At 46.8% G+C, this 64,086-nt stretch overlaps 1 protein-coding gene across 1 annotated transcript; it reads right to left on the bottom strand.

The window, feature by feature from the left end:
• Positions 1 to 10,721: 10,721 nt before the first annotated feature.
• LOC119404818 (vitellogenin-6) lies at positions 10,722 to 41,750 on the bottom strand. Its single transcript, XM_037671489.2, has 25 exons — positions 41,615 to 41,750; positions 39,864 to 40,006; positions 38,216 to 38,350; positions 36,936 to 37,073; positions 35,155 to 35,322; positions 34,211 to 34,350; positions 32,562 to 32,748; positions 31,046 to 31,242; positions 29,569 to 29,737; positions 27,597 to 27,761; positions 25,925 to 26,125; positions 25,019 to 25,236; positions 23,933 to 24,039; positions 22,486 to 22,760; positions 21,777 to 21,897; positions 20,806 to 21,025; positions 19,980 to 20,283; positions 18,847 to 19,056; positions 17,036 to 17,299; positions 16,404 to 16,544; positions 15,087 to 15,326; positions 14,067 to 14,367; positions 13,383 to 13,540; positions 12,493 to 12,729; positions 10,722 to 11,133 (listed from the first exon to the last, which is right to left on the bottom strand). Exons 1-25 carry the CDS (start codon positions 41,655 to 41,657, stop codon positions 10,969 to 10,971), a joined length of 4,647 nt encoding a protein of 1,548 aa, XP_037527417.1. The 5' UTR covers positions 41,658 to 41,750; the 3' UTR covers positions 10,722 to 10,968.
• Between the last annotated feature and the right edge of the window lie 22,336 nt (positions 41,751 to 64,086).

Raw genomic sequence — 64,086 nt, 5'->3', positions numbered from 1 at the left:
GAGGAGTCTATACACAACGAGGGCTGTTGATATGCAAGCAGACATAGTAATTGACTTTAGTCAGGAATCATGGATATCATATACCCCGTTACGGCACGTGGACGGAGCAGGAGCAGATTGACATCGTCTTTCAAATCTTTTGTTTTGCATCACGGGGAACAAAACAGAAGAGAAAAACTTTGATCAGACAAATTATTCTCATTTTGGGGAGCCTTAGTCGAGGGCCCAACTGGCCTTAGCCGCCCGGTCAACCTGCTGGTCAGCCAGGTCAGACATGGACAGTCGCGCCTCTCACTGCTCCAACATGTGAATTCGTGTCATTTCTGTGTCTGTCAAGTGTGGGGGATGCCCCAGGTAATCTGACAAATTGTAGGACTCGCCCCGCACCAGTGGCAGCAACTTCGATAGCACGTCTCAAACGTGGCGTGTAATCTTTCTAGTTCTCAAGAAATTACGGATTGAAATTTTTTCTCCGATTGATGGCCTCCTCTCCTGTTATACGTTTGTGGGGAGGGTCGTATATACATGTCGGGTGAAGCGCTGATGGGCGTGAAGGTCCGATGCGATTGTAGAGCTTTAAAATTCTCATAGGGATGGTGAACGATGGCGAAGTTTAGCGTTGCGCTAAGGACTTGCCAGTGTCCTGGCCTAGGGTGCCTCGATGCCAGCACCGCCTCCCGTCGTGAGGCTGGTGACACCCTTTTACCACGCCGCCGTCATATTGTGTCGGACCGTTTGACATGGACACGCGTTCACTTCGCCTCCACGATTAAGGTGACATGAAAATTTTGTGGTACGGATGAGGGGCGTAGCCAAAAAAAGTCGTTTCAAGGGGGGGGGGGCAAGGGTTCAACTACCCTTTATATACTGTCTTTCGTACGTTTGTGTGTGTGTGTGTGTGTGTGTGTGTGTGTGTGTGTGTGTGTGTGCGCGCGCACGTTTCATGTATACACATGGAAAATTGACAAATTTCGGGAGGGGAAGGGTTCATTCCCCCCCCCCCCCTTCATTCTGGCTACTCCATTGACACACAAATGCGTAGAACCGCAAACACAACAATGTTTTATCAGAGTTCAGCGTATCCAGAGGTTTCTGCCACAGCGCGCCCCTACACTCTAAGGAGAAATAAAGAGTATGTGCTACTCTTTTCGGTGAGTCCTGACTTGCCGCGTATATGGCTCGCTTTAAAGAGTGACGTTGACTCTCTTTTGGGGTCCCACGACTCTTCTAAGAAAGTATAATGATCTACTAAGAGTGTTCACGTGTCTCTGTAGAAAGTGGCAAGTCAGAATTCACCGAAAAGAGTCAAAGCACTCTTTTTTTTTATCTTAGAGTGTGCGTGCTCCGACACAATCTGTTGGCGCTGCTGGACGTGTGACCACCCTGTGCGAAGGACCGCTGACATCGAGGTACTCTATTCTGGCCCGGCGGGGAGAGTCGCATTTCAGTGGTGCGCGATATCAGACGGAAGGTATACCTTCCGCGCTTGCGAGCCACAAAAGGAAGTAGTGTTACCGGATCTTCCATATAACTGCCGCGTAACCTCTGGGTATCATCATCATTCTCAGCCTGTTTGAGTCCACTGCAGGATGGAAGGCCTCCCCCAATTCCCTTCCGTTTGCCCTATCCTCTAAGAGCTGATTCCATTTTATCCCTCCGAACTTCCGAATTTCGTCACTCCATCTAACTCTATGCATTCCTCGACTGCGTTTCCCATCCCTTGGTAACCATTCCGTTGCTCTTACTGTCCACTGGCTGTCTTTCCTTTGCATTACGTGGCCAGCCCAGGTCCATTTCGCTTGATATCAACTTGGATATCTGCCACCCCCTATTTGTTCCCTGACCCCTTCTGCCGTCCTCCGATCTCTTCGATTTTACTCCTATCATTTTTCGTTCCATTGCACGCTGCGTGGTCCTCAACTTTTTCTCTAGTTGCTTGTTATCCTCCATGCTTCAGCCCCATGCGTTAGAACTGGCAGTATGCATTGATTGTATACTTAGAATAAGAGAGAGCTGAGCGAGTTGCTGAGAGCGAGTTGTTAAGAAGTCAAGACACCACAAACGCAGACAAAAAGTCGGCGTTTGTGTTTTCTTGACTTCTTTCTTGTCTCGGTGTCGGCACGCCCTGGCTTTTAGAATGAATTGTATACTTTTCGCTTTAATGGCAGAGGCAGATTTCCTGACATTATTTGGGAGTGCCTGGCGGATGCGCTCCAGCCACGCCTTGTTCTTCGGTGAATTTCCTTTTCGTGATTAGGCTCTCCCGTTAGTACTTGTCCTAGGTATACATGTTCTTCTGCACACTCCAATGTATGGTTTCCGATCGTGAACTCTCTCTCTTTCACCTGGCAATTCAGCATTATCTTTGTCCTCATCATATGTTCGACGCGCTCTATAGGACGCTGTAAGTGACGACCACGAACGCAGAACAGTTTTGTTGGGGTTATACGGGCGGAAAATGTAGACCTGATCGGCGGTTGAAGTCATGTTTTCCTGTGCATGTCGAAACCAACGTCCTCCCAAAACTAGTCAAAAAACAAAACACGCATTCGTACGTGTGCACGACAAAAAAAAAAAAAAAAAACATTGCTGCGAATATTACTGCCCATCTTGGGTTCAACACAGAAAGGTCGCCGTCAGTGCATTGCGTTCACAAAGTCCAGATGACAAGGTACTACAGTGTCCACTTCGGCGTTGATACATGAAACATGAGTATACGAGTGTGTGACCCTCCTATTCACCGCCATGATAATGCATGAGATTTCACCAGAACGCACAAAGATTGCTCCGCGTTAGTGTGTATAGCACTGCTCGCCTTGGCTGTATGAATAACGAACTTTATCATCGCCGTCCGAGTGCAGACTCCCGAGATAGCAGCGGACATAAGACGTCTGTAGTGTCTCCTTCAACGTATATCTCGAAATACGAGCTGTTTTCGATGTGTGTAACATCTCGCGTTTCCAGCATATGCGCGGCCTTAAAGAAAAAGAAAGCCTTGGGCCGTGCACTGTTCTTTTTTATTCGTGTCACCCCCCCCCCCTCCCTCTCACCCACAAAGTGTACTTTACTGCAAAAAAGTCGTAGGCGAAAGACAGACGGTTGCCCGTCGCCCTCTCTTGCGGACGGTTGTGTCCGTCCAGTGAATGGAACACCTTCTGGTCTGAGAGAAATGAACAAGTATGAAACATCTTTACTCACTTAACGTCGCGAAGACTGGTTAAGCAGTGGAGCTGGTGGCATCATTTTGCGATTTCATTGCTTGACTTTTCTCTGCAGTAGATAGTTTTGCCACCATCTGCACTGTTTGACCTGGTTTTGCGACGTTATCAGTGAAGCTACTTCAAATTTCAACTTCACAGCGTTTGGTGGACCAGAGTATAGTAATGGCGCTTGCCCAATTTTCGTGGCACACACCCGCTAGGATAGTTGTATGCAGCTTCTTCATTTTTAAGTGGACCGGAGGTGTATAGTGGGTATTACCGATTTTCTGTGACACACATAACCGCTAGGGGCTGCTTGGCAGATGATGACGATGGTGCTCCTTGGATGATTCGCACCTGCCCACTCAGGGGGATCGGCCGAGAGGCTTGGCACATACCCGCTGTGCTTGTTATAATCAGCTTCTTCATTTTTAGTGGACCAGAGGTCACTAGCGGGGCTTGTCCAATTTCTGTGGCACGTAACCGCTAGGATCTGCGTTACGCTCCGCAGTTATGCTCCGTTAACCTCGACCTTAAACGGCTCCGCTTTTAATACATCCTAGATACAACAACACCTCTTTCTGGGCGAGTTGGTGCATAGTTAAATGCAACGTAACAGCGCAAATAAGAAAAAAAAGAGTGTGTGTATCGACGATACCTCAGACACTTCTTTGTATTTCAGGGTTATTTATGTCACAATTTGTAGCAATATTTCTTCGTGCGCTTTTTACAGGACACCAGGGACGAAAGGGTTAAGTGGTTTTATTGGAAGCCGAAGAAGCTACCCGGTCACTAGGGCTAGCAGCCACCTAGCTGCAATTCACTACCGAAAAAAAACAACAACGTGAATTGCGCGCGCGCATGCATTTGGCGTGTTTGCGAAGCGCAATACAATAAACGTGTAGAAAGCGAATGATCGTTTTCGTCGAATGTGCATAATTTACTTTTTAAAGTACTTATCCTGCTTCGTATTGAGAAATAAATAATATAGTCATTTCTTTTTTCATCTTCGCTGCTAAAACTATATACGAAGGCAGAAACTTAATTTACACCTTCTTAAATGGGTATCTTTCAATGTCACGTGAGGTCATTTCGTTCACTTTGTCTTTGCGACATTCGCGTGAATAAAAAAAAAAAAAACACGTGAGCGCAGCGAGCTACGTTTGCTTCTCATTAGAAAAAAAACGACATCAATTAGGGTGATGCATAAGAGTGTGAAGGCGAGAGCCTTCTTGGACATGCCGTTGAACTTGCCCTGTTGAATTGGTGGAGGAGGAGATCTGCAATAGCACACCCGCGGCACACTGTGACGTGATCCGCGCCTAGATCCCATGGCCCTAAGCGCCAATCATTAGACAGCCGTATTTGGACGCGCACCCAAATGCAACTGTCTAAGTACGCAAGCATCTGAACGCCACATTCAGTATAGTGCGCGTAAGCAGAACTTCCGCCCAAGCGCACCATGCGAAACGCGACGCCCCTGCGTGCGCAACGTGTGTAGTACTACACCCGTATGTTGAAGCGATGGGGGGATTGCTCCCTAAATCTAGTGCTGGCCCAGGCCATTTCCAGCATGCTGGGGTGCAACTACAACTAGAGTTGAGAATCTCTTTCAGGCGGCGCGGGGGCGCTCTGACCCGACACCGACCTGGACCACCTCGACCAACGACCGCTTTAACGCAGGTCTCCCATGACTGAGAAAGAGCGTTAGCGAAGTGCTAACGGTGGTCGATCACCAGTCCTGGTGACATATACACATCCTTAGGGGATTATATACAAAATAAGTTCGTGCATAGCGTCTCTCAGTCGTTTCAAGACAAAACACAAGTTGCTGTGAACAAGAATAGAAGCATGAGCCGATGAGAAATCGCCGACAAAAAAAAAAAAAAAGCTCACAAGAATCCGTTATGCATTCGCCTAAGACCACTCGAAGGCGAAAGCCATCTTTTTTTTCTCAGTCAATGCACTTATCCTCCCCCATCTCCCTCCGAAAGCTATCTGCACCTAACGTGGTTGTACATTGACTCCAGGGTCGGAGGCATTGCAAGTTTTTTACACCTCATCTGCTTTCACACATCTTCCGTGGTAGGCCCACCTTTGACGATGCGACGATGTCATGTGATGACATCATCATTTGACGTCATAACATGACATCGACGTACTTGATGTATCGACATCATTTGACGTAATCGCGTGACGATGATTTCTTGCATCACTCGTGTCGACACCGGCGACAGATTTTCGTGTTTTTTGAGGCATTAAAAGTTACCCTACAAGCACTCCGTTTACATTTGCATGGTTATCTGGTGAATCTGAAAGGTGCGGCCCCGCTGTTTATTACTGGGCTGTTCCAGACGACTCATTGAAGGGACCCTTCAACACTTTTTCAGCGTGGTTGGTAACAGCTACGGATTGGTAGTCGAGACTCCTGAGAACACGCGTAGCAAACATTATAGCGCTGCACCGGTCCTGGAATTTACAAATTATTTTCTAAGTCAGCTAGAACTCGTTCCTTCTTCTCTCGGAAAGCGATGTCATCAACCCAGATGATCGCGTCATAACCACAATGTCCACGGCCACTGGCTGATTAGAGCATGGTGAGCTGCATAGCTACCACGGCCGCCGCGGAATGCCGCCACGTGTCTGCGCGCGTGCTCGTGATCTCACTGAATGTAAACAGCACGCTCGAGGAAAAAAAAAAGAAAAAGAAAGTGCTCAAAGTCGTCACGACGCTGACGAAGGGACGCATCTTCTTGCCTCCTTGTCACCGCCCTCGCTGCGTAGCTTTCAGCGCTCTCGCCAGTACGAAAGGAGAGAGAAAGCGCTTCAAGCGTGCCACAAATCTGTGTAGCTCCGCTCGTACTTGACGGAGTATGACGGAATGCTGCAGTCGATCCGTGAGGCAGTAAGCTGTTTTAATGAAGAAACTGGACGATTACTGGAAGAACCGTTTCAGGGCCCCTTCAAGAGTTATTATTTATATTGGGTACGTGTGATATCGGAGCATAAACTTGCTTAAAGGGACCGACAACCAATTTTTATGGTGCCTGTTTTCTTCAGCGCAACGGACAGCTTGTCGTTCAGTGTGTGGAATCACAGGATGGTAACGCGGAAAACGACGTGGAACATTTATCGTCGGAGTTGTTCGATCTGCGCCAACATTCAAGTCGTATAGACACAACACATGCTGCAAACAGTGGGAAGTGAGCGCGAGAGTAGTTCGTGTTTGCGCACGGCGGATTGCTGCGCATGCGTGCACTCCGCGCGCGTGCGGTGCGACTCGTTATGTTTCGCTGGTTGCCGCGAATGCAGCGACACTTCTGTGCGTGCAACTCCTTTTACCTCTTAAGCAGTACAGAATAGAGTAGGAATAGATGACACTCGAATTCTGAGCAATAATTAAGGTATGCATCTAAGCATCAGACTATAGGTAAAGCAAAGTGAACGACTCCATAATCGAACTTCAAGGCTCTTCCGCTAGGCTGCGCGACATATCGTTTTTTTTTTTTTGCGAATTTAAAGGTGATTTAAAAAACATTTGGCAGATTCCACACGTTGTGGGAATATGTTTCATGCGAAGCAGTCAGCGAGTACTTCTATGCTATATTTTATGGCTTTGAGCCAAGCGTTACGAGGTGCATCGATGTCTTTTTGTAAGTGTAGTAGCTGTGTGCACATCGTAGGCATACCAGGCACGTCGACAATGCTGGCGTTGAAATGGTAACTTATGGTGCGACGTAACGTCAGCCTTCACGTTAGAGTACATACGTCGGTATTATCGAAACTAATTGCACTTTATGGTGGAATCTTGTGAATATGATACGTAACTTTCGTTAATGTATTCCTGCGGGGTTTAGCAATGCTTCAATATAGCTTGCTGAATCACAGGAATACAAATGTAATGTTTATTAGACTGCTTTAAAGTGGAGCCAACACTGAAACCACCAACGTTAATCCGATATGACGCCTGTATCGTAGGAGTACATATGTATTGTTTATTGCTTTCTTGTAAAATTAGATAGCCAGCACCACAACTACAGTCGACGTTGCACCGATATTACGCCTGCATAGGCCGTTTTTTCAAACCATTTTATAGACATGGCGTGGCTCTGTGGTGGAATACCTCATTGCCACGGAGGATACTTGGGTTCGATTCCTGCTGGGATCCTAATTTTTATTCTTTCCATTGGTCGGGTCAACGCTGCCGATGTCGTTTTTTCTTAACACTCTCACATTTAAATTACCAATGTCTGTTCTCGCCGTTCCTGAGTAGATATAAACTGTCAATCACCTGTGGCGCGTACCCGTACACCGCAGCCCGTGGTAAACCGGTATGTGCCACACGTGTATTTAAGAAATTGTTTGACGACGCGCTCGACATGATTTTCACGTTATTCATGTCATGACCCGACCATCATATTTGCCAAATTCTCTTACCCTCTCATGCCAATTTTTCTCTACACCAAGTTACGGAGGCGGTCATCAGGCGGCTAGATACAACTGGATAGATATTTAGATAGAAATGCTAAAAAGGCGAACGGTTCGCCAAGAAATGCTTCGCATTTAATGTAAATCTTGCTCAGAATGCGAAAAGAATAGTTGAACATGGCACTACAATTCATGGTCTTTTCTTCTCCACACGTTTTACCCAGTTTTCGGTCCCTTAAGATAAGGGTCAGATAACTGTCAGGATAAGTATGGTATTGTACGAAAAACTTTATTCAGGTCCGTCATGTCGCGCTAGTTCCCTAGTCCGATGCGGGCCTCTTCCACGTTGTGACTGAAAGGCCTGGCCGCCTGATCGCGGGCGCGATGGCCTGCCCATGTCAGTTCTTCAAGTTCGGGACTACGAAGAGCCGCGTCACAACGCGCTTTGCTGTTGTCCTTTTCGCTGCGTAACACGGGGCACTCCCAGAGCATATCTTCTAAGTCCTCTGCCATCGCGGGCAAGAGTATGAAGCCGCCTCGCCACGGTGGTCTAGTGGTTATGGCGCTCGACTGCTGACCCGAAGGTCGCGGGATCGAATCCCGGCCGCGGCGGATGCGTATTCGATGGAGGCGAAAATGCTTGAGGCCCGTGTACTTAAATTTCGGTGCACGTTAAAGAACCCCAGGTGGTCGAAATTTCCGGAGCCTTCCACTACGGCGTCTCTCATATAATCATATCGAGGTTTTGGGACGTTAAACCCCAGATATTATTATTAGAGTATGAAGCGAAGACTAGGTAATGAAAATCGACTGTGTTCATTGAATGATTGTGGCTTCTGTCATGGCGGAACCAGGTGGAGCAGACCTCAAGCCCACGCTTTCTACGTTGCCTCTAAGATCCGCTTCAGTAGTGCGACGAAGCACAAAGTTAACCCAAAGAATACACCAGAGAACACGAACGCAGATCTGCGAGTGCCACTCCCAGGCACCTACGTCAAGGGTTATGGTCACCTCCAATTTTGTCTATGTTTTATATCGACGTTCAACGAGCGAGACATATATGGCGGGGACCCAAATACGGAGTCACAGGTGGTTTAACCCTTTCGGCCCTGGCGGTGTCAATCGACACCACCCCACAAAATTTCCTTTAGCACTTTCGAAACAAAACCAAAACTGTTCATTCTGGAGGGGGACACTCCTTCGGTGATCCCCACTGCGACAGACACCAAAATTGTGGCTTATTCGCGGAGCCGGGAACCACAAGCAAGAAGAAGCTTGACCGACGTCATGGGTGACGCCATTTTCGGGGCGAAGTACCGAAGCTGTTTCAATGACTATCAGACTACCAAATATAACGTTGGTTCATATTTTGTGTACTCTGGCAGGGAGCAGGGATAAAGAAGGCCTTTTTCTCATTTCACAACCACAGAGCCCTGACGACCTAATTTAACGCCATGTGTGTTAATCCATAAATACTTGCACCACTGGCAGAATTTTTCGTTTGTGGTCTTCTGAGGTCCTAACTATTGGGAAAACACGCACAAAAACGTTCTCGGACCAAAATAAAAAAATTCAGGGCTGAGAGGGTCAACTAGATAGACGGAAACATTCCTCTGTCACTTCCGTTCATTCTCATCAACGGATCTATAGTTGCGGTTGAGCTAAAGTTGACGAGAGCATCTATGGGGTGTGTTGGCGTAGCATACTGAGTCGGGTTTTTTTTTTTTTTTCAGCGCCAGTAAGCACTGCACTCGTGTGTGTCCGCTGTGCGTCTTCAGTTGCGCAGCTTTTACTTGCCCTAAAAGAAAGTCAGGAGGCTGGTAACAATACCCCCACATACATCCCTGCCCTCATCAGTCTCGTTACATAGACTAGACCAACAAGAAGTAATCATACGGTAACCGCTCCTATATACCATTAAAGGGGCCCTGCACCCAAATTTCACCCGCGTAGTTTTACGTTGCGACGCGTTCCTTATACCGTCCTGAGATGAATGCAAAAGGAATTTTGGAGAAAGACGTATCGGGAAGGTATTGAACATCCAAATTCAAAATAGAAGAACACGGCAAAAGTTGGCCTACTCTTTCGTATTTCACTCACCCAGTCATGGTGAGGGACATACTGTCTCAGATCAAAACGCGGCTTACATTTTGCCGAACCGGAACCCTGCAGCAGATTGGTGGCCTTCCTGCGGCAAGCGGCCGCCACACTTTCTGGCGGATTCGGTTTCGCACAATTTAACAGACGGCTCTCTGTTGACAAATGAGAGGTCAGAACGGGTCAGAAACGATGCGCTGCTCCGACTGGACGGACTTCGATCGCGAGCTCTCACGAAGAAGCGACGCGCTATGCGTCGTTACATGCGAAGACACGCCGCTAAACCCCGTATACTCAAACAAGCCTAGACTCAATTTCACCCTTAACTTGACCGAGCTGAGCACAGCGCCGCCGCTCGACTGAAAATGACTCCGCTAACCCAGCGGTTCTCAGGAAATGCTGTCCACTATCGCTCCCACGCTGGGAACATTTGTGCCGAAAGGTGGATATGCCATCGACATTATCGAGTCAAGGTGGAGCGCCTTGAGGGTGGATATCTCATTAGTAACCATCATTTATGTTTATTAAGAATAAACAAAGAAAGGTGAATTATTTTAAATGGGCTTGTTTTGTTAGGCACAACCAAATGAATCCAACACACAATTGAACCAAGGAGAGCTTAGGGGACATTAAAATATAGTGTAGAACTTATGGCATAATTGAAAGGGAAATAAAAAGGGCGAGAAAGCGCCTTCGTCTTGTGTTACGCCTCCGATGCTCTGACAATCGAGTTACGACGGCAGGCGCTTCTGTAAAGCATCAACCGCGTAAATGGAAGGTTGTGGAATTGGATCTCACCGACGGAAAGGGGGCTTTTTGGTCCACCTTGATTTCCTTTCAGTTATGTCATCGTTATTAAACTACAGTTGAAAAAACAAAATATGTCCCCTATTCTTTCCTTGGCTTAATTGTCCGCTGAATTCAGTTAGTTGTGTGCAATAAGAATGAGTCTTGGCAGTTCCTTGTACTGAATGAAGGTCCGCACAACATCCGATGTAAATCTTTCACGCTCATTTATTTTTTACATCTTAAAAAAATACAGTTGATTCATGGCAGTGGGCTTTCGGTAAAACGCGAGATACTGCGAGCTTCCCCGTTGACTGCTGCTGCTCTTGTTCATCTAGGCAAAGGTTGATGGCAGGAAGTTGTCCTTTTCTTCTTCTCCTCCTTAAGAGCAGCTTCACGGACGGGTTAGGCTCGGGCCTGATGGGCAGCGCACTAAGTGCGCGAGGAAAGGACCCTCTTAGTGGGCGGGCGCGTGGCAGTCTGGACTGGGCACCACGTAACTCTTGGCAAACTCAAGAGTGTTGTTGTAAAGGTGACCGTCGGGCCCGGACAGCTCGTGGTTCCTATCGAGGTTGTAGTCGCCGCACAGGCCGCACAGCTTGCCGCGGTAGAATGGAGCGGTCTGCAAAGAAGGCAAACGCAGAAGTGAGCGCACAAGTTATTAAGGCGACAGTCCTAGATGCCTCATCAAACACGAAAAGTGACTGTGGGCGTCGGTGTCAATACGCGTGATGCTACGAATAATGTGATGGCGTCACCCTATGGAGTCATCATGACGTCACAGATAGCCAAAGTTATTGACGTCATCACATGACATTCGCTTGGTGGACTTATTCCAAAGGCACGTGGCGTGCAGAAAGCTTGTAATGCCTCCCATCCCGGAGGTAGCGGAAAACCACGTTAGGTGCGTAAAGCTTTCGGCGCCGGGAGGATCAGTGCAATCGACTAATCAGAAAAACGAAAACAGATGAATTTCGCCTTCGAGTCATATTAGGCGAATACGTAAGGGACCTTGTGAGCTTTTGATGTTAATGTATCGAAGTCAAGTCGAAGGCTCGGGGTTTTCAAAGAAAGCTTAGAGTGTTCGCAAACTGAATCTTCTAGACAAACCGAGAAAAAGTAAAGCGCCATAAAAAATGTGCAATAAATGCTACAGAAGAAACAGGGGCTTAAGAGGGCCTCAACGAGAAGCAGTATTTCATCCGAGGGATACGAGGTGAGATGAGAGGGTTGTAGCCACGTAAGTATTGAATATTCCTGCAGCTCTGGTCCTGAAGTTCTGGTAGGCTAAGTACACTCCTACAATTCTAGTACTGAAGTTCTGGCATGCTACAGAAACCAAATATACAGCGAACGATATGAAGACAGTCATTGCTGGAACCCCAAGGAACATTTATTGTGGATAAGGAACAAAATAGTTGGACGTCGTACGGGTGGTGTTCCTGTGCCTTTTTCGGGACGCTGTCTGAAATAGCATCTGCTGCGCAATGGTGCATTTAGGCTACGAGCCATGAAGTTAGTTATCAGAGACGAGCCAGCGCGAAACAGCTTCGCTAAAAACAACTACGTCCTTGCCAATTGCAACTCTATACCCGGGCTGGATAACATGGCTGATGTCTGTATTTTGCGCGTCTCGAGGTCTTCGTGCAATTGCCAGCGGCGGTGACTAGGTCACATGAGAGACAGAAAGGCGTGTGAGTAAGCAGGCTTTTTCCTTATGTCTACAGCCATGGACCACTTTGTTCTGACTCGCTAGAGATTCAACGTATAATCATATTGGCTCCCGAGGTTTTCGCGGGCATGCCAGCACAGCTAGCAGAAATGGATTCTCTAGTCGAGATGTAGCTCAGCAGAATGCTGTTTACAGTTTGGCGGCTGATTTTGGTTGCTGTTCAAGGTTTCTCTGTGCGATAGCACATTCGTTTGGGCTTCGTCTTTATCGGCTTCTAGAAGCTAAGTGAGACTGGCAGGGAGTACTCGCCTGGACGAAGAGCAGGTTTCCGTTGAAGGTCAGGTAGAGGCCGTAGGACTTGGAGATCACCTCGAACCACTTTTCGCGCGTCCTGACTTCGAAGAGTTCGACGTCGTGGTCGGTGTGGCTGTAAGGATGCTCGGGCGCCACGTCCACCTTGTTGCCGTCGACGCGCACGATGAGACCGGAGTCCTCGGTGACGGGCAGGATCTCAAGCTTGGTCGTGTGGATGAACACCTTCAGAGCCTGTAAGTTTTCGGCAAGTTAAGAAGGTCATGTGAGATAGAGAGGACATAGAGATCTCACCACCAGCAATCTGTTCTGCAATTAACGATACCTAATCGTGTGGTTCTCGTTTTTTTTTTGTAAGGCTTGAAATGAAAGACAGCATTGCGTAACGTTAGATATATTTTTATCGTGGTACTTCTACACTTCCAAGCAGCGTAAAAAGCTGTGCAGTGGACATCAATCCATTCACTGTCAGGCAGGCACGTATCCAGAAACTTTTCCTGCGAAGCCCGGGTCGCCAAATACCCTGCAGGACAATTCAGTAAAGTTATAACCATCCAAGAGGGGATGTGATTCCCCTTTATGTATGTTCCTGTATGTATAAATGCACATAAAATGTTAAAAATTAGCCTGGGGGGCAAGAGGGCATTTTACTTCGCCCCCAACCCCCTCTAGCTACAACAATGGGAATCTACACCTGTCTCCTTTATGAGAGTTTTAGTCTGTGCCCATCATTTACTGTACCGTGCGATCTTGAATATATGCTTCTTTTATCACAAATGTGTGTGTCTGTTGGCCGAATGTTTCAGCGATTTCCAAACGTTTGTCTTTAGTCTTTACATTTGCCTCTAATTTTTTCCAGTTTATGCTAGAAAGTTATGCTGACTCACCTTGGTGAGCGAAGGGTTGTTGGTAGAACGGGCCAAGATCAGGAACCTCTTGTTCGGAGAGCAGTCGCGGCTGACCACCTTGTAGCAGTCGGTCTCGGGAAGCTTGACCAAGGTGCCGTCGAAGGTGCGCACGCTGAGCGATTGCAGGTCGCAGTACCCTGCGGAATCCCAAGAATGCCATTGAAACAATGGACACTTTCCCTAAGCAAGTTTAAGTAAAGATCCGTTCCTTTCTTTTTTTTTTCAGAGCGTCATCGTGTATAAGGACATCTCTTGTGGCTGTTCTTCCTAACTTGGATCATTTACGAAGCCACGTACGTCTAAGTACATTAGCCATGCACCTTTCAGCGGACGATATGCGATCGTGACGCGCTTTTCTCCTCCCGCGAACTCCCCGTCATTAGTGAGCGGGGGAAGCGTTTCATCAGGTGAGGGAACAGCGTTACAGGAAGAACATGGCTACCGAAAACGAGCGTTAGCCAATGAGAGTCGCCGGTGTCGCTTCAATGGATTTCGGTACTTAGCGAAGAAGAGGAAAAAATATAGGAATTTCAGTCTAGAGTGCCTGGACTATTCCAGCATGCTTGCTGTGAAAGAACTGAATTACGCGTTGGGCGTTTTTGAAATGACGCGAGTGTTCTGCGGGCATCGAACAGCGGTTCGCAAGAAGTGCCTGCCACTCACTGTGTTTGTACTGCTTGGCGTACTCTCCCATGTTGGAGTAGCCGAGCGACGAGAAAACCCTGGGTTCGAGCATGTGGCTAAACGTGGGCACGCCCCAGTGCTGGAAACGCTGGCCGTCCTCGGTGGTGATCACCATGTCGGTGTGCGGCTCTTCCTTGAGGTCCCACCAGGGAACTTGAGACACTACGTGCAGTTTGCCGTTCTCGCCGGTAAAGTGGGAGCGGATGACGCCGAAGAAGCCGCCGTGCTTTGGCCTCAGGGCCTGGTACTTGGTATGCAGGGGGAACAGCTTGTTGAGCAGCTGGTGAAAGAAAAGAAACCGAGGCAAACGTTTTTAGTACGCATCTTCAAGGTGTCGCGTAGTCAATCGCCCATCTAGGTATCCGAAAATATGAGCGTACGAAGCTGACGCACTACCATCATGAATCCCTCATTTCTGTCTGAATTGAAAGCCCATTGTGTATATGCGTGCGAGGCGTTCCTGCTCCTTGCTGTAATTACTGATCGTGATTTCCAAGCTTTTCTTTCTTCACGAACTTAGATTTTTTTATATGCCACACCATCAGGGGCCATAGTGTTTTCTTTCTGAACTGGGTCCGAGTGTTTAAAGAAACATTTCTTGTGTTGAGACTTCGTTTGAGCGCTAAAGAACCCTGGGTGCTAACTATTCATCTGGGGTAATCCACTACGATGCGCCCCGTAGCGCCCGTGTTGCATTTAGATGTTATAATTGGATTTTGCAATTCTTAAAGGCTTGTCTCGACGAAGAGCGCCTCTCCAAGACGGAACCTTTCTCTCGCTCCCCTTTCACACCCTTGTCCATTGTTCCCGCTCACAGGCGTCAAGCGGTAATTTTCTCATCTGGCTTATTTCGGCATCTTCCTCCATTTTCTCGTGGTTCTCTGTGATCCTGGCTAACCCGTGCCGCCAATATTAGAATTGCGAACAGCTACTTGCGGTTCCCTGAGAATTCAGCAAGCTTGTGCAAGTCGACGAACGACATTTGAGTCGCGCCCTTACCGGCTTGTAGTTCTTCCACTCGACGTCAGCAGTGAGCTTGGCCAGTCGGCTGGAGTGTCGCAGGAACTTCAGGCAGTAATAGTTGAAGGGGATGCCGTGTTCGCGGCCGGCTTGGCACTTCAGGGCCATCCTGTGGAGTCCGTTCCAGCGCAGGTTTCCGGTGATGGGCTTGCCGGCAGCGGCGTTCACCAGCTGCACCTCGTCGCTGTCCGTGTGTGTGTACTGGCCGTGCAGGTGGATCTGTTCGTTTGACGGCAACAAAGAGCGCGTTACATTTATATGGGGCTGACTGGACACAGTAACACTGTTAAAATGGGGTCGTCTGATCTTCTTTTGTTTCAAAGGAGGCTGCTGCGTCTAAAAACATCGCGAGGGCCTCAGCCCTCTCAGTTTGTTTGAATTGTTCTAATAGATCACTGAGCAATTGATATGGCCAATATCTTATCAGCACAAAATGTAAGGGGCACCGCAAGTGTTACATAGGAGTAGCTAACATTTGTTAACAACGCAGCAGACAAATATACATAGGTTAGAAGCAACTTGGTTCAATTCAGCTTCCTTACTTTCTCTTTGTAGTAAAGATGTTTAGTTTAGTTTTACCATCGAACTCTCGACTTCCTTGGATGTCTGATAGATTCGATTTAATTAACATTTGTGGGACGTTTTTCTGCTCGCTCACTTCTTCGCATCTCTCCACCTCGGGCATGTAAAAGAAAAGAGCTCTGGCGTACGCGGTTACATTGTTTGTCTCTTTCTCTCTGTCTCTCCCCCCTCCACTCTCACTCTTTTTATCTCTGTGTAGTCCCTCCCCCATGCAGGATAACTACGTGGAACTGTTTCCGGTTAACTTCCCTGCCTTTACTTGCATTGCTTCTGTCCATACACGGTGTTTATGACTCCCCCTTTTTTTCGTACCTCTCCCCAGACATTATTAAAAGTTCATCTATGTCACCAACTTCCGATGTTGCACTTTTGGCACGTCACGTGACTTCCTAGCATGCACTTACGATCGAAAATTCAATACGGGTACTAGCGACCTCTCGAGGCTCTCATTTCCGCTGTGTGCGACTTAATTCCGGTCTATAAGCTTCCTTTCCTGTATGTACTTCACTTCCAGTTAGAGCCTCAGAAGGAAGGCCTCGTGTCAAACAAGTTGAATTCCAAACCGAGCATACTGTCGCCATCACGTTTCGCTACAAAAGATGTGTGGCCCAGGAAGACATACACTTCAGATGTGGCTGGGACTGGCTATAACAGACTATGTAGTTGTGTTTCCCGTATGAGCGGGGTAAAGAAATGTCAGCAACGTCTGCTTACGCTAGATTGGCTCTCATCGCAGCTGCTTCCGTAGTGGATGTCGAGGTTGGCGTCGATATGTTTGCCCTGGTAGAAAGTAGCCAGTTCGTTGACACGGGACCAGTCAGGATGGGGGAACTTGGCCGAGGCTGCCAGGCAGATCTGCGTAAAGCGGCGAAACGAAACAAACAGATGTGTGCCAGTTTCATTGGTTTTCTTTTCTATCTGTCTCTGACCATTAGCCTCCCCTTCTGTAGTAGTGTCAGGCCGGAGAAAGCATGGTTGTTTTCTAGTATGAATAATATTGCAAGTGACAATAAAAATTGATCCAGCTTGATTTACAATTTTCCAAGCGCTATGAGTATGCTGGAATGTTCACGGTCTCTCAAACAATACATTGACGGAACATGATAGCCAGTTAATGGTAGGTGAAGTTGGCCTCGAGCGATCAAGATATTGCTGAAAGCAGTGGGACGACACTTCAACATGCCAGCTCACAATTTCAACGTACATAAAAGCCCAGAATTGAAGTCTGCGTGGTTCAAGAATATGACTGAAGGATCTGATTTGCATTAACACTTCCACTCTTCCCTGGAGAAAAAATGTTAACTCTTCCAGAATTTCAGGAGACAGACATACTGAAGAGGGCTCACCTTCAGACCTTCGTGGTCGTCGCTCCTGAAGGGTGTTCGCTCGTAGAAGAACTGGAACTTGTGGTTGAAGAGGTCGTGGTTGAAGGAATACCTAAGCTCGGCAGCCACCTTGCGCTCCTTGGCGTCGCCCTTGAAGTTGACGTCGATGTTGAGCACGTGGGTGGATGGCACCTCGGGGTCTTCGCCGATCTGGTCGTGAACCTTGAAGTGGCTGTGACGCTCGTCGTCGGGCTCCAAGAACTTGTACGCGATGTCGATGTCCATCTGCGCATCGAAACCGGGTGTTGTCTTTACGACTGCTGACAGCAGTTTGTAGACCTTTGCCAGCTCAGGTTGTCGTGTAATGAGGGTAAGCCACAGCCTGAGTTAAATTTTAGGGAAGCGATTGAGTTGTTCGCGTATCGTGCTTTACGCATTAGGTACTGTATAGAGGCCAATACACTTGCCCAGAAAGGGCTCGTTATGGCCAAGGCAGCTTTCGAAACGGTGGGTGACTAGCAGGGCAACAAGGGACAACCCATCTCGTTGACGTAGCCATCTATGGCCGTATCTAGCCTTATTCGTGCTGCTATGTTATCGCAAATGTCGCCAGCATACAGTCCAGAGAAGACGCCTTGCGCATTCTATAAAATCTTGTTGACTACCACATGCTTTCAGTCTTCGCTCACGGCCCGCTGAGACGCTTAGATTTTGGAACTTTCAAAATTCTAGACTCCGTTTTGCAAATGTATTGCTCGGAGATTTTGGGCAATGAAACATGACACTTTGGTAAATATTGAGGTATTTAACGATGTTCGTTATTTGATTTCTTGGTGATAGGTACTCAGTCCAACTGTTGCAGCGTTGGAGTTGGATCTGTGAAGCTAGCATCAATACCTCAAAAGTGCGCAAACAGTGCCGAATCAGCAGCGTCTATGCAAGGATAAATTGCGGAGAACTTGCGTTTGGCCTAGTTGGCGCTTACTGTTTGACATCTTGACCGCACAAAAAAGACGACGTACCTCCTTCTGTCCTCATCTTTTTTGTGCGGTCAAGATGTCAAACGATAACTTGCGGCTATATCAGTTATACAGAGGCTCAAGGCAAAATGTCGCCGTTGGCATGGTGTTCTATCTTAGACACCCCAGTTTTAACTGCAATTATCGGCATGGTCTCCTATGTATCTGTCCCTAATTGCTTGTATTAATTCCTCATCCGTACCCGGAAACTCGTGCGTGATTCTTTGTAATGTTCTGCTCGTCGCCGATTTTGAATTTTCCGAGTTGAGCATGTTCCTCAAGATGGTCCAAGTTTTCGCAGTGCTCAGAGTGTCCTGTAGCGAGCTGCAGAACTGGATCCATCCCTCTGTTGCAATTTTGCTAGCATATTGATTCGCCTCCTCTGCTAAAGCAGCGATTCTGCGGAGAATGTTTCTATTAAGCCGCTGGTTTTTCCACCTTTTCAGCAAACGGCGCCTGCTCTCCCACAGGTGAAGCAGGTGCCTGTCGACTGCAGGCGTCTCTGCTGTTCTTGTGATGCGTTTAGATGTTTGTTTGTGTGCTGATATTATGTATTCTGACCACTCCCCAATCGATTCTGGTACGGAGTCGGGTGGGGGATCGCGTCGTCGGAACCTTTCCCAGTCAGTGATCACCACATCACCTATGATCCTGCGTAGTTTTGGAGTCGAGAGGGAAATGCTGATTATGTAGTGGTCACTGCCTAGGTTCTCTTCGAGGTTTGTCCAGTTAGTGTCGGTTAGCTCTGCCTAATTTTCACTTCTGTCATAGATGCGCAGTGTTGCTGGAAAAATAGAGCTCATGAGAACTTACTTCCTTCGTTGGAGCATCGCCGGCAGGCTCGAAGTAAAGTTTGACGCTGCGTGGGTGCCAGTTGGGGTTGACTTGCATGTAGTAGAAGCGTTCGCGCCAGCTCATCTCGTGGTAGAACTCGTGCATTGCTTGGCTAAGTCCCCTCTTGATCAGGTGACCCTTGACGTTCATGCCCACGCCGAAGATCTCGCCGAAGTAGTGACGGTCAAACTGCACAGGGCAAAGTAATGAGGCCGACTACCGATTGAACTACTTCATCTTACAAGCGGCCGCACAATGTACTTCGCTGCGATAGCCTGAACCATATACAGTTGCTCGTGTATCCCTTTCATTCCTTCTAAGCTCTTGCTTACCTCAGCGGTATTTGTTTAAGCAGTTAAGGATTTTCCCATGATGCTGTCAACATTTATACAGAGTTTTGTGCCTTCGGAAGCCTTACCGTCGTGCGCCTAATTCATACAATTCACAAGTACGAGAAGCAGGAGTTGGGTGACTGCATATAGCGTTATTCAGCAAGGATTTCCGGCGAACGCTTTTATGAGGAAGCATTGAGGTTCCAAATCTAAAGGCTTGCCAGTATCGCGGTGCGCATTAATCCTTCTTACAAATGCAGCTACGCAGACTCACTACCGTAGGCGTCCGCACGGGGGAGGGTGGGCAGGGGGTGCGCCTCCCCCCCTTCCTAATCATCTAAGTGGGGTGCCAAGTCCGCCCCCGCACCTTCATTCAGTCGGGCGTTTCCCGCCATTGTTTAAAGTGCAGAGTTATGACAACACAGGTTTGGAACCATAATGGCGGACGAGAACTGTTGTCGCGTTCCAAGAACTGTTTACTTTCCCCCTTTACTCTCGTAAGTCCGGGGACCAAAACTTTCATTTTTGCATCCATTGCGAAGCTTGCTTTCTTTTATCTCTGCTCCGCTGTCACTCAACTCGGAGGAAGGGGGAGGACTCTTTAAGGGAGAACCCTGCGCGCGCTTATGCCCACTACTTCCTCGCCTCAATAAGAGAGAGAGAGAGAGTTACGAAGAGGAAAGGAAGGGAGATTAACCAAGCTTTGGCTCGGTTGGCTACCCTACACTTGGGTTGGGGGAAGGGGGAGTAATAGAAAGGATCCATTTGTTTCTTACTCACCTCAAGAAGTTCGTCATTGCGGTACAGAGGCTTCACCTTTGCCGTGAACTCGGAGATGGCGTTGCTGTGGCTTCGGGTGAGATCGTAGGGCGTGTTGAATGTGAAGGGGTGGAAGTGGTGGTTCATCGCGTTCCACGGCAGGTGCAGAGGACGGTTAAGGCTGAGCTTTCCTTCCAGTGGCGCAATGGTGGCCTTGAGGTCAAGCGGCCAAGAGATGACGGTCCTGGCATCGTATCCAGAGCCCAAGGACGACCTGGTGTAGGTCCACGCGAAGCCGACCATCTGCTGCAGACGAGTCTCGTACCTGTTTAAGCGAAGAAGAAAGTCGAAGCAGTCCAGTTTGTTCTTCAAGTTTATTTGGTCTTAGCTGATCTGTGGCTCTGAAGAACGGCAAGCTTTCGGCAATTGCTCCAAGGTTGTAAACGATAAAGCTTCGCCGTAGACTATGCTTAATCCATCATGACCGGCTTCCTTTTCAGATTGCTTCTTATTTTGTGTGTGCTACTTGACGGCGACTTTTTACAGTGGATGAGGGACCCGCGTCACAAAGCTGCACATGGGCTAATGTGGACAACGAAGTTCTTGTCTTTCGTGATCACTTGTTACTGCATGCCTGAGACTGTGCCCTTCAAGGCAAATTTTAGGCGAATAGGGCTACCGCTATAACTTGGTTCTCTGTGCAGGAGGTTAGAAAGGCAAGCCTACCTCTTTGAAAAGCCAAACGTGACATTCGATTACATTTCAACAGTAGGTCTAAAGACGTTAGCAAGAGTCAATAGAAATAGTAAAATTCCTATAACGATTTATGTAAGCGAAATGGGCTCACAGGTAGTGTCGCTTGATGCCCAAGCGGATCTCCGCGTTGTCGCCGTGGGTGAGCTCGATCTTCTCACGGTTCGCGTAAATGAACTCCGCCTGCTTAAAGTCAAAGAAAACTGGCACGCCGAGCTCAGTGGGGTGGAGGTAAGTCATGTCCTGGCTCACGTAGAATGACTTCTTGCGAAGTTGCTTGCCCAGAATCTTCTCGACCGTCTTCTCTGGTGCATCTGCAAGCGAATCAAATTGAGATAACCGCCGTCAGCCGGCTTGGAAGTGTTCGCCAACAGCACACTCACACCTCCACTCAAACATGAATCTCCTTCGCACAGAACGACGCGTCGTGACTGTTCATTCGTCAACGTTTTCATTGACTATACTCGGAGACTAGCGTTGTCGTAATAACTTTATGGCGTCTGCATACAGCCTTGTCTTTTATTGGCGTAGCGATTATATAGACACTCTCGACGCGTTTCTTTTGTGTGCGTTGGCTCATAGCTTTCTACGTGTTGTGCTTTCATCGCAAAGTTTGCGTTGAAACCGTAGTCCGCACGAAGGTCTCTTCGCTCGCTGCAGCAGCCGTGTTTGCTAAAGGAGCGAGTTGCTAGCCTTTCTTCGTGTGACATTCCAATCTGTCGATATTGCATTGCTTCGGGCAAAAGTGGGACTTTTCTTTCGTTATCTTTTAGGCTATCACACCTCTCTTTTCACTGTCAACACTCCGGCGTAGCCAACTGGAAGTTTCCGGATAACCTCCCTGTATCTCATTTGCCGAACACATGCGGTCTCGTACTTGTCAGCTGACAAGCGTGCGGCGTTCGAACGCTATGTTGTACTTTGTTTTTCACGTACCAGTCAAAAGAGGATTAAGCGAAAAGCTGCAGCGCATAGGGCTGTTCGCTCTTTACAGCTTAGTGTGAAGAATGCACAAGGAGTTAAACGCTGTCTCTAATGGAAACTCCTTGCATTATTGATACCCACCTTTTGTCTTGACGGCTTCAAAGATGCTCTCGTCAAAGTCCCAGCTGTCGACGGCCTTTCCGAAGACAGAAAGGCTGAGGCGTGCGTACACTGGATCGTACTCGCGCTCATGGATGTGAAGCTGCATTGCAAAGGAACACGTATATCGACACTTATGAGCGGGTGAAGAAAAGAACGTGGCAGTACTAAATAGTATTGAATCACACATGTTTTCGCCTGCACTACGCATATCATAGATATCCCGCGTGTATCCATGCGCGCTTCAGCGAGGGATGTTCAAACGAGCTCATCTTAAGATGGTTTCAACTGCGCTAGAAACACGGGACAGCAGAAGATAAGAAAATAGCACGTGCGCCTTTTCTCTTGTCTTCCCGTATTCTGTTCTTGTTTCTAGCGCCGTTAAAACCATCTTAAGGTGAACTATCACCAACTAGGCGAACTTGGTGCCCTCCTCGAAAGAAGCTCCGAATCTTCTGATCGACTGTTCAACAGAAAAATAACGTCCGTTTGCGTTAAATCTCTTAGGTCGATACGAAGTATCTGAAAACCATGCAAAACACTATCAGCGATTGCGAGTACTGACTTTTAAATTCGAGTACAAAACATAATACGAGCACATTTGGCTGGCTACTGGAAATTATCATTTTAGTTGCGCACCCCTAGCCTTTGGCTTGTGCTCTTCTATACGTAAGTGTTGTTGCCGACTTACGGCGTCCTCGATCTCCTTTCGCTCCTTGGCCGAAGCGTCACGCGGAAATCGGCGACGGCCCATGAAGTTCCACAGGTTCTTGGTCGATCCGGGCTGCGGTCCGACGAGGCGGTTGAAGAGCTTGTCCAGGCCCCAGCTTTCGAAGGAGAAGGCCACCGTGTCGGTGGAGTGTCCGGCCACGTAGTCCTTCATGGTGATGTACAGGTTGCGGGGCAAGTAGCTGTCGTGGGAGCGGATCATCTCGACCAGGGTCAGGCCGCCGTAATCGAACTTGGCTGCACGATAGGAAAGGAAAAACAAATTACTACACGTTACACACTCTCGAACATATGAAGACGAAAGCCTGCGGCGCACTTGGTAATGCTTTAAGTCATGTTAAAGCTTAAGGTAATGCTTGTTGTTAAGAGCCTGGTCTTGGGCCAGACTCTTCTGCAAAACATAAGGAGCTGCAGTGGGATGGGCTGGCATTAAAGGACCCTGACGTTCAAAGTCGATTGCAATGCTCTTCCCACTTACTAAAGCTGTCTGCACCTCACGTGTTGTTGTTGTTGCATTGCCTCCGAGGTGGCCGCCCTTTGATGGATCGGTGACGTCGATTGATGACACTATAGCGTGACGTCACGAAATGTGGCGATCTGTTCCGTCATGACGACCCTACGGGGTAACATCACAGCATGGCATCGTAATTGACGTAGATCAGATCGGTTCTTTGTACAACTTATTTCGCCTGCCGTGTTTTGCTCAAGGGGCCGCCCAACGAGTCATTTAAGGCTGTCGTCTCAAAAAAAAAATTAAAAAATTCGTTGCTACGGTATGAAGGAAAGCAGTCGTTACTGTAGCTAATGACAGTCACTGCGAGTAATATAACTTAGCTTTCGTGGCTGTATTGAGGACGCATGACTGAATATCCGCTGAGTTGATCTTAAGGTGACTGACGTCCGAAGTTTAAGCTAACCGAGAGTTCATTTCTTTCTATACCACCAGTCCTGAAGTCCAGATATCAAACGAAATTTTATATGTTGGTGTCTACCCGTATGTTATGTCTGAAAATATGATTTTAAAACGAGTTAGGAGAAAGCTAGGACCGTGCCATCACAATGAAGCTGTCTAATATAAGGTACTGTACATCAGGATTAACGTCCTGAAAGAGCAGAGAATACCAGTACCAAAGTTAAGAAGGCATGCTTGTAGAAAATTCTTCTGTTCTCTCTGGGTATCTGAACGGTCTCCTTATTTTGCCATGTGTACCACAGTTTAATACATGCTTGGTAACTTCGCCTGCATAGTAAGGAGCGGTGTGCTGAACAGCGTGATGGTAGACAATAGCTTCAATGTTCTCAGCGAAAAAGAAAACTCGGTTGCTGTCTCGCCTATTCATTGCGTCATGTACGTTTGTGTTTGCCAGTACGAGGCTCCTTGGTCTATGATGTCGAAAGGTAGTTCTTACGGTTGTATCCCGAAGAGATCTGGAGGTGAGACGAGGCCTTGTCGATGGGCTTCCTGAATCTCTGGTTGGTTTCCCACAGGGGCAGCACATACTGGAGTTTCTGAGCACTGCGTGAAAAAAAAAAATGAGCACACAAGTCGCCACACCGTTTCCCATATTTCTTTCCCGCACAAGTAAGAAGATTTATCTTAGCGATTCCCGTTGTTCTAACCGACAACGACTTTATCTTTTTGTCTAAATCTACTAACCGAGACGCTTCATCATACCCTGTGTGTAAAGCTCAGCTTGATGCCGCACTTACTGCGGAAATTGGTGCCACGAGAACACGGCGACCAATTATGATAAGGTGATCAAGTGAAACCACAGCACGGAACCAACGTTTACACAAGGTGACTGGTCTTGGCCAGAAAAAAAAAAGCTGTTTTGCGGTTTCGACAACTCCTTTCTGTAAAACAACGGCTTCGAGAGTGAGGTCTGCGTTCTTACTTAAAATGATTACTTCTTTAGTAATATTAGTTATAAATGCACGTTTACAAGCTTTACAAATGATGATTCTAAAGGTGGATGTTCGAGAGACAAAGCGCGGAGCTACGGACAAAACAGTCAAGCTGACAACGAATACAGCGTTCAGCTCGCTAGCCTGCAGTGATTTGTGGAGGGAGGTGTGATGATAAAGCCACCACCACCATACGCAAAAAGCATACCTTTCACCTGCTTTGGGGGCAGCCGAGGGATGAGGCAGTGCTGTCCGAGTGAAACGGACCCCCAGCCCAGGCAAGTTCGTTTTAGAATTTCAGAAATTAAATTTGGAAGTTTCGGCATGGTGCATTCCTCATGTATGCACCGCGCACTCATGGCGCATTCTATGTACACGAGCAGATCGTATGGAGAGGGCAAGAGAAGCTGCATATTACTCGTAACCTGAACTCCGGGGCAAGTTCAGGCAAAGGGGTGCACCGTTGCATCAACTCCCCCTCACCCCCGCTTAGCATTGTGAGGGATGCCTTCGCCATAAGCCGTAAAGTTCCCGCACAGTGGTGTTCAAGTGAATGGGGCCACTCTTCAAACGCCGCTACAAATACTCACAGCTGCTTGTGGCAGGGGTACTTGGAGTTAGCCAGGGAACGGAAAGCGCTGATGACGAAGGACACGACCTGATCGCTGGGGTCGGTGAGGACTTCGAGACCAATGTGGCGCAGGACGAACAGGTCCGGGTCGGTCACCACCACGACGAGGAAAGAGGCGATACGGATCTCGCTGGGCTCGCTCGTGTTGTGGAACACGGGCAGGGCGATGGAACGAGCCTGTGGGCGAAAGACGGGAAAATGTATATATGCATTTGTAATCTCGCATGCCTGAATTATTTTGCCTATATTTACGCTAACATTCTATACACTAAGTTCGGAAGAAATCTTACCTATGCCATTGCCACTATTTTATGCGTAACAGTTGTCAGGGAGAACCTCAAATGATTAACGGAAAGACCTAGAACATATGCCGTAAGATTGCTGGTCTCTATTATCAGTTTGATAAATAAATGGGAGCTTCGTTTACCGGATTCAGAACGAACGTTTTCAATAGCCAAAATACTAGGCCCATGGTCGTCAAAGGTTCATTATAAAGCAATGAAAGTCTTTAGTGCTTCTTTGAAGATACCGCTACCTGTGATGACTACTGACTTAATTGCATCCCGTGTAGGCATTGTGCTCGTATGTGCCAAAGCTTAGTGGGATGTGTTAGAACGAGACCTCTTGAATTCATCGAATGCAATACTACATTTTTTTCTGTATTTTTATTTCTCTTTGCCTTACAACTGAAGCGAAAGGGGCTAGCCGTTGCCAAGAAATCAGGGCAAATCCTTCATTTGACTGTAGCTATAGTGACCTACGCATTGCATTACCCACAAAACGCGCTTACTTCAAGGTTTGCTGTGAAAAATACGCAACGTGTGCTCATTTCTACCGAATCTTTCATGCTGGCAGGTCAACGTACCAGTTCAGGGTGCTGCTTGGCGGCCTGCTTCAGAGCCCACAGGGCGGCCATCCTCTTGTGTTCGTTGGCATGCCACTTGGGGTAGATGAAGCGCTCCAGGTAGTGCATGGCCTTGCGGGTGCCAAGGTTGCCGGCCGAACGAATGTACACGGTGCTCACGTACTCGGGCTCGTGCTCGACGAAACTCGGCGTCACCGAGTACTGCGGAATGACAAGGTACAACAGGTGAGACGAATCTTTCCGCATTTTAGCTCACCGTTCTCGGCAGCCTTCAGGTGACGAGGCAAATGCCAGCGCCGTTATCCGGGCACTTCTAACGAGACATTCTGGCACTCGATCGAGAACATACGGGCATATCAGGCGAGAACATCCTCGCACTCATACGAGAGAAAAATGAGGTCAGGCACGTAGCCAGGATTTTTTTTTTTTTTTTTGGGGGGGGGGGGGGTACAAGGCCTAATTGTTCAAAAGAAAGTCTTTCCATGGCAAAAATAAAAAAAACTTGCCCGGGAATATAGAAGGCTAGACGAATTTCTGGGGGGGGGGGGCTGCCTCCCCCCCCCCCTTCTTGCTTACATGCCTGAATGAGGTCATATACATCCGGGCATCTAGCCAAAAGTTCAAGACAGCGCGGTCTCTGGCACGGAGCCTTTACACAGCACCTCATAACTTACGCTAGTTAGGATCCAAACAAGTTTCAAAAATACTTTCTGAGCCTTGCCCGCCTCGGATATGAGATGTTTGGGAGTGGAATGGTTTATCGTCACCTGAAGGAACTTGAGGAAGTGTATCACCTGTGGCCACGTAATAATGTGAGCACCCTCAATACCTGTTCACGTATTCAGTTCACTTAGGCTACCATCTATTGAAGTAAAGGCAAGGCTTGGAGTGTAATGAAGAATGACGTGTGTGGTAAATCGAAATTATGTGCACGAAAAAAGAAGGGTGTGGGAAAACGTTGCGAGAAAGATATGAGTTGTACGAGAAAACTGGTCAGCCGAATCGGACGATTGCCCCTGAAGAAAGCAATTTCCGCTGTGATCTGCCAGGACGGAAAGGGTAACTTTCACATTCCTAGAACTGCTGCTTGGGCGAGTTGGTTCATGATTAGGATAGATTTACCAGCGCAAAAAGACAAAACACTTTGAGAAGGAACACACACACACACCGCTGTGTGTGTGTTCCTTCTTAAAGTGTTTCGTCTTTTTGCGCTGGTAAATCTATCTTTCACATACCTCTTTATCTTTTTTTTTATTTTATTCACCTTCAGATCTCTATACGTTGATTTTTTTCTGTTCTTTCATTTTCCTGCTCATTTCCTTGTACATTGCTGTTAAGGTGCCCTCACTCTGAGGCGAGAGTTATGGTAGTGTGATCTTGTATTTTCACACTCTCAAGTCTCTTTCTTGCAGGAGGAAATGAGCTAAATTTTTGCTTAACATTCTGGCTTGCTTTACGCGGCAAGAAAGAACGATCTTTTTTCGCTGTCATCGCAGCGTAAGAGTTAACTGCTGAAGCAGAGCTTTGGTTTGGCCGAGGGTGTTCATGGTTGTGTCTATTATGTGTCTCTGTCCGTGTGTTTCTGAGCGCTGAACCGTGAAAGTTCACTGCTGAATGACGACACCAGAGGTGATGTTCATCGCACTTGCGTCGTGAGTTGTTTCGTACTCACGTTGAACATGTGCGAGATGATTTCGGGTCCGCAGGTGCCATGGTCCTCCTCGTGGTCGTCGTGAGCGTGCTTGCATCCCTTGCCGCCTGCGATGGCGCTTGCGGCCAGCTTGCATGAGGTCCAGATCTCGCGGTGGCTCTTCACAGCCTCGGACTTGCAAGAGTCCTGCGCGAAATGGTTTGAATTTTTTTTTATTTGAACGGCATACATAAACAACGAGGATGGTAGGATACAAGCTGCATAATGGCAGCTTGACTAGTCTCAAGTCCCCGTGAAACACAAGCAGCAACATGGCAAGAATGCTCAACACACGCACTTGTAGCAACATAAAAAAATATACATACAGGAAAAAAACCGGGAATCTAGCAGTTTCAAGAGGCAGAGAAAATATTTTTGAAGAAGCACATAAGAATGGTTACATTCACGATAACACTCGGAGTAAGGTGTTTTTAGGGACAAACGTACGTTTTCATCACATAGTTTCTTTAGCGTTGAAGAAACAAAATAAGAAGGCGTTTGAAGACCATAGCTTTCGCATGGTTGCGGAACTGCCCAAAGTTTAGTGTATGGGTTTAGGCGAGAAGATTGGTTGGTTTTCAAGCTCGCAATGTTCCTGAGTGGTGCCCTTAATCGTTTAGCGTTTCAGTAAACACATAAGCTGATGGTCGCAATCCTTATACGACGTCTCGATCAGCTTTGCGTCACTGATAGCACGGCTCGAGAATCCTTGTCATCATACTACTCTAAAAGTGGTCGTCGAAGTCGACAGTTCACCGATACCTGTTTGTCTTCACCTTTTCTAAGCCTGCGCGTATGCCAGAGTTCCCCGAACTTGTGGTCCAATGTTTTAAGGCACCATGAACAGGCTGCGACGCTTTAACTATCGCTGAGACATTGGGACGAAGACGATAGAGAAGACGGGGATGCCTCCTTGTGTAAATATTATTGGCCGAGTATTGTGCGCGCCTGCATGAAATGTCTTCTTTAAGTTATAATGTCAATCAGTGCAAAATGCAGTGCTAGCGAGAATATATCTTAGTATAGGTGGTACCAAGCTGATGGAGGGAGATTAGAGTAGCCCAGATCATCACGAGAAGTTTTAAAGCTATTTCTCGTTCTGTCACGCGGAGTTAGTTTTAATTAGGGGTTCGTTCTCTCATGACAAAAAATGAGATAGTACCCGCTGCTAGGCACGAGCTTATAAATGATTGCCTAGAGTAATTCTATTACTGAAACGTTTCAGTTTGTAGTCCCCTAGATATCAAGGCGTCCCCCCTCGTTTGAGGCTCCTTTAGTAAAACTCGTGTCTACGTAGAAATATTTAACTCCGCATCTGACTCTGACCTGCAGTTTAAACAAATCTGCAGCGAGCATAGCCGCTCGACCTTTGTTATTCAAGCGAAATCTTTATGTGTCTCTCTGATTCGTCCGTGAGCGCTCGAAACGCTCTGCACGAAAGCTTACTTACACAATAGAACTACCTGCGCACCCATTAGAACAATGACGCCCGACATACGTATCGTTAGACACTACAGTTTACATTCGCAGTTGTACCGATAAGAACTACCTGCGCATCTACGCGCCACAGTGATCGGCAATACTGTGGTAGTGTAGACTCGTCCGTGAAAGTGTGTGTTCATGCAGTCAACGGCTACATATGGTCTAAATAAAGGCTATGCAACTTAACGAAATGTCTCCTCATTAAGCTTCAATGTTCAAAAAATATCCTGAACACGCAATCAAATAACATATGCATCGCGTCGGGTCACTCAGCATTTCTTGGTTTTGTTGCGTGGTCGTTCGCTTTAAACTTTGATTCAGTTTGCATGAGAGAAAACTTCGCGTTCAACCATCTTTCTTTAAGAAACAGGCTTTCATATTTTTTTCAATAGCAATCGGGCAAGCCGGAAGACGATCGCGTACTGCGCAGTTACCGTCGCGTGTAAGTGTTTTACGGGAATACGAAACTTACGGCAATTTCTTGGATGAGGGCAGGGCTGACTTCCTTCAAGTTGAGATGCAGCTTGGTGTAGAAGCTGTCAGCAGCGTCGACGCTCAGTTCGTTGTTCTTAATCAGGTTGAGACCGAAGGTGACGTGAGGGTTCAAGCCAGCGGCCGCCAGGAGGTCAAGGAAGATGCTTCTGCAAATGGCACACCAAGACAACGCTTATCAGGATGCGTTCATTTCACTCGTCGGCAGTTGAGCTAAATAGGTCGTTTCGGTGTGTTTGTTTTATTAAAATCTTTACAGCCTCACAACTTATTTTTACAAGTAATTATTACCAATTGGACAGTCTGACGTTATTTATTTTAAGAAAAAAAAATCACAGCATATCCACGGAGTGAATGATGATGAGTGGGCGAAGCTGCGGAGGTTCATCGGTAAACCGTGAATCTTCCGTGAATTCTGCTCAGTACATCATCACCGACGTGAGATCGGGCGCGTTTATACTAAAGGTTCGATGAGTTATGACGACTTGCAGCTCACTTTAATTTTACATGTACGCTGTGAATTTTCATTGTTTAGAAAACCATTGCTTTAGAAAAATCTGGCGTCTTTCGTTAAGCAGCTGGCGTCTTTTCGTTTTGCTTTAGAAACATCTGGCGTTCTTTCGCTTTGCTTTTACAAAACATCTGGCGTCTTTCGTTGGTTTATTTCATCAATCAACGGCGTTTTGAACAAAATTTTTATTGTTTAATCACGCACAGGAGAAATCTCACCAGGCACTACCTTAGAGGTAAACAATGGCTGCTAATGGGAATGAGAGACAGAAGAAGTCGGCTTTTAGCTAACGCTTACACTTCTACTTCTACTAACGTTTCCTACCGGAACATGCCAATGGCTGCTAATGGGGAATGAGAGACAGAAGAATTCGGCTTTTAGTTAACGCGCACGCTGCGAATTTTTTATTGTTCAACTACGCACAGGAAATATCTCCCACCGGCACCACCTTGGAGGTCAAAGCGTAAGACTTGTTACGTACTACGACTACTACTACTACTACGACGACGACGACTACGAGGGACGAACGGGTGCCGCCTTAAGGAGCTTCGCCCATAAAAACGGTCCTTTCACTCTTCTGTTATGCATGTCAGAGTCATACGTGTAGCACTCTCTTTAGAGAGTCACATTGACTCTCCTTTGGAAAATCGTGCGTCTCACGACTCTCCTAAAGAGAGTCAAAGTGCCCCTCTAAAGAGTCATGTGACTCTCACGTGTGTAAAAGAAGAGTGAAAAGGACACCCTTCTTTTTCTTAGTGTGTGCCCCTGAATCGCAGTAAAGGTTTTGTTCTTCAATTAAGCCCCATCGAATTTTTTTTCCGCTTGGCCCCTCATGGAAAGCCAGTGAGCGCGAGCTCAGTGGCTTAACATTGTAGCATCCGAGCCACACTAGTGGTACATCGTCGATTCTATCAACGGATTCCCAATTCTCTCTGTTCTGTCTCACCGGATGCTTTCCTTGATATCTTCTGGTGCTGTGAGCACGTGGTTCTGGTAGACGTCGTTGATGTCGTCGTAGCTGAAGGTAAGCAAGTTGTGGAACAGCATCATGAAGAGCAAGCTTCCGCTCTCCTTGTTGTCGATTTCCTTGATGTCCTCGTCGGTGTACTCGATGTGTGCCAGCTTCTGGAGGCCTTGCACGAACTGCGGGAATGATAAGACGCTGTTGTCATGGGCGTCAATGGGGTTGACGCAGAAAAGAGCCATCGCTTGATCGCTATCAACGTTAGTGCGATTTCATTAAAAGCGCTCTAGCGGCACACCGTATTATCCCTGCTCAACGTCACGGATTTGTCAAGTACTGCAGCCGGGCTGCTCCTCTCTGGACGTGCTTCAACATCTAGTGGCGCGCGCACGAAGTTTACGCCAAGCGCCTCTTATGCCTTACCTCCTGAGATTAGATGCGCGGTGGTCCGTGCTAACGCTTAGGTATTTGCTCTCGCGCCTCGTGGGCCCTGTTGCAGAGCGCGGTGTCGCTGCGAAGCTGAAAGACGCGTGATGTGGTCTCGAAATTTCGAGACATGTTTTTCTCACTCAACACCGGCGTGAAGAGGCCCGATGAGATATACCCGAAGTGGCTGAAGTTTGCTAAGAACGCTATTCGTGTGAATAAATGATAAACTATTGTTAAACTATCAATCGCTCAGGCTGGAGCCAATGCTTTAACAATGACACTCGTGCTCGCGACGCCGATTTAAAACAGATTCATGGCCACTTGAACCACAGGAAAAATTACTAGCTTAGCAGTTACATCCGCAACTCCAGTTAGGCCAACTCTTGTAATGAGATGCTTTACTGATATTCTGCAAAACTTCCTCACTCCTTTAAAGGGCTCACATTCAGGTATGCTTTTTTACGTCCTTCACAATTACATTCTGTACCTTGATCATGTGCCTGCTGGACTCTGTAGGGAGCCAGGAGCCTTGTCCAGCTGCAGTTCCCCGCGGCTTTTTTTTTTTCCGTCATCCCACACTCTATGAACTGTGACTTATACATGTGAGAGTCACATGTGTAGCTCTCTTTTTCGAGAGGCATGTTGACTCTCTTTAGGAGAGTCACATTGACTCTCTTTAAGAGACTCGTGGAACGCACGGCCTCCTTAAAGAGAAAACCGTGCGTCCTTCGTTGACATTGACTGTCTTTAGGGGAGTCATGGGACGCACGAGCTTCCAAAAAAGAGTCAAAGTGACTCTCTAAGCAGAGTGCTGCACATGCGACTCTCACATGTATAAAAGAAGAGTCAAAGGACATATATTTTTCGTTAGATTGCATATTTCTCGTGGAGAAATAAAAATTCATTTAATTGATTGATTGATTGATTCATTGATTGATTGATTAATTGATTAATTGCATTTCTTCTTTTGAGAAAGTAGCCGATCGGTGCGGTGTGACATAGCATTTCGCCTTCATTGCCGCTTTAACGGAACGTATGTCTTTAGTTATCATGCTTATAGTTTTCTTACGTCTTCCTTGTTGGGAGTGAGGCCAAAGTGGGCCACCAGGCGGTTTGGGTGCTTGAGCTCCTCCGGGTTCTTCAAGTCGTGGGTCTCGGGGAATTCCTGGGCGAGTGAGTGCTCCTTCTCGCCAGCCTCGAGCAGGGTGGTGTCGGTGGTCGGGGCATCGTGCTCCTCTACGAGGTCCAGGGTGCGGCTGCAGGAACGCAGTGCGCGAGTTTACTATAGATCACCACCGATAACTGTGTTAACGTGACTCTCGAAATGCGAGCTTATAGAGACCCGGCAATACTTGTCCAAGTGACCATCGAATGACTTAATTAAATGAGTTTAATGCCTCTCGACTCGACCGCCGCAAAAATTTTTAGAATCCGCCAAGTACAACCGAAGTTACAGATTTGTCGCACGCTGTAACTGTTTTCTCTCTTCTCTCGACGGGCGCACTGGAAGCTAAGCAGGAAGGGATGGCATAGGGGGAAAAGTTACGTCACGCGCTCGTCGTGACCTTGAGCACTTTTGCTTTTTTTTCTCTTCGAACACGGGGCTTACTTTCAGTGTGATCCCGAGCGCTCAAGCGGGCACGTGACGGCCTCCCGCGGCGGCCTCGCTAATTATGCAGCTCACGATGCTCAGATCACCCAATCGCCGTGAATTTGGGTATATGGCGCGGTTATTTGGGTGTATGGCATCATTTGTAGAAACAGGTGTAGAAACGATTTCTAGGTAACATTGAAAAAGAATTGTAAATTCCGGGCCGCGCGCTGCCGCATTCGTGTTTGGCTCGCGTGTTCTCGGGAGCCTGAAAATTGATTGCAAATTCCAGACCGTGTGCTGCGCTATAACATATGGCTCGCGGGTTCTTAGGAGCTTCGACTACGGATCGGCAGCATTATGTTACCATGCTGAGGCGGCTGCAGAGGTTGAAAGCTCGATCCGCCGCGGTGGTCTAGTGGTTATGGTGCTCGACTGCTGACCCCCAGGTCACGGCATCGAAACCCGGCCGCGGCGGCCGCATTTCGATGGAGGCGAAAATGTTTGAGGCCCGTGTGCTTAGATTTAGGCGCACGTTAAAGAGCCCCAGGTAGAAGAAATTCCTGGAGCCCTGCACTACGGCGTCTCATAGTCATATCGTTGTTTTGGGACGTAAAACACCAACAAATATTATTAGAGATATGGGCTTCAAAGTTGTGTCCGGTTGTAATATCGCTATGATAGCGTGTTTAGGTTTAGACACTGCGTCACCGACTTTGTAGAATACATGGCAGTACCAATATGAGTTCTATTGCGGTATTGTTTCGGCGCTGTTCTTTCGTTTTGATTACTCGTATTATTTCCTATTTGTGCTGTTTTCTTTATTCGGAAGCTCCAGCTCATCAAAAGATACCTGAGCAGATAGAAAACATTATTGCTTTGCAAATCGCGCATCCGCAGAAAGGCATCGTTACTAAACTCCAAATGATAAAGAATGTCCAATTAAATATTTTCGAGGTTTTGTGAAAGTGTGTCGCTTTTGGCGGTATACGCGCTGCGGTTTCCCTTGACCTACCACGACCGGAGCCTAAAACTCCGATATGGTGCATCCTAATGCTATGGGTTCCTGTTTTCATGCCCTCTAGTGCCGAGAAGAAAAAAAAAATGGAATTCCGCGCAATACTCACTTAAGAATGACGTGGAACGTCTTTCCTTCGCCGTGAGGCTTGAACAGCTGGTCCGACTCGGCCCACGCGTGGTCGATGACGTAATGCTGGGCGGTTCCCTTCAGCTCGTAGTACACCTCGGAGGTGGCGGTGTGCGGGTTCTGCAGAGAATATGCGAAGGGTTGTTGTATCGATCTCTTGCGTTTGAGCCATATCGATCACGCGTCCATTTCACAAATGCTTCACAGAGGCTTTAAGGCCGCAGTCGGGGCGAAAGTATTACGATACGTCAAGCGACTGCGGCATCAAGAGATAGTCCGGTAGGTAGTCTTATTCGGCAGTAATGTTCGTTAGGGCATTGCGCGGTTTTAGGAGCGCTGAAATAGTTGTTACTAGTGATACTAATAGTAGTGTACAAGATAGCCGAAATGGTAATGTAATAGAAAAATTACAGAAACAGTAATGTTTCTGGTGTTTTTTTTTTTCTTTTACTGTGGTCGAGAAGTTAAACTGGAACCTTTGCTTTTTTAGTCTGGTTAGGTACAGAACCAAAAATCTAAGCGGTTCGCACACGTATCAATGTGAATTTATCCCGATCGGGATAAAGCAGAAGCTAGTTTGTGTTATGACCAGTTAGGTTTATATCCTATTTAGGCAAGATCTTCCCAATAGAAAAGCCTCGTCTACCATATGACACACACATCGAATAACCTAGTATGACCGTATGACAGTACACATGAATCCCATCATTTCGCATACGAGTTTAGTGGATATGTGTGGCATACGTGCGGTATGGGAATTTTCGATTAAGTAAATTTGAGATGTCTCGGTGACTTCAAAATAGCCTGAAATGTTTATCAGAAAAAGAAATAGGGAATCGTAAACTATGCCTGCAGAAAATAATCAGAGAGACAGTGATGCCTTTCGCTTTAGCTGGCACTGCGAATAAGCGGGAAAACACTCACCGTAGCCACTTCCTTGCATTTCAAGCAGCGCTTGCCCTTTTCGTGTCCGTAGAAGCTGTAATGGTGGTGGTCGCACTTTTCCAGGTTCTTGACCTTGGTCACCTCAATTTCACCGTGCTCCTCTTCGTGCACAATGTAGAGCGTGTCGCATGGCCCGTGGAGACCATCCTGTTACAGGCAAAAAGCATGGGGCTTTTCAAGGGGGTCCTGAACCGCTCAAAGTAATCACCGAAAGACCTCAGTATCGGTATTTATTGAAAAATTTCTCGAATTTGTCGCACGCTTTAAACGTTCTTGTTTTTCTATTTTCTCGTCCCAACGGGCGCGCTGGAAGCTATAGAGAAAGAGCAATGACACGTTGGAAAAAAATTACGTCAGTGCGCATCATGACCTTGAGCGTGCTCGATGAAACGCGATCGCTCTCTGGCGTTGTGATTTCCGTGCGCGCTAGTGTGGCTATTCTGTAACGCTAGCAGAGCGTGGCGCCTGCACATGGCGTCACCTCATGGTGAGAAGAAGCATGAATATCCAAGCGCTGCTCTTGATTTATATCGTCTGTTGGCCAATAGCGTGCTATCTGTTGTGTGACGCCAAAGAGCGGGCGCCGGCAGCTCCGAGGAGGGTCAGCACACAGTATGAAAGAGGGTGTCTGAAAAAAAAAAAGCAACTTCGCGCTCTGCTTTTAGACTGTCCTTGTCTCGGACGACTTCAAGATTTGGCTGAACTGTTCATAGCAGTATCTGCTTTCCTTCAGGATGTGTTCTTTTTTTTTCCCTCACCAAATCCGTAGGGTTGTTCAAGACCCCTTTAACTTCAACTTGCGCGTGCGTTAGGTATACATACATACTGTGGTAATGACTTAATTCTCCGCCTTTGTATTATGAGAAGTTGTGCCTCTGCTGTAATGCGTGCGCTGGTCGCGTTATTATTTGCGCTAATGATGTACGCCATCTTAATTTCTGTGAATTGTGTACAACTGTTGCATACAATGTGTACAACTACCGGCATAACTGAGCGAAGTTAAGACGGGTAATGATTTTCAGGGTGTAGTATGTAACTGTGCTTTCTCTAATATAGTATCAGTTCCTTTGTAATTATTGCTCACCCATATGTTTCAGATTTTTATCGTCCTTAATTTGGTTACTGCTATGTACGTATAATTTCTCGCCTACACGCTGTCAATATTTTTGATGCATGAATTCGGAACCTTACATAATGTCATGTTGCAACTTCGCTAACAATGCCGGGAACTTTTTAAAACGTTTTTTTTTTTCTTACGCTAACAGTAAAATCATTTTGCACCAAGGAGCATAGGTTCCGATTCCTCACAAAGGAAAAATATTTCACTCTTGCCTGAGTAGAGAGTGTATAAAATTATCAGTCACATAACGAATAATGTAAAGTGCGTTCTACAGATGAGGTAGGTAGGCCGACATCTCCAGCCCTTCCAGCCTTCACGTTGACCGCGCGCTGTGCTCTTCGCCTTGAGCACGTCTTCATGACTTTTTTTTTATCAATGAAAAAAACAACAAAAAATACATATGCCTTTTAAAGGGGAGTGGTAAGTTATAATACATTTACAAAATATCCATGCTTCAAGTGATTAAAAGAGAGAAAATATAAACTTTTAACTAAAGGTCTAAAATGCGCTGACAGATTCGGGGACGGGGAAAGATGCCTTGTCAGCAGGCTGAACAGGTCAAAAGGCCGTGAATGCTCCTACGGTCGGCCTTATCTACGAGGCCGATCGAATTCATTCTCTTTTTCACGTTTCGACTCACCTCCTTGACGTGGTACTCCTTGTCGTCGTGGTGCTCGTGGCGACCCTTGACCAGGTCCAGTTGGAAAAGGGACAGGATGCCCTTCTTCAAGTTCCTCACGAACAGCGGCTCGTTCTTGCCAATGGCGAACTCCTCGAGCTGGAATGGAGTTAAAAGAAGAACGTTTCTCAACGGTAAACGCCAGCTGCAGCTAATGCAGGTCTCGGAAAAACTTTAAGGACGCTTGAGCTTCGTCTTCAAGAGCAGAACGCGGTTGCGTAATCTCGCCCCATTCGCATCGCCTTCCCAGTCGCTAGCCTGAATTCGCTTGCCGGTGGGCGCTTCAACCGTGCCGCAAAAAGGAACGTATGTACGCGTAACATCGGCAGTTTCAAACTATCCTAGAATGCCTACTGCAGTGACTGTTGCCAAGTGCCCACTACGCCATAATTTTCCTTATGCGAATTGGCAAAATACCCACTACGCGTCCGTAAGCCTACACATGCACCCGCCAGCTGCACTCTTTGTTGCTACTGCTGGTGATTAATGAAGCCTGAACGCTTTGTAATGAGTGGGGCTCTACTGATTAATTAAACCTGACCGCTTTGTAATGAGTAGGCCTCTGATGATTAATAAGCCTGAGCGATGTGTAATGAGTGGGCCTTTAAACGACCAACTCGTTGCGCAATGCACATGTTTTGACGCCTGGCGCGATTGTACGCTTCTGCCACGCAAGATTACATGCGTTAAGGAGTCTTTCCCACTACATGACATTCCTATGGGATTTTTTTACGAAACAGTTTCGAGCACTGGCATGGGTCTGTGGTAGAACACCGGCTTGCCACGCATGAGGCTTGGATTGCATTCCCACACGAACCGAACATTTTTGTTTATTTGCATATATCTCGATTTTTCGCTCACAGCCAACGACGCCGACGCCGGAATTTCTGCGAAACGAGCTCTTCAATGCTACCACGTTAAATTAGAAAGGTTGCCAACTGTAAGCGCCAACTGTAGCTCGTGCAGGTCGCGTAATCTAACTCAACTGAACTGCGGCAACCGTCCCACCGCGCGCGCTAGGCCGCCGGCACAGATCACCATAGGTCGGCACTCATGATTCGACTCACTCAGACCGAGCCGTGAGTCGGATTCTGAGTCAGGCTGAGTAATATTTTGGTGAGTCTGAGTGCGAGTGAGCCCTAACGGCAAAATATATTTCATGAGTGAGTCTGACTGAGCTCCACATTTCTTGCCGACCTATGCAGATCGCTCCCACTGAAAGAAGCTAGCCATCGACGTACCTTTCCTTCGTCGAACTTTCCGGCGAAGGGGTGCTCCAGGACACCGGCGAAGTTCTCGTTCGCCGCGAAGTTGAACTCGTGGTGAGCAACGTCGATGTGCTCGGAGTTGAACGAGTCGGCTTCGAAGTTCACGATCTGGAAAAGAAGAGTGGGTGTGAATTTGAAGTGTTGTTGTCCTGATCGACTCTAAGAAATACTCATGAGCGTGCGATCCGAGTGGCCCTGCAGCGCTTTTCGATGTTTCTATCGAGCTTATTGACTCGCGAAATCTGTTTCCGCACAAATTTTTCGAATACATCAGGTGCGAAGGAAGTTATAGGGATAAGTCGCACGCTCTAAGCGCGTCTTCCTTTCCTCCCAGCGAGAGCGCTGAAAGCTACACATGGGCAGAGAGGGGGGATGGGGGGAGGGACAAGGTGGCAAGACGCTACGTCCGTACTCCAGCGCGCCTCACAACCTTGACCATTTTCTTGTTATTTTTGAACGAGCTGCTCACTTTCAGTGTGACAGCGAGCGTGCCACGCGGGCACTTCGCGCCACACCGCTGCGGCCGCCGGAAAAACGCAACTAACGATGACAAAATCAGCCCATATCCGTGTCCATGCGCGTTGGGTATGTGACGCAGTCGAATTTGGGTATATGGCATCATTTGTAGAGAGAAGAGCGAGCGATTCCTACTGTACCTTGAAATTTAGTTATAAATTCCATACCGCGGGCTGTGCTATAGTAATTGGCTTACAAGTTCGTAGGGGCCTGGACTACAATTCTGCAGCATTTTCTGACCACGTTCGAAAGGGGTCGCAGGGCCCCTTTAAAGGCCTCCTAATTATACGACTCCGCATCCGTGCCGTTTAATAAACAATTTCACGAGCTGGATTAGACTGAGAGGCACCAGACTCAAACGGTACAGTGGCGGTTTAAGTCAAGGCAACTTGCATTGAATTGAGGTGCTCTTAAACTTCGAGCGATTCTTCGTTTCATCGCTCTTACGTTGAACGCATGCAACCATATCGCCGGTAAATTACTATCGCTTGCCATATTGTGACTGCTGTCATCTATACATATCAGATAAATAGGTCGGAGCTGCACTGATCAGGCAACAGAGAAAAAGTGTAATCAAGGCAATAGTCTGATCAGCGTTCGGTTTCCCGTACTTTGGAGAGCACTAGTACGTTTTGCTGCCTTTCCACGTCTCTGATCGAATGAAAGCTTCTAATAATGAGGTAGCGGTATAGTACCACCGCAACCTATACGACTCTATGCGATTCTCTGTTCAATAGCTTTTTATCAAGAAAACGTGTCCCTTTCTTCTTTTCTTGTTTGCATGCTTTCTTGTTTCACATGGAACGCTGGTGTGTTGGCGGCTTTTCCCACCACCTCTGGATTTCAAATTTGTTTCCCCCATGCTTGCGCGTTATACTTCGCCATCACCTTTACAAATCGATGACACTATTACATTTTTAATGTGTTCATCTCCTTGCATATTAACGCATTGCTGCATATGTCGCGTTGATTAGGTACAGGTTATTTTTTTCTGTCGAAAGCCTGCCCTTAGGCACAGTAATTCACAGTATCAAAAACACGCATGCAAGACTAGGTACAGTTGATGAACTGGGTACCTAGTCCTGTACCTAGTGATGAACTGTACCTTGAAGTGGGTTCCATCAGGCTTGGGCTGCAAGACAAGCCGGCTTTGGAAGGCGATTCCCGATGATTGAAGGGGCTGCTCAGGATTGGCGACGTGAAGCGTTCCTTTGTACTTATATACATACTCCTTGCCGACCTCGAAGCCTGGCGAAGAACGTAACAATACGTCACAGGTTTGTTTGTTTTTCAACTTAAACAAACGAAAGGCGATTACACCAAACAAAATAACAAAGCAGTGCGTTTTTTTTTTCACTCCTAGGGCACTCGTTTGCACACCTCAGGATCCTGAGCGGCCTTAATGGTTTGAGTTATTTGCGCCCATGACGCGAATGAAATACAGAAGGCACGTGCGATCAAGAATGGCTGGATGTACGGGGGACTCAGACTTCGTGTTTTCTTTGTTTTTTTTATCGGCAGGATGGTTTAAGTTAGAGTACAGGATAATAAAACAAAAAAAAAAGACCTAGAGAAAGGCATTTTTAAATAGTGCTTTAGAAGACTTGGGAGGTGTATGCGTCCATAAATGATTCTCTAATATGAAAACGTTCTGCCGCTGTTTGTCGCCATTAGTTCAGCATGTCATTGTTACCAATGAGTTCCCGCCTAACCCTACCGCAGCTTAGATTCTGTACATGGCAGGGCACGTACGGTACTCACGTATTGAAACGCGGCATGGTTTATTTTCTTCATTATTGTAACGACTGCTAAGAGTAATTGCTTGTGCTAACCGCGCGTCGCGTCGCTGCAAATCTAGGCGCTAAAGGTAATGTCAGCTCTGACAATAGTGTTCTAGCGTGACACGAACTGTAGACGCTAGAAACAAAAGTGTGTGCGTTACTTAGCCCTAAATCTGTGCGTTCGAATCGTGAGTGCTGTATATGTCTTTGTGGCAGCTAACAATTACACGTGGTGCGTTAGTTTTCAGTATGTTCACACATGAACAAACTGAAAGAAAAAAAGTATAGCGGAACGCCGTTACCTACTCGCTATGTGATTTGCGCGATTGTGCGTCGTAGCTCTATGAGGATTTGCGGCGCTGACAGTATCTATCGAATGAAACGTTCAGTTGCTCACCAGATGTGCTTCACCGCGCATAACTGCCACGTTTGCTGATGTGTATAACATGCACACAGATCAGCGCCGCCTTGGTAACAAATCGCTTGGGCTGTATACGTATAAAGGTGGACATTGAGTGTGGTATAGAGTGTATCGTCTTGTGCGTTAGGGAATCATAAAACCTCAAAAAGCTTTTTCGTATTCCTTTACCAGGTCACACTAATTGAGCCTGTCAGCAGCTGAGATCAAAGCGCTGTGGTGAGAGCGTGCCATGCAAGATATATTTATCTTCTCTCGCCATTCAGCCTCATCGCCGTCCTTCTATTAAATGCGAAGCTTTATTGCCGAACCAGATGCAGTGACCACATCTATCCAACGCTCCAACTCCGTCATCTATGCAAGTGTCCTTGAGTATCGGCGAGCGCCCATACCTCTGTGCTCTCAAAGGGGCCAGTAATGGGATGCACACGCGTTCACATCGTAATAACATCCGTTTCCTTTCGTAGCAAAGTCTATAGGAAACACTCAAGAGGTCTCTACATGCTCTGCGGTCATCTTCTGCAAAGCGCTGGAAGTTGCACCGCACTTGAGACACACAGCTGCTTCCCTACTGTTTGCTCTTTGCACACTTTAACCACAGATAAGTGCCGAGCATGCGCACTTGAGAGTTACGTGCAAGAAGAAAGTTCCACTTACCGGAGGCGGCCACGACGAGCAACGATAACCAAAGAACCCTCATGGTGTCCCTTCAAGAACTCGCTTCCATTCCAAGCGGAGCTCTAGCTCGTGGACGGCCAGGGTCCGCCTTTAAGTACCACGCTTCGTCCGGGTACAGTGGCGCTACGGTGCAGTTGAGGGAGAGGAGGAAATTTCGGCGGGTGCAGGCAACGCGCGCATTGCGTTGCGTTTCACTGCGATTCAGACGATGATAGTGGGGCGAGGAGGGGTGGAGGGTTTACACGGGTCACGTGACGTTGGGGACAGGAGGAGAGTGGTTGGTTGGACCATTTTGAGGGGAGCGCCGTTTCCTAGAAATGTCTTATAAAGGGGTAGTCGAGCGGAACTTTTTTTTTCTTGCCCCCACGAGCACCGTCTGCTATGCATCGGACGTTACTCGCGGTTCGGGTTTCACGATTGTGAAGTCGACGCAGGTCTTCTAGAGTGTCCACAGCAGCCGGCGAGCGGCGATATCGGTAGCGAAAGGGTTACGAGGAAGCTGCCCTTGAAGACAGGCATGACGTCTGTGCAGTTAAGCACGGTCCCGCGCTTGTCCGTTTCTGCTGTCGCCTGTTTTGGCGCGGTCCGGAGATAGCGGCTCCCGGCGTCGCTATAATGTTGCCTGTTCGGGACGCATCTCCCGGGGACCTGGCAACAGTGGAGGCGTCTTTTCCAAAACAACGGTTTCGCAAATCGTACGCTCGCCTAGATCGGGCACGCTTCTGCTGACCTCGCTGTCTTCGCGTCTCCCCGTTTTTCATATCACTGGAAAGCTTCCTTTATCCCTTGGCGATCACCTGCTGCTCCGTATATTTTAGCTGTTGCAGTCGTAATTGAATCGTATTTGTCACGCAAGGTGCGATAACGCCGCGGTAGCCACTCTACGCTTTTATTCGGTTACCACGTGGAGTATTGTAAAATTTAATGACATTGCCATGCGTGCTTGCGTAGGTCAGATCCCTGACAAAATTAGGGATGTCGTTTTTTTTTTTTTTGTTACTTTGAGTAATGGAAGCAAGGAAGGTTGACTATGATTCTCCTGAATCGGAGCAGAGGTTTCTCCTAAACGACACCAGTTTCCGAGTCCACAAATGGAGGTGATAACAAGTTCTCAAAATTTTTGTCACATATTTTGAATGCCTCGGTAGATACATAGGCTACTTGGGAATTTCTGGGTTGATTTTGGCGAATAAGTTTATTATTCGACAGTTCGCGCCACATCTAATAGGCCCGTTATTTTCCTTTGACAAACTGAACAACCTAACCATTGGCTTGAATCAATTGGGGGGGAGGGAGGGGGCAGGGTGCCGTAGGTGGGGGGAGAGGCGTTTGCCTCTTCTAGCCATCTAAAGGGGATGCTAATTCTCCTCCATGCCTTTTCTCAGTGGAGCTGTTCCGCCATTGTTTAACGTGCAAGGTTATGGCCATGCAGCTTTTTGACGATAATATCGGCCGAGAACCACTGACGTTGCATTTTTTGCTTCCCACCTTTAGCAAAGAAAGCCTGGGGACCAAAGGCAAGTCGTCCTGAGAATCATCTCATCGCTTCATTTGCATCTGTGCATCCATTGTGATACGATCGTTTTCTTTTCGACTCGAACAATAAAAGAAGGGGGTGGCTACGTTGAACATGCCCCCCCCCCCCCCCCCCGCCCGCGCATGCCTGCGACTTTACCCTTTGTGCGAGGTGCTGACCTATGCACTGGTGTCTTTATTTTTAATAAAGACCTCGTCATGGTAACATTACATAAGTGAAAGCAGTTACATTTACAGCTTCCTCAATGGACCTCACGTTCATTTGCGAGCGCCATTACATAAATTTAAGTATAAGCCTGCGAATAAGTTACGGAAACGATGCCTAGATGAAACCTTTTCTTTCTTGGTTCTTCTTTTTGTTTTTGTTTTTTTGAGAAAGAGAATACGACTGCGCGCCAGCTTTTTTATCTCGGAGCTTTTGTGGATGAAATATTTCGTCGGATATTCGGAGGACGTCTTTCTCAGGCAGTGGTGATGGAAGCGATCCAGAAATTTCGGGGTACAAACATCTTGAGTTTCTAATAAAAGCCTATACGACTCAGCTATGTCGTAACGTTGTAGAGGCCTACATGGTAAATAAGCTTGGTGAGGTGGCGGTTGGTACGCCTTCCATAGCACCGCCGAGACACGAATTTTAATGTCTTGCCCGATTCCGAGACAAATATGACGACATGCTTGAATTGCGATAGTTCATATGATCATAAAAATGATCTTTTCCTTCCCCCAGAATATGTATCACCACGGTTCCACCATCATATCAAAGTTAAAGTTCCCATATGCCGCACTAACTCTTGCCATGCTTCTGTTTCGCCGCAAACAAGCAGTGACTGGAAGCACCTTCCTGCCTCCATTGCTGTAATCGAAGAATCTGCCGCCTTCAAAATTGCAGTTATTGATGTATTGTTGTCAGACCACTCCTCTCTGTAATGCCCTCGGGCCCTGAGATTATGAAAATAAATAAATAAATAAATAAATAAATAAATAAATAAATAAATAAATAAATAAATAAATAAATAAATAAATAAATATGAAGTATCGGTTGCTCTGCCTTACTTATCTTATTTACATAAGTTATATCAGCGCATCTAGGACAATAAATTCAGTTGTAATTTAGCGAACTCTCACTTTTTGTCTTTCGCGATATCCTTATCTTGTGTGGCCTGTGAACACGATTTAAATTTACTTTGGTCAGTTCTGCTAGCGCTCAAATTTACGATAAATGCGGCTTCGACAACAGTGAGATTTATATGAATAAACATTTTAGTTATCACTCAGATAGAGCGCGTCGTTTTGCTTAAGTTAGGCTCACTATTGGTACATTGACCTGCAGTTGGTACGTTCGGAATCGGCATATTCAGCTACAAAATTAGATTTAAAAATGCCCCATGGGGCATGGCACGCATAACCTTTCTCTTTTGTGTTACATCCTAAAATTTATCCGAATGTTTTACATATGTACTCCAACTATCGCTGTTTTTGTGATGCAATGTAAAAAAAAAGCAGAAAAAATTCGGCAGATCCCACGTACCGTGGGAGTCGATGTTATGCGAAGCATGTGGCGGGTAGGTGACTGTGGCGTAACTTGTTTTACTGAGCGGCACCTTGCAAAATGACGCTAAAGATTTGTATATATTTTACGCGCACACATATATACGTTGAAGAGCCGCATATGTGTTATATAACCAGTTGTTTACGGTTGGGTAACGCAGCCAATGGCAACGTGGGTATTACCAAAACCAGAAGCGGTAACCTGATATGTAGTGCGTATACGTGTCCCGAAAACGCACGCACGTTTCACGAACCCGTGTGCATGTGTGCAAGTTCTTGACAGTCCTTGAACAAGGGCATCATCACCATGATCAGTGAGCACCAACAGCTGGTCATGAGTTGTTATAGGATCCGGTCGTGATCGTGGTGAGGAGGGGTCCATGTGTAGTGAAGTATGTGGTACAGTAGAGCTGTTGGAATTCGTGGATGCCTCGGTCATTTCGTCGACAAATTATCTGTCGACAGAGCCAGCGACACGTCCGAACCTGAAGCCACCCTTCGTGTTGGTGAGTTATAGGCCGTCGAGGCTGGTAGGCCTGGATAGTGCTACGTAGACCAACTTCAGTGGATGGTGTTTGTCGTATTCGTAGACTACCTGGGCGTATGTGGCCTACGTAGCCTAGTCTACAAAGCGGCTGTCAATTTATCTGGCATATCCTCGGTCAGCATGAGGCCATCGCCCAGCCTCGTAAGAAATGAAGAGGACTGCGTCGTTCTGGGGGACGAAGTGCACTTTACGGTGCTGTGATGTGGATATCATATGTAACATTCGGTAATGTATTCCTCCGGGGTCGAGCAATGCTCCACTATAGCTTCCTGAATCATAGGAATACAAATGTAATGTTTATTAGACTGCTATAAAAGAGGAGCCAACACTGGAACTACAGACGTTCATCTGATATGACGCCTGTATCGTAGGAGTACACATCGTAGGAGTATCATGTAGTGTTTATAGCTGTCTTGTAAAATTAGATAGCCAGCACCACAACCACAATTGACGTTGCACCGATAGTACGCCTGCGTAGGCTGTTTTTCCAAGCCAGTTTATAGACCTGGCGTGGCTCAGCGGTAGAATACCTGATTGCCACGCAGAATGCTTGGGTTCGATTCCTGCTGGGATCCTAATTTTTATTATTTCCATTCGCTGAGTCAACGCTGCCGATGTTGGTTTTCCTTAACGCTCTAGCATTTAAGTTACCAACGTTTGTTCTCGCCGTTCCTGGGTAGATATAAACTGTCAATCACCTGTGGCGCATACCCGTACACCGCGGCCCGTGGTAAACGGGTATGTGCCACACGTGTCTAGTGGAAAGGGTTTGACGACGTACGCGACAGGATTTTAACGTTATTCATATCATGACCCGGGAATCATATTCGTCAAATCTTCTTACCCTCTCATGCAAATTTTGGTCTACACAAACTTAAGGAGGCGATCATGAGAGCAACCAGACGTAGGCGGCTAGATAGATAGATAGATAGATAGATAGATAGATAGATAGATAGATAGATAGATACGTAGATAGAAACGCTCAAAGTGCGAGAGGTTCGCTAAGAAATGCTTCGCATTTAAAATACTTTCGACGCCACAGCGACGGGCTACGCTGTATTTGACAAGCAGAATCGATAGGCCCAACTTTTTGTTTATGAAAGCTGCATGAAGCGAGCGGACAGCTAAGCCAAGTAAATTGCAGATGAAATTTACGTCATCTCATTTGAATCTTAGGAATTAAAAATATATATCGGACCAATCGGAACCTCCCCGAACGGGACCTGTCCAAGGTATTCTTGACGTTGCATGACTGTTGATGGGGTGTTTTGGTTGTCGTTGCTGTATGATTCGATCGATATACTCGTAATTGCATTTTTTTAGATTAAATGTATATGAGGAGAGGTTGGTGCCGACTGGTGGCGCCGTCTTCTGCCATTCTTTTGCGTAATAGTTGCCGTCGCAAACTAGTGGACAAGCACACAACTATACAAATAGGCATATGAACACTCGCTCACTCACGTAGTCCGCGTTCTTCAGTATACAAAGCGTCAACTCAACGGAAATGTTCGCAAAATGCAAATTATCACGCAAACGAAATGTCAGCACATAGTATAAAACTTGGCCGAGATGTCACAGCCCATTGTTAGGCGCCTGCAAATTGCCTCTTAAGTGCCGCACTTTAACTGCAACAGTTACGTTTGCACAAACAAATACTGTACACAGACGGAAATGCAGGTAACATGCAGCCATGAATGCCGGTTTATATACCAAGGAACATTCGCTGGTCTGCCATGCTAACGCAGGTCTGCCATGACTAAGAACTACCGTGGGTGAAGTGCTAACGGTGGTCGATCACGAGTCCTGGTGACATCTATACAGCCCTAAAGTATTATATACCGAACGATTTCGTTAATAACGTCGCCTTCTCAGTCGTTTCTAGACAGAATAGCGATTCGTTCTGTCTTCCCCTTCTTTTGGTCCCCTTCTTTCCCCTTCTTTTGTTCAATGTCTTTAATGTAGTGCATGAGAATAGGTTATGTATCTTGCATTGATCGTAGCGTACGCCTTTAATTTATTCTTGTATAGGAGCGCACTGTAATAATTTTTCGGGTTTTGTACATGTACAAAAAATAAAAAAACAATCATTTTGATTGACAGTTTTATTACCCAACAAAATGTACTGCAATTTGTCTACTTCGCGAAGCCGTTTGAGATGTCTTACGATTCACCCCCTTCCAAATGTCTGTACATCACGCGTGTTTGCCACTGGAGATAGACTTATCTTATGTATCAACAGAAAAATTTGCAGGTGATATAAGTCGGTAATTTTAGTAATATTCTGGTAATTATTGGTGTTTTTTAATTGACAATATCAAGTATGTGTGATGCGTTATCTTTGACTACACTTGCTGTATTCATGCCACACGTTCGCCTACACACCAACTGAAGCCCAATTAAACTTGATCGGATCGCCTGTTGTACCGGTGAAGCATACGAAAAACGTCTATGGATCAGTTTTGAATTCTGACACAACAGAGCACTGAAAAAATTTTCTGGTTTGGAATTTTAGTGATCGTCATTACTAAAATTCGTTATCCATAAGAAATTTAAACGGTCGTACGGTAATTGCGACAAGCATAATTAGTTGCGGTTTTCTGTGGTGCGCCGATATGCTTAAATTCGTGTTCAGATGCTAATGAAATAGCTTCCTTTTGAAACTAGCTTTGAAAGCACCGATTTTTTTTTTGTAGTCTCAGTGCTTTCGTATTGAACTATCGAAAGCATTGACGTTAATTAGTTTAATAAAGGCGAAAAAGTACGGACGGAAGCATTTGTTAGGGCTATTTCCGAAACTGGTAATTTTGAAAATCAGTAGAACTATAATTTTGCAATTCTCTAACTATATAAAAAACACATATTGCACTTCGTTTAAATGCATTTATTAAGAATCCACAGAGAAGTCTGTTTGTGAATTTAAACACGAAATTAGCTGTTTACAGTGTTTACGAGGGTGTTTCAAAACACCTTTTCACATATCAGATGCATATTTAAGAGCAGAGTGCAATCCATCCATTCCGTCCTCTTCATGTGTGTTATATGTGCATTTTACGGAATTGTACTATATCGTTATTCCTTCCTGAATAACAGAGCTGCATACACGATAACTTCGTTTTTATATAGTTTGGGATGTTCAGAACGTGTTTATTGAAGTTGCGGCCTAAATGAAATATTTTCTTTTTGAAGGTATCTGTTTTTAACTTTTTTTTACGTGTCACACTCGGTGTATTCGTTGCTTAGCAAAATATTTTTTTTTCTTTCTCATGTATTTTGCCGGGAGCCCCCGAGCTTAAGGCTCCTCTCAGTTTTGCGAAATTTCTTCGTGCTTTCTTTTCTCTTCATGTACTGACAACAAGGAAATAAGAAAAAATGAGTAATAAATACGCGGGAGCTAAGAATCTTTTTTTTAAATCGATAAATCTGATACCATATTTTCGATGTGTTTTCATATTTAGTGTTTTCTTTCCATTATCCTCCTTTTAGTGCCATAACATGCAATAGGTTGCAACACATTACAACGCTCGCGGGAAGAGCTAGCAGATCAATTTCACTGTCCGCACTGTGGCTTTCACTGCGTACTGGCGTTGCCAAGTTTGCGCAGATTCAATTTTTGACTTGAGCAGCTAGAGAAATACGGTTACATATCGCATATTTCTTTGCACGTTTCGTCTTCGCTGCTCTTTGATACGCTTTTTAATTGCTATGTCTTTTCTGAACTATGAATCGATGCACATTGGGCGTAAACGATGGTTCATTTATATGCACGCATCGTTGCATTGTATTGCCACGTGCGTTCCTTATTGTCACTTTTGTTGTATTCCGCACAAGGTACGTAATGCAAAATCAACAAGCCCATGTGCAAACCCTGTTATGGTCCAGTTCCATTTCTTCGATTTATCTTGAGATACCACTAGATTTTCTTTAAGCATCACGACGCTGCCCCGCCACGGTGGCCTAGTGGTTATGGCGCTCGACTGTTGACCCGAAGGTCGCGGGATCGAATCCCGGCCGCGGCGGCTGCATTTTCGGTGGAGGCGAAAATGTTTGAGGCCCGTGTACTTAGATTTAGGGGCACGTTAAAGAACCCCAGGTGGTCGAAATTTTCGGAGCCTTCCACTACGGCGTCTCTCATAATCACATCGTGGTTTTGGGACGTTAAACCCCAGATATTATTATTTAGGCATTACGAAGCTGACTTCTCCAATACTCACGTTTGTACGTATCATATCAGGAGAGTTCACAAGTAGGACACATGAGACGCCCAGGAACTATTCTTATTCTGTGTATTGCGCGTGCATAAGTGTCTCAAATGTATTCCTCATCATAAGTATTCCTTCTTTCACATCTACGTTCGAATATGGTACAGAGTCTGGGGCACGTCTAAGTATGTGAATTAATACTAGCCGCCCATTTAGGAGCAAGCACATCGTCAATGCGAAGGGCGCCAAACAATATCATAGACAGTCAGCAGGGGATCGTCCGTTAAGTTCGACACGTGAACTGGGGCCGTTTCGTGTGCCCTTGAAGTCGCGGTGTCACCTCTGGAGCAGGCCACTAGAACCCTCGCGACCTCCTCTCCCTCGACGTCGTTTTTGCCTCGTTTCCCGCCCATTCCGGAGGTCCACTTGCGCGTTGCGTCTTCGAGATTACGCTGGCCGAGACACTCTCGCGCTATGTTCAGCTGACGCGCCTGGAGCCAAGGACACTCGTGGGAGCGCGAAAGCGGTCACCCAGACCGCCGACACGCCACATTCTGTAAGCTTACACTGGCCCCGTGGTGCGGAGATAGCCGATATCCCCGATTGTGGAGGTTTCTGCGAGTGTGGACATGCCTGTGGTGTGTTCTCTCCTTTTCCGACCCCAGCTGCCGTGGCTGTTTTGCTGGTGCTTCTGCTGATATAGACCCGAGAGTTTTTAAAAAAGACGAGTCAGGGAGATAAAAGCAAAAGAAGGACAAACAAAAGTGCGGCTCGCTCATCGTGTCCGGCCGTCTACTTTCACTTGCTGGGTGGCGGTCGTTGCGTGTGCCGCCGTTTCGAAGCCCCGCACAAAGGGCACGGATAGCGGACGCCAGGACACTCGAAAAAGTGGAAGGGCCTTACGCCAACAGCTGATACCTTTTTACAAACAGACTGGAAAGCGAAACGTGACGCAAAATTTGTTGCGTCACGGTGGCTTGGGTGCACTACACAGTTCCAAAAGCGATGGGTTCTGGATTTCTTTTTTTTTTAATGATTGGTACGGAATGTTCTCGATATAGCATTCGAAATCACCTAGTCACGTCATTATGCACAAGAAAGAAAAAAGCCAGCAGGAATTCCTACTTGCGAACCATATTAACCGCAAAACAATGGGAATTTGACGAGTTTATAAATATTATGATTCCCTGTATAACGCCGCTTTGTAGGTGTCTACCGTCGAACATGCGAAAAAGAAAAAGCACAGTCGTTTCAGTTTAACAGCAAACCATTTCATATACTACAGCGCAATAACTGGAACGCGATTGTGTTTTGTGGGTTATTTCAGGATGGTATATATTGAAGCTGGTGTTATCCAAATATTTCGTTCAAGAATACCCTCCTTTGAGCACTGCGCGGACCGTTACTTTCGGCCCGTGCCCGGCCCGGGCCCGGAACTCGTTCAAGTTTTACCCGCCCGAGCCCGGCCTGGTGACTTAAAGCGAGACCCGGGCCCGGCCCGAACCCGAGAAAAAAAAAACTTTCACCTACCCGACCCGGCCCGGCCCGACCGCATGTCGGGTCCAACAGGGGCCCGAGTCAGTAATCTAGATGGCGTTGCCCGAACATGGAATTGACAGCAAGGTGTTTTAAGAGGCAAATATCTGCGCTTTGTTGGCGCATGCTTCGCTAACAATTATACTTTAACCTACGGTAATTTCTTATAAAAAATTGGCTCACGGTGGAAACAGTTGAGCGGACATACTGGGTACGATGAACGTTTGTTCGGCAGTGGTTATACTGTACATATTTTTTCTGCAAATACAATGGGGATCATCAAGAGCGCTTTGTAGCAGATATTGTAGACAGAAAGGTGATTTGCAGCATGAGTTCAGTTTCGATAGGGAGCGCAATAAATATAGAGGAGACAAAGAACAGAATGCTCTCTTCACTTTGTTTTTATTGTGCTCTCTATTGTATGCTCTAACATGCTCTAAGCATGTTCTAATGACAAAGGCAATCGTGCAGCCTTCTGGATATGTAGTACCTGTCTTCAGCATAATATCACCTTGACACAGCAACATAAATAGAAGGGAAAGCCAAATTTATATCCTTTGTTGTAAATACACTAACCAAGATAAATATTACGACGAACCGCGTGCACCACGTGTACTTTTACATATACGTATAAGCAGCAGAAAGGAAGAATAAAAAGCTATTCGTCATAGCATTCTTGTATATATCACACCACTTCCCGTATATACAGTCTATATAAGTTTTTTGTGGCATAGTTTATAGTTTATTTCTTCACATATCATTGTCCATAACATCAAATTATCAACAGATTCTGGCTTTAAGCCCTCCACGCACTGTTACCTTCACATTTGCTGCCGCGCTCAAGTTTCTTGCACTTCCTTGCGCTATTCCGCAGGGACGCACATCTGCCTTGCGAATTGTGAATGATGTCGGCAGTCCTTATTGCTAACTTCCACCACCGGATCAAATTTAGGATGTATATGTGGACATCTGCGGAATGAACAAAGCTGTCCAGCTCATCCCTTCATTTCTCTCGTTCCCGAACGTCGTGCCACTCGTCAATATCATCTGTAAAACTCCTCTTAAAGGCTTCGCCTTGCAGTTATCAGCAGTGTATGTTATGCGCGGTTTTCACCGTGCTCTTCTTTTCCATATTATTATGGTGTATGCCTTCCTAGCGATGTTGTACCGGTAGAAGGTGGCCATTAGACTACGCGGGTAGGACTTGTAGGGAGTGGACGAAGAGATTTCGATCTATTTTCGGGGTTCGTTCCAGTTTGGTAATAAAGGCTGCGAATAAGCTTCTCGACGCATACTCATTGTATGCATATGGTTCGAGGTAAGGGGACATCACCCGGCACGGAATTCGCAGTTGTATTTTTTTAAGCCAGATATTTAGTCAAGCGAATATACTTTGCCGTATGCCATGTTTAATGGACCTATGCTCTTCCTGCACATTCCAACGCTGTTGCGGCAGTATCATGTAGCTCTGCGCATGTATCAAAGGGGTCTCAAACACGCGACCCGCTGGTTGCACGCGGCCTGCACGCGGCCCGCGGCGCGCACATTACTGTCTTCATCGCATTTTTATATTTTCTTTATAAGTACGTTCTTGGGCTACACAGGCCTGACAGGTCCAAAGCATTTTTTTCGTGAGGCACCCCCTTCTGTCACCGTGCGTTTATACATAACCGTGAAACTAAACTCTATATTTCAGAATCGGCGTACAGATTTTCGTGATTTTGGAGATAGGTATCTATGTGTTCGTGGAATGCTGCCGCCGAAATCTTCTTAAGCAATGACCTATGTATGAGATATGGGAAACTTCTTTCAAATGGCAACGTTGGCTGACATTTGGTACAGCCTACCTCCTGCCCCCTCTCCCCGCTCCTACCTTCGTCACTGTCCTGGCCCTTGCGGGAGTAAATTTTCGTGAATGGGGTCCGTCAGCTGAGGTGAGTTTGAGACCCCTGATATAGCGGAACAAGACGAAAGCTCCGTCATTAACAGCAGGGTGTGCATAAAAATAAAGTACATTGACCTCTGAGGGGCCACATACTTAACATACCAAGTGTCAGCAAATTTCGTTGAGTGAATGTGCCCAAAATAGACAAATACAGTATGTCGTCCTTGACGTCAAGAGCGGAGATTTCGGCGTGAAATTTAAAAATGGAACTTCGACCTTGATTTTCTTCTCTATAATAAACTTATGGTGAAATAATGACATTGGAGTTCTGAGAGTACACTTGATCAGTTTAAACCGATTCATTGTTTCACTTTGGTATCCCTTGAAGAGCTGAGCAAGGTCCAAGCCCGGCCGGACACGAGCCCGCCACCTCAAACCCGGGTCCGACCCTAAGCCCGGAGCTTCAGAACCGAGCCCGGCCCGGGCCCGCCGTGAAAGCAACTCTTTCCTTCCTGCCCCGGGCCAGGCCCTGATTTTCTGGTAGGCCCGAGCCCGTGCAGTGCTCTATACACTCCTATAGAACTCGGCTCCTGCACTTCCTCAATTACTTGGAGGGGTAATTACTCAGAGTTAGTTCGTTTAAAAAATGTGAAATTTTGTTTCGTCCTTTATGCCCCTGCTGCCCCTTCGACTAATATAGCAGCTCAAGAACTCGGCAGCACGCAGGAAAATTCCGCATACACACGAAAAAGTAAGAACAAGGAACTTTACTTGGCGTTCTGGTATACTAGAACTTAAAGAATCATATGCATGATGCTATGAGCGCTGCGTCGTATCGACATGAATAGGGTATTCGGAGCAAAGGTAGTTCTTTTTTTTTTTTTACGCGGCCAGAGTCTGAGCTGCAGTGTACATCGAAAGGGGTGCGATAACTGCGACTACTATTGCTAACAGCACTTTTGCTTGTGTTTTTACACACGCACAATACAAACGCACGCACGAATATACATAAAGTAGGCTCGCCTCCCCCCCCCCCCCCCCCGCCCGAAAAAAATATTTCTAGCGACGCTGGTGGCCAACAGTTGACAATTAACAGGCATCATCAGCTTGCTTTAGTTCACTGTAGGACGACGGGCTCTCCCAATAATCTCCACTTTATCCTATCCTGTGCGATATTTAAAGATTACTAACACTGATAGGTAACTGTTTAAGAGTGACCGTTTGTTGTAGCTACAAAACTGCTGAAACGTGTCCTTCTGCTAGTAAAGGATTTGTTTTCCACCGTTTTCGAAAAATAGGTACTCAAAGTTAGGTGCACCCCTTAAATATCTAATGGGGGCGCCAAGTCGGCCCCATATTTTTACTCGTTCGGGTCTTTCCCGTGCATTCTCTAATGTGCAGAGTTATGGTCATGCAAACTTTTCACGACTATGGTAACCGAGGTCTCCTTATGTCACATTCCAAGAACGATTTACTCGCCACCTTTATCCCGGAAAGCCGAGGACCAGAAGCAGGCCGTCGTTACTTCATCTCTATTTTTACATCCATCGAGAAGCTTTCTTTTTCGGACTCTTCCAATAGGCTGGGGGGAGGTGGAGGGGAGGTGCGATGCGGTGAAACCTTCCCAACCCCCCCTTCGTCACCTCTCCCCGCCCCCTAATGAGAACCCTGTGCACCCCTATGAGAACTTCTCTTGGTCAAAAAAAGCCAGGCCTGCGCTGAAACCGCAGCACAGTCACAGTGAAAGCTGGAAGAGCGGCGTTTCTAGAGCCCGTTGTAAGCTCTCTTGGGGCTACAATATAAGTACACTAGAAAGGTACCCACTACGCCATAAATCACAATTTTTGTGAAGTTGGGAAGCACCTTCTAAGCCATTATTTGTCATTCTGCGGAGAAGCGAGGCACCAGCTACAAGTCTGTAAGGCGTTATGTGAACTTTGTTGACGCGACGACTAATCACGATGAAGAATTATGGCTCAGCTCTTTGTAATGGGTTGGAAGCTTTAAACAGCCCACCAGTTATGTAATTTGCATTGTGTGACGCCCAGTCGCTATTTCCCTCTCCCGTCATGCTGTATAACATACGTTGACGTGGGAGAGAGACGGGGGGGGGAGGGGGGGAGGGTGAAGAACTTTACTGAGACCCTGAGGAAATGGATCATGCGCTTATGGGCTTCCTTGGCAACCAATCCAAGTGCACTTGCAAGGAACCCACTACGCTATAAATCATCGTAATTTTTGAGAAGTAGGGCAGCAGGCACTGTGCCATTTTTCGTCATTCTACGGAGAGCGTTGGTACATGCTGAACGCATGTAAGGCATTATGCGCACTTTATTGATGCTGTGCCTCATGACGATGAAGAATTATGGCAGAGCCCTTTGTAATGGGTTGGAAGCATTCAACAACCTACTCGTTGCGCAATTCGCATTGTGTGACGCCTGGTTACAGAATTCGCGTTGTGCGACGCTTGGTGCTTATTTTACTCTTCTACCAAGCGATATTGCATATGCTAATGTGGTTCCTTCCCGACATGAAGCCTGTATAGGACCTTTTTGCAACGCAGTTTCAAGCACCGGCATGGCTCAAAGGTTGTTTTTTTTTTTTTTTTTTTTTAAGGGCTCCCACGCAGAGGGCCCAGGTTCGAACCTCGTTCCATCCTGGAATTTTTTTCTTATTTCGTTTTTTTTTCTCATTTCGAGCGATGCTGGTTACGGACACCGGCGGCGGCGGCGGACAACTACGGCGCCAAAAACAGCCGGTGAAATGATCTCATAACAGCTTTCGCTGTAAAACACTTTTCCTCAGGCGCATTTTTAAGTCCATCTAGTTCACTCTCTCCCACACTCGATGGACGAAAGGAGATCTTACCCTAAACTTCTGTAGGCTTAAAATTCACCCCGTGAAGCTGCCGTACTTCAAAACGCCTTGATGAAGTGTAACACCCTCTCATGTGCTGTGGATAATTGTTTCATGACCATGAAACCTTATACCGGTGACAGGCGAACGCTAATTCAACGATACGTTGTACAACAGCTCAGAAAGTTGCTTAGATGATACTGGCGGGTTAGTTGGTTCTACCTGATCTTGAAAACAGCCGCGCAAAATTTAAGGAAGCACGGCCAAACAAACAAGTTGCGATTCAGCGCCTTCGCTGCGTGTATGATTGTTTGTCTGTCCATATTTTCTTAAATTTTTGCGCTGTCGTTCTAAACATCCTGAAGCTTGGGAGCGAGGCGAGCACGCTCACTTTCTTTGCACTGGAGTGCTAATTCTTTTTCTTTTCTTTATTTTCCCTTCTCACACGTGGAGAGTGTGTTGCCATGTGAAATGTTAGACTGGAAAGAAACTTAAGAAGGGAGCCTGGAAGTTTGACTACTGGCGCAGACCTAGTGCGCAACACTGTCAAGTCGGAGATAATCAAATGGACTTGCGTCCCTTTCGGGCTTATCTCAGAACCCTCATCTGGCCTGATGGGCTCCTCGGCGCCCCCTGCTCGCCCTTTATTATTTTCTTTCTTTTTTTGTTTCCGAAGGGAAAGACACTAGTGTTCCGTGCATACAGAATGGCACCGCAAAGCCACACGAAGCTGGCAACGCATTTTATGAAAACAAGAATAAACTTGCACGAGCGTTAGTACACATTTAATAGTACGCAATAATAATATAGAAAAAAGGGAAACGCAATAAAAAAATCCACAGCATATCCACGGGTGAATGATAAAGATCTTGGGCGAAGCTCCTGAAGCAATCATGGTTACACCGTGAAATCTTCAGTGGTTTCGCCCAGCAGTAATCAAGGCGATAGCCCAGTACATCATCAAAGACGTGACAAACACTGTATATATTTATACAAGAAATTTATTAATCGTAAGTGGTAGCTAGACGTGGCTTCCGTTCCCCCTTCATTATAACGGTTTTATGGTCGGTGATGTGATGGATCGGTGATGGGTCGTAGTGGGATGTTTGCAGAGACGAAGTAGTGGGCAGTTTGCAAAGGTGGCTTCCGTTCCGCCTTCATTATAACGGCTTTATGGTCGGTGAAGTAATAGATTGGTGATGGATCGTAGTGGGATGTTTGCGAAGACGAAGTAGTGGGCAGTTTGCAAAGGATCGGTGATGGGTCGTAGTGGGATGTTCGCAAAGATGAAGTAGTGGGCAGTTTGCGAAGGTGGTTACGCCGGCAACGGAGACGTGACAAGGTTAGACTAAGAGGAGCTTCGCCCCTAAAAAGAATGTGTTGTGTGTAACTGCAGCTCGCGCCGCCAGAGCAGAAAATAAAAAAGCAATCACAGAAAAAAAGTTAAATAACTCTCGATAAAATTCTGAAAACGAAAAATAAAGAGTAGTCTATAACTGCGCACATACATGTCTCAGAAATTCTTTGAATTACCATCGTGAGCCTGACTGCGCCCACTGCAGGGCAAATCGTCAGCCTGACTACGCCCACTGCAGTGTTCCGCTAATCAACCCGGCCCTGTGCTTGCCGCGGCCACGTTATGACCGTAAACTTCGTAATCTGATCTGCCCACCTAACTTTCTGTCTCCGCCTCGCGCGTTCGCCTTCTGTTGGAATTCATTCTGTTACTTTTAAAGGGGTGGTGCCATCAAATTTCGAGGCTATAACAAGCCTGTTGGGGATTTTGTCTGTATGCAAAGACACTCCACACGAAGGGTCGGACACAGCAAACGTGTAGAATATATTTTAATTCGCTTCCAAAGTGTACCTAAATGCCCATTCTCCCGATCGAGACCCATCGCTAGCGCGCCAACTCTGACGTAGCTCTATAGGAGGGGCAAGGAAAGTTGTGGTGACGTCACACCAGATCTGCTGTAGTGACGTGAGTGACCTCTGGACCTCCGCCACCTCCGCAACGCACCTACCGGCTGTAGTGAACTAGAATATATTTTAGTTCACTATAGTACCGGCACAGCATCAGTTGCTGCATCACTCGCCGAGTTTCGATCGCTTTCTGGCTAAGTGCGTCACAGCCTTGTGTGGCCACGTGACCGAGCCCCTTACACTTCTACGTCACTGCCCAACCTCGGCGCCCTGAACCGAAAGTTGTCCACATCAAAAGGCGATATTAAATTATTTAGCGAGAGTACATCAATCTTGGTGCGTGCATCATGCTTCCTGGAGCTATAGGAAACGCTTACAGCAAAGAACGCGCAAGCCACAAATTTGGTGGCACCACCCCTTTAATGAGCAGCGGTTGTCTTGCGTACGTGCTAAATGTCCTGCCCATGCCAATTTCTTCTTCTTGATTTCGACTATGTCCTTCGATGACTAAGACTTTGCTCCAGTGTATCTCCAAATGAAAACGCGCGCACAGCTGCGCTCACGCTTCACACTATGGAGTACCGTAATCGTCGGTAATATTTTTATAGCAGAACGCAGTATCTGACATTTCTGATGATGCCTTAGAAGAGAGCTCCGATGGTGCTTGAACCAGTAAATCTTGTTCCAGAAAATATTTCACGGGAATTCTGTTTCCGAATGAGTGAGTGAACAAACCATTTCTCTTTTTAAGAAAGTGGAGGAGCCGGAGGAGAGAAAGAGAGGTCTATGTACCCCAGTCGCAGAAGGTGTCCGTCGCCAACTCGCGCGGCATGGCGTTAGCCTAACAGTCGTGGTAGGCCTTTGCTATACCTCCTCCAGCCCACCTCAGGATTCGGTCCTGGAGGGTGGGATCGGAGCTGCGCGGGGCAATCTTCCACCGCTCCTCACTACTAATTAATGGTAATATGGTGCGGGCGAAGATTTGATGGGGCACTGCCATATGATATGCAATAGATCTGCTATCTGGACAGGGTAGAAGGGACACTTGCGTTACGTGTATGTGGCAGGGAAAAAAATTGGGGGACCCTTAAGCTTCGCCTTTAATAGTTGAACGCGATAGCGAAATCCAACCACTAGCGCGCACTTCAACCACTAAGTGCATACTTATTAATGTGTCTTGTTACACACACACACACGCCCCCACACGCACACAGACACACGCACACACGCGCGCGATGTATCTATAGTAATGGTACAGGTTTTCGATCAAAAACACTTCCCTGTGCTCGAGACATGTTTCTCGCAATGCTTCACAGATAGCAGCACATTATCTAATGTTTGCTGTTTGCTTGATATGTTCTCCGCTAGATGGGCATAGTTGTCCATTTTTGGAGCTGTTTGCAAGTGTGTGTGTGTATTTAGCGGCGATGGGTGCACTATCCCGGCTTTTTTCGAAGCATGGCCTCGCGCAATAAACGTAGTTTGATGGCCTCGACAATGCGCCTACAAATCGCCGAATGGGCTCATTTTCGTCGTAACACCTGTCGAACAAAATGCGTTAAGGAGACTTCTTCCACTGCATGGCATTTATGTAGCGTTTTTTTTTCCAAAGCAGTTCCAAGTAACATCGTGGCTTTATGGTAGGACATCTGCTTGCCATTCAAACGGCTCGGGTTCGATCCTCAACGAGACCGAAGATTTTTATTGTTTATTTTATTTACATTTTTCTCGATTTATCGGTCACGGACGAATTTTCGCTCACAACCGACGCCGTCACCGACGCCGATGGCGGAATTTCTGCGAAACGAGCTCTCTAACGCTATCGCGTTAAAATAAGTGCAGAGTTCGCGGGGTAATAAATGTGCGAGTTTGTAGTTGCCCCCACAATATTTCTCTATTTCTCTCTGGCGCGTTCTAGGCAGAGAGAGAGGTGGATATGTTAGGCGTTGGTGTCTGTAATGCGTGAAAATTTCATGAAATGTAATCGGGGTTTCGTTGTGGGTTTCTTGTGAAGAGTCATGGGGCCCTAGAGGTTGGTCCGCGTTTTCGTCCCCTCAGAATGAAGTTTCTTGTTGAACTTAAGCGTCTAAACCCTTGGAAAGAAATCGCTCAGTTATGGAGCGCCGGCGTGGCTATAGTTAACATGGAACTACCCGTCATTTGATGTGTCACTTGATCAGAGTGGCATTCTCCTCTAAGACATCTTATTTGCCTCTTTATTTTTTTAGGCTGTACACTTAATAGTCACCCCCAGCCGTATTTTGTCATCCTTAGAGCCCCTCTCAGCGTTATCCCTTTAGCCTTATCCTTACGCACAGAGACGTAGCCAGGAAATTATACATTGTGTGTTCATATGCATACGAGCGCACACAAGAGCACACGCAGGAACATGCATAAAGGAATGTCGGTCGCCTCTTCCCCCCTTCCCCCTCCCCCCTTCCGCGAAAAAGTTTTCTGGCTACGCCAGTGCTCATGTGTGACGTTATCCTTAGAGCAGAAATTTGAGTGCATTGGTATCTAAGCTATTCTTCGGCCCAGTTCTCAACTTGGCATTTAGGGCGTAAACCTTAAGCGTGATGTGGCAGCGCTTGCCCCGTCTTCTTCCATCGCGCTTCGTCCGTTTGTGCAATACCCCACCATGGATAGGTTCGAACTATCCCGCTTTTCAGTCCCACTACACTATATTTGAGCTGCAATTAGAGTTTCTTTCTCACTTGGGCTATAAACGTTAATGAACGCATAGCTTATTCGCTTCCTACGCTGGTAATTAAAGCCACGATGCAACCGAGCATCGAGCGAGCACGATTACGTTGCATACGTACAGAGGCGTAGCCAAGGGGGGGGTTGGGGGGGTTCAACCCCCCCCCCCCCCCCCCGAAATTTTTCAGTTTTGCTGGCGTATATAGGCACGCACACACACAAACGCACGCACGAACATACATAAAGTATGGTTGAACCCCCCCCCCCCCCCCCCCGAAAAAAATTTCTGGCTACGCCCCTGCATACGTATAAATTGCGTCTCTTTTGGAGCTCTGCCCGTGTAGCATTCCGTTCCACCATTTCTCAGCTTTTCTTCGTTAACTGACTCGTCGCGGGGCATATGCGTAAGCAGATATCGCTGCGCTATTTTTGTTGCCGCCCAGGCAGCGCTTAGGGCGTCTAATATCTGGTACGAACTCATATATACTCTGTCTATGAGGTTTGATAAAATGGTCAGGGCCGTGACCCTCCAGCCTAGAGGACTGTGACGTGTACATGGCGAGGGAAAATTTCTGACGCATGCACGCGGGTTGTTTGCGACTCCATCACACAGACAAGGCTTTTTGACGAATCTATATTTTACTCTTTTAACAGCGGAGCTATTTGAGCCGAGCGTTGGTCTGTGACGCGTGAACATAAGTGATCATCATCTTGAACCGGCGCGCGCTTTCTTCATCCTCATCTTCGTCTTCGTCCTCTTCTGCTTAGCTCCCCTAAACGTGCGTCGATTTCTCCGGCGTGGTTTTTAATAACTCTAATGGGTGAGCGAACGAGTACACAAAGAGAAAGAGGGAAAAGGAAGAAAGAAAGAGGTAGAAAGAGAAAGAGAGAAATTCCTGGCGAAAAAAATTCTTCACTAGGCAGGATCCGAACCCGCGTACCGACGACCCGAAGGCAAGCATCGTAACCACTCGGCTATCCATGCAAAGCATAGCATAGCCTTGTGTAGTGTAGTATAGCGAGAGGCTGGGAAAGGGAAGTGAAAGCGACGAGAAGGGATTGAGGAAAGGATGGAAAGGAGGAAGGGAAAGAGTAAAGCATAGCATGGAAATAATGAGAAAGAAAGGAATGCAAAGATACAGAGAGAAAGAATCACAGAAAGAGAGAGAAATTGAATAAGAGAAGGAAATGGAATGAAAGAGGAAGAGAGCGAGAAATAGAGAGAAAGTGAGAGAGAAGTAGAAATAAACAGAGGAAAAAAAAAGAAAAAACAGACAGAAGTGGGAGAAAGAAAGAAAAAGAACATTGAAGAGAAAGAAAGAAGGCCACCCAGCTCCGTACTGCCTTCAGGCTTGGCACCGCTATTACGACGCTGCCTTAATTTCTGTACATTCGTCGCAGTTTTTCGCGCAGCCAGAGTGAACCGTTACAATAAACAAACAGTTTCATCATGTTATCTATCCACGGCATTACGCGGTTCGTCTTGGTTAGTGGATACTTCGCAAATGTACTTGAGGCCACTTCAGAGAGGTTACAACGGCATCTCAAAAGCCCCTCCCCACAGCTTACGTGTTGATTGTGCTTCTTCTAGCAAAAGCGTAGCCAGGGGCGGCTGTGTGGGGGATATTAAACCTCAACCTCCCCTCCCCCCCTAAAAAAACAAATTGCTGTTTTCAATGTGTATATACCCACGCACATACAGACATACGTACGACCATGCATGAAAGTTGGTAGTCCCCCTCAACAAACGAGATTCCTCAACAAATGTAAACAATAACTGCGAATGTCTTTAATGAGCCGTCGGAAATATCCCAGTGATAAACACCGTGGCTCCACGTTTCGGTTTCACTGGTTAACCGTGCATTTAACGGAGTGCTTGGAGGGCGATATATTAAGGCGACAGCCTAGGATGCCTTATCAAACGGGAAAACTGATCGTCTGGGTGCACATGACTGACGAACAAAAATAAAATTATCGTCACGTGATGACGTCCCAAGGCGCCACAATTTAGTACGTCATCATGTGACATCGTCGCTTGGTCAAAGGTGGGCCGATCACGGAGGCTGTGCAAAGCCAGGTGAAGTGCAGAAAGCTTGCAATACATCCGACCCTGGAAGCAGTCCAAGACCACGTTAGGTGCAGATAGCTTTCGGAGGGAGGCCGGAGAGGGTCATCGCATGAGAAGAAGATCGCTTTCGCCTTCGAGTATTCTTAAGCGAATGCACAGGGACCCTTTTGAGCTTTTGTCGGCAATTTCATGCTTCTATTCTTCTTTTTGTCGTGAAACGAAGGAGAGACGTTATGCAAGAACTTATTTGGTATATAATCCTCTGGGGATGTTTCTATGTCACCAAGGCTGGTGATCGAGCGCCGCTAGCACTTCGCTACGCTATTTCTCAGCCATGGTCGGCCTGAACGAGTGCGCTCTAGCCTGCACAGGGCACACACGGGAGAAGGGAAAGGGGAAGAAACAGTGATGAAAGGTGATGATCGGTAGAGGAAGAGGTGGTGGGTATGTACAACAGTAACTCAGCACAGCGATTACCCTACAGTTTAGAGTCCAGTACAGCGCTTTTGAGAAAATCTTAACAGCCCTTGTAGCAGTTTTTGACACTGTCTGGCCGCACACTGCGGACAAAATGCAACTTTCACTAACTGTTGTTACTCCGATGTCTGCCAGCGCTGAAGTTAGCGTCTTCTTTTGTGTCACTTATAGTGGTCAGTCAAAAAATATATGGGCTAAAGTTTCGCGCACTTGGCAGCGTTCACAGTTCTGGCTGTCCGCACGGCCGATTAGGTGCGCCTAGCGTCGAGTGAAGGAAAAGCCCGTACGAATCCGGTGCAGCACACTAGCATGTTTTCGGTTGGTTTTAGCCGGGAGGCGAAAAGTCATATCGGGGTCTGTTTCCCGCAGACGCTTCTTCCGATGGCAGGCTTGAGAGCAGTAAGTTGCTGCGCACTCGCGCACGAGCGATCTCAACGATGAGTGTACGTCAATTTTCGAGTACTGTATCTTTACACCCATGGGGGGCGTTGTATATTCCTACTCTTGCGTCACTATCAGCTAGCTCGTTGCCAACCAAGTCACAGTGTCCAGGAACGCATAGGTATGTAATCAAGTGACCACTTCTCTGTATAAGGGCAAATGCTTGGAGGATTCCCAAAGCTAATGCATAATATTGGGCTCTTCTAGAGCAAGAATGGATGGCTTGCAGTGCTGATTTTACATCAGTCAGTATAGTCCATTTACGTTGTGCTTGGCCGTTCACAAATTGTACAGCTCCCCGTATAGCAAGAAGTTCTTCGGCTGTCGAATATCACGAAGGCCGCAGATGAGGCTGACGAACTTAGGGATGCATCGATATATATGTGCACTGCACATAGTCGCTGTATAGGTCAGCCAGATGTGCGAAGGTGAAGTGCTTGAGGGCAGCACAACGAACACGCAAATTCTTCGAAATCCCACGTATTTGAAGGCACACCAATGGTTTAATCAGTGTGCACGAAGGCACTCTAGAGATGACGGCAGGTCCATAGTCTGAAGGAATCATATGTCTATGCGTATCGAGGCATCGCGATATGTTTAGCCTGGTCGGTCCGTCTGTAGCGAAGACAATGGATGCTGTACATGTCGAGTCAGAAGTCGAATTTGCAACCGAAGAGGCTCACATGACGTGTAAACCTGTATAGAATAGGCGCGGGACTCCTCCATAGTGCCAGA

The sequence above is a fragment of the Rhipicephalus sanguineus genome, chromosome 9 (assembly GCF_013339695.2).
Source record: "Rhipicephalus sanguineus isolate Rsan-2018 chromosome 9, BIME_Rsan_1.4, whole genome shotgun sequence".
Classification (NCBI taxonomy): domain Eukaryota; kingdom Metazoa; phylum Arthropoda; class Arachnida; order Ixodida; family Ixodidae; genus Rhipicephalus; species Rhipicephalus sanguineus.
The sequence above is the reverse complement of the archived record's forward strand: the minus strand, read 5'-3'. Positions and strand labels throughout refer to the sequence as shown.

Bases quoted from the DNA above. Each gene is read 5' to 3' on its own strand.
- LOC119404818 (XM_037671489.2), bottom strand. From the start codon at position 41,657: ATGAGGGTTCTTTGGTTATCGTTGCTCGTCGTGGCCGCCTCCG. The intron at 14,368-15,086 runs GTAAGGGCGCGA...TTCTTTCACCAG, and splicing joins AGTGGAAGAACTACAAGCCG to CTGCTCAACAAGCTGTTCCC. The intron at 12,730-13,382 runs GTGAGTCAGCAT...GAAAACTTACAG, and splicing joins ACAACCCTTCGCTCACCAAG to GCTCTGAAGGTGTTCATCCA.